At 46.4% G+C, this 72,089-nt stretch overlaps 1 long non-coding RNA gene across 1 annotated transcript; it reads right to left on the bottom strand.

Annotated features, from left to right (window-relative positions):
- Positions 1 to 40,059: 40,059 nt before the first annotated feature.
- On the bottom strand, positions 40,060 to 63,637 carry LOC121673985. Its single transcript, XR_006019383.1, has 3 exons — positions 63,527 to 63,637; positions 42,627 to 42,794; positions 40,060 to 40,433 (listed from the first exon to the last, which is right to left on the bottom strand). It is a non-coding gene; the product is annotated as an uncharacterized LOC121673985 (long non-coding RNA).
- Between the last annotated feature and the right edge of the window lie 8,452 nt (positions 63,638 to 72,089).

The following is a 72,089-nucleotide window of genomic DNA, read 5'->3' as shown; positions in this document are numbered from 1 at the left end:
CAGATGGTGATGAAAACATGTTGGCTGAAAGTTGCATCTGTGAGCACCCAAAAAAGGGTCTGGAAGCACGACTGCAACTTTCCTTACTATAAATATTAAGTAATCTAATTTTTTTGCTTTTATGAAGGGAATTCAAGCCATTCAGGGAAGAAATGTTAGGAACTCCCTCTTGACAAATGGGGTTTTCATCAGAATATGACAATTCCAAACTGAAGATCCTGGAGGGATGTACCCATCTCAAATCTTTATCTTGAGAAAAGTTGTTTGGGTCTAGCTCATTAGTCCTCATGAGTTAAAGGCTGTCCTGAAAAGCCCTTCAGAGGGACTCAAGGAAATGCTCTTTGCCTGGCATCTGCAGTCACATCCACTGTCCCCCTTGTCAAGGCTCAGCTGATGTGCAGCAGTTCTCAGCAATCTAAATGTTCATCTAAGCTCCTCCAAAAAACCCTTAAGTTCTCCTTGCAAGTCACACCTTAAGCCCCTCTTTTTAGGTATGCAATAATCAAGATGAGGAATATACAACCAGTACAGCAGAGTTGGGGAAAAAATAGGGAACTAAATTGCAATAAACTTGTTTTTTTTCTCTCTCTTTTTCTTTTCATTCAAAATGAATATTCTGTCAAAACTAAGTGTCACAAACATTTCAACACCACGGTAGCATCATCTGTCTGTTCCCAGCAGTGGCCATCTCTAACCATGCTGCAGCTGGACCAAAATATTTGATTTGAAGTGATGCAGGACCTACCACACAGAGCTCCTCACCCTTGAATGGTCATTCCAGTTTTAACACAAATAAGCAAACCTGAAACACTAATCCACCAGTTTTCCTCAGCGAGAGCTGTGCTTCCAGTTTGCTTAAGGAGATTTTCTTTTGAGAGACCTTTATCTTTCTATCTGAAAGCTTCCGTGTTTGCCGGGATGCTGGCACGACAGAGTGACTGCACTCGAGTTCCCCAAATAAAGTACTGACAAATTTATTGTCTGCAATAATATTTTCCTACCTCTGTGAGGTGGGTTGAACCTATTCCACTTTCCCCTTAGTAAAAAACAACACTGATGGCAGTAATTTATGTTTCAGTCAAGGCCAAGAGGACTAATTAGAGCATATTAAGCTGAACTGTGCAGGCGGCTCCTGCTCTTCTCCCGGGTACAGATCCCATATGCCACAGGCATCCTCCTATCCATGGCCATGAATGGCTGTTCACGGGCTGGAAAGAGCATTTTGCTAACAGCCATTTGTGCAGTTCCTTAGTAGGAACTTCCACAGTTTCCGGGATTCCTTAATCATTTCCCTAACAACCATGGATAACAAATGTGACCTTCCTGTGAAAAATGAGGCTAGGTCTATAAACATGTTATTAAGAATAAATGAAGCTTTTAGGAGAAGGGGTTAGTTGGGGGTCTTTGCTGGGCTGTTAGCCCCTGGAAACTTGAATGTAAATAGAAAACAATTAAAACCCCAGCCCCAAAGGATGCTGCGCTCAGCCAGGGAGGCTGTAATTAGTTTTCTGCTGCCGTTAATCGCTTCTAAAGTGAGTGATCATAAATTACAAATGTGTGCAAAATCCCCCCAGAGCATAGCCTGAAGAACTTCTCTGAGCTCGCTTGGGAAAGAAAGAGATAGAGAGATAAAGGAGAGGAGAGGAGAGGAGAGGAGAGGAGAGGAGAGGAGAGGAGAGGAGAGGAGGAGAGGAGAGGAGAGGAGAGGAGAGGAGAGGAGAGGAGAGGAGAGGAGAGGAGAGGAGAGGAGAGGAGAGGTTTTTCCTTCTTTCTCTTTCCTGCTCTTCCACGTGTATCAGTCAGGCTTCTAAATTAATGTTGGAATGGGAGGCTTAGGCTAAACCAAACCCCAGGATTGCTTCTTTTTCTTTAAATACACAGGCACACATGCACACATGCATGCATAGCTAGTTAAGTGAAGAAAATGTACCTCCAAACATCATATTTAATTTCGTTAGCTACTGTTGCTTTCTTGGAATCCGCTTATAGCACATGAAGATAAACATTCTCCGAATGATAAGGGTGTGTTTATAAACTTCGTTTGGGATGAAAGAAGCCCTAACTGGTGTGTTTTTATAATAGGGTTAATGGTGCTTTACTAATCCTTTGCCTGTGACTAAGAAGCACAGACATCTTGACTTTCCTGGGAGACGTGGATGCATTTTCCTTCTTCCTGGGCCCTCAGCGTGCAGCTGGAAGACAATGAACCACCCCCAGCTCCGCGAGAGTGAATTGTGAAGCAGAAGCATCACATTCCTGGGACTTCACCACCAGCCACTCAACGTTCCCAGAGTGCAGAATTAATTCAACACATTGTTATTTTACAGTTTGGCTTTGCTTTGGGGGGCCTTTTCTTTCTTTCTTTTTTTTTTTTTTGGAGAAAACCACTGCAGCAAATGCTCTGCAGCTTCCAAACTCTTGTGCAGGTACTGCCTAAGCACCCAGCGTGTCCATCTGGGACCCCCAGTCTGTTGGAAGATTTCAACCCAATGTCAGACACATTGGATAGGGAAGGCTCCACCCTTATTTATATTGAGTTGGCCACTTCACCAACACCCCTCTCACACAACTCATCACCCAGGGCCGTGCTGCCCTCAGCTTCCTCAGCCACATCCTTTTGGCTGCTCTGCTCCGGCTCCTCACTGCTCAACTGAATTGGAGGCTTCCTCCCCCTGCCAGCCCCTCCGCGTGGTGTAAAACCCAACCTTCCCAAAAGGTCAGGGCTCTCTGTTTACCCAACCTTCTGTTTCAAATTTGGGAGACAATGGCTCGTGGGGAGCCGAGCGGGGGTGATTTGCCGCAGTGCTGAGTCACGGGAGTCCAAGATGGATTTTCTGTTAACGCCGAGGCACAGCCCTGGTTATGGCAGTATTCGGAATTATCCTCGGACCAGGGAATGCTATGATGCTGAGAGAAATGGAGAGCTGGCGCCCTTGAACATCCACTGCATCACCTACATGCTGGAGGCTAGGGAAGACTCCAGAAGGGAATAGTGGTTATCACTATTGTCTGCTTCTCTCCTTGTCCCCTTGTCTCCTTCTACCAGCTTTCCAGGTGGATATAATCACAGAAACATAGAATCATAGATTCACAGACTGGTTTGGGTTAAAAAAGACCTGAAAGCTGATCTTGTTCCACCCCCTGCTATGGGCAGGGACACCTTCCACCATCCCAGGTTGCTCCAAGCTCTGTCCAACCTGGCCTTGGACACTTCCAGGGATGGGGCAGCCACAGCTTCTCTGGGCAACCTGTGCCAGGGCCTCACCACGCTGACAGGAAAGAATTTCTTCCTTTTATCTCATCTAACCCTGCCCTGTTTCAACTTAAAGCCATTCCCCCTTGTCCTGTCACTCCAGGCCCTTGTAATGCTTGAGTTCAGAAGTTGTCTTTCTGGAGAAAGCTCAGGAAGGAGCCAAGGATTTATGGAGAGGCTAGAAAGAAGAACAACAAAGATAAAAAGCAATCCAAAGGCATAACTTTGGGGCATTAATGTCCATTAGGAACTGGTGGTGATAGGAGGATATTTCTGTAGATTAGTCTGGTTTTGTTCCATGCAAGATGTTCTGCTTTCAAGCTGTTCTCAGAATCCAGATTCTGTGAAAACAAAGATCTGTTGTAGCCTGCAGTGCATTCTTGCCTCTCCTTGCTACAAAAAATAGTAGCCCAGATTTGCCCCCTTTTATAAAATAACACCCAGTTTAATTAAAAGTTGCAGTGAAGCAACCTCTACTCTCCACAGATGTCCTCCTTCAGTAGACTTGTCTCAGCACACAAATGTTTCTTGGATCAGCAGTTTCTTGGATGGATGGATGGATGGATAGATGGATCAGGAGGTGTGCTTCTCCCTCCATGATCTGTCAAAAGCTACTTCTGAAATATCTCTAATGGAGAACATTCAGGAAAAAAAGTCAAGTAAACATGAGGTGGAAGAAAAGGAAAAAAAACCCCTAGAATCATGGAATCATTGAGGTTGGAAAAGACCCTTAAGGTCATCAAATCCAACCATTCCCCCACCACTGCCATGGCCACCACTGACCCATGTCCCCAAGTGCCACATCCACATGGCTTTTAAATCTCTCCAGGGATGGGGACTCCACCACTGCCCTGGGCAGCTGTGCCAGGGCTGGACGACCCTTTGCATGAAGAAATTTTTCCCAATATCCAACCTAAACCTCCCCTGGTGCAACTTGAAGCCATTTCCTCTTGTCCTGTGACTTGGGAGAAGACACAACCTCACCTGGTTACAAACTCCTTTCATGTGTTTGTAGAAAGAGAGAATGTCTTTCCTCAGGCTCCTTTTCTCCAGGCTAAACTCCATAAATCCAAGGACTTTGTAGAAATGAGAAGATTTTCAGCCTCATTACTTTATTTTAATGACTTTCCTGAGAAAGGTTTGAAGCAAAGCATGGGATACTGCCCATGGCATCATTTCATAACGAATTTCAGCATGGAATTTTGAATGTGCCACTTGTTGCTGTGCAGTTGGAACCTCCTTCTCTCTGGAGGCCTTATCCTGCCTGTGAAACACAATAACCTTCCACTTTTCTCACCAGTTGGAGGCAATGCATGTTCATATTGCCATAGGCCCCAGAGCATCTAAACCTTTTGCTTTGGAGCAAAGTCCTGCAGGAACACGGCCAGCCCAGAGGAGACTGTGAGAAATTCTGTCCTCTGGAGAGTCCTGTTTATTTTAAGCAAAACAGCTAGTTTACATGTTGGCCTTTTAAGCAAAATACTCCGGTTCATTCTGCCTTGGATTTAGTTATGTAACCAAATCGCTATGTTTTTTAAATAATCTGAATGGAATTTGCAATGCCGCCTCCCAAGGGAAAGGGCCTGATTCTGATTTTCCAGCTGATTCCCTCACACAGGTGAGACTTCACCTTCAGGGCACTTCTGCTTGGGGACTGCATTGCTTATCTCTGCCTTGCACCCAGGACACCTGAGGCCTGGAGAAATGGAAGGGGATAGACCAAAGACAATGAGCAAAAAACATCAGAGCCAGGTCATGCTGCAACACCGCTGCGCCCTGGGCTGTCTGCTCGCTGGCATTGCCTCCTGCCATGACCCTGGGAATGATCCAGGGTGACTTGAATGCTGCCTGTCTCTGGCAGTGTGACGTTCCCAGGAGATGGTAGACTCAGCCTTTGAATGCCCCAAGGCCTGGCCCATGGCTTTCTGCCTTCCACACCAGCGCTAGGCCCTGTCCCTAGGCTGTGTCACGTGGCAGAAGGTGTCATGCGGTTTAAAAATGTGCCATGTCTGGTTTAAATCCCCAGTTATGGAAGGTCTGTTTTTGGGGCTGAGGCATTCTGGGGAGTAGGGGTTGGACACTGGTGTCAGGAGTCCTTGGCTACTGCTTTTGGGGCTGATTCACACTCTGGTTGTGAGTCCTCTTCATATACTATCTACTGAAGTCACTATTTTGATCAAAAGTCATTATTTTGGCTACTACAGGACACCAATATCATATTTGTCTGCCTCTGTACTTTTTGCCAGCCCATACCAAGGTCTGCTATCACAACTGCCGCTGTCTGGGTAAAACCAGAACACAGAATTTCTGAAAAACTTGGTTTTGTGAGATTTCCAACCCAAATTAATGAGTTGTGGAGAAGCACAGCCTTTGATGTATGTACAAACACCATCAAGCTCCCAGCCATCTTGAGCTCAAAGAACTCTTAATCCTCAATCCCTTCCCTGCAATTAGAGCAAGGACAGTTGGTGCTCTCCATGACCAATAATGCCGTGTTTTGGCTCGGAATTGCCCCTGCCAGCAAGGAGCTGCTGTGTAAGTTAGAAGTCCATGTGTGGTTAACTGCAGCTCTGGAATTTTGCAGTGTCTATTTATACAAATTGGATTGACTTTGAATTCTACAGCTCAATTTCTTTTCTGTCACAGTATCGTGTGAAGCAGCAAAGCCTCAATCTTTTAACTGATCCTTACACTGTCAGTGCAAGATCCAAGGCTAAATTTCCTATGGATATGTATGAATCCTGACATGGCAGATGGCTCTATCCTGTGTTGAATTATGGAGCTTATTGTAACATACATAGTTCCTTGATAGACCTTAATTATACCAGAGGAGGGAGCCTGTATGATTTAGGCTGAAAATATGCTCCAAACAAATTTCCAGGCTCCAAAAATTGTCAAACACCCATTAATGCCACCATAAAAGATGATCCACTTAGGTGATGTGCATAAAGAGGAAATAAATACAAAATGTTGGGGTGGAAAAAGATGAACGTGAATGTCATGGATCAGTTCCTCTTGGATGGCATGGAGGGCTTCTTCACCTCATGCCCTGGGAGCCACAATGAGTTGACTTCAGCAAGAGGAACACTGCTGCAAACCTTCCCTTCCTTCCATCTGCTCTGTTCCCTCCCACCCCTCTCTCGTCAACCTCCCTCTCACGCAGGGACAGAAGGTCCTTGGCAGGTAAAAGTGGGATGTCCTCTCCAGCCAACACCAGTGGTCACTTTGTTCTTCCTTTTTCCAGGCTGTGTCTGCAAGACTAGAGCATTCCCAGAGCAACTCAATCCATCTGTCCTTGCTCCCACATCCATCACTGTGGTCAAGGACTCAGGAAATGAAGGATTTGGGGTGACCGCTTCAGAGCCTGGCCCTGTGACAGACCTGGCATCTCCTGTCCTCCTCCTGGGTAAGCCCAGCACCCGGGCCCGTGCTTCCCTCGCCTTGCCTGGCTGTGTTCCTCCAGGCCAGTGTGCTTTGGCTGCTGCTCTCCGAGCTCTCGGGTTCTCAACCCGGAGTTATTTCAGGCAGCGCTGCTCGGTTTCTCTTCCAAGGGCTTATGAAACGCTCTTCTGGGACTCTTCACCTGACTCATTGTTTCCTCTGCCACCCCACGCTGGGAAGCACCGCCTTGCCGATGACTTCTTTGGGAAGCTCCTGAGGAGAAGAGAGCAAGAGGCGCCAGGCAGAATCTTTAACCCCCGGCTTTATCTCCATGGGCTCACAAAAGTGGGGATTTTTCTGCTTTTTCTTTTCTTCTCTGCAATTGCCCGGCTGTAGCTCCTTCTCTCTTGGAGGAGATTTGCTGTCACTGAGCTGACACCCGAACACACACTTTGGCCACCTCGCAGGCCAGACTGAAGCGCTACAATAGGGACCACTCCGTACTTAGCGGGACCCGCCAAAATTGCTAAATGCCGTCTAACCACACCCATCATCAAAGGCCCGAACGCTCCCATAGCATCCGCCCAATTACAAACCACAGAACGGCTTTGTTTCAGTCAATGGCAAACAGTCGGACATGGAAGCCACCCACCTTCAAAGCCCTTCTGTTTGTTTGTTTGCCATCGTACTCGGGCCGGCTTTTCCCGCCACCTTCGCACTCCGTGTGTGTCGGAGCAGCCCCTCATAAATATGAACACACTTCTCATTTTGCATCTTTTCCTTGCACTTTCTGCCTTTCAGCTGGAAGCAAGGAAATGGCTGCTTAGTGCAGACAGGATTAACCCTTTTTCTTCCTCACTAATGGTCTGAAGTTTTCCCCCTACCCACTATTTTTATTTTAAGAAGTTTTTTCCCCCCGAGACTCTCAAACTAATTATTTCTCCGTTTTGAGGCCAGTGATTTCAAAGTAAGGACACATAGGGTCCCAAGTCTACAAAGTCTTTCCTGTCTAACATATTCTTCCTTCTCAATTGCTCCTCTTCTTATAAATCACAACACCTCTGATAAAGAGAACAACAAATTCTTCTTCAGGGAGGCAGACAAGGACCCATCTATATATTAATAAGCACAGGCTTCACAAAGATGTCTTATGACCTGCATCTACGTGTTTTTAGCCCAGATTCTTGCAGGAACAAGGCCCTGTTTGATCAGATTACATGTCCATCTGCCCATCACTCTTCACCAATTACTGTGGAATTCCCTGCCATCTTCTGGTTGGTTTTGATGAGATCTTCAAGATGTTAAGTTCCTCCAAGGTCAGTGAAAAAATAAAAGGGTGGCCAGAGAGAAAAGTTGAAGCAGGAGATCAACTGTTATGAAACCTCATCAAATCCACATGGGCACTCACATTGAAATCAAAAAGCCATAGGAAACTGAGGTTTATTAATCCCATTGCTGATGGAACAGCTCAGATTTTCTTTCCGTTCCTGTTTTTGTTTGTCTGCTTGTTTGTACATTTGCTAGAACAAATAACTCACTCTTGTGGAGCACTACAAACTTCACAGATCCAACCCAAACACAGTTCTGGCTACAAACACTCAGGAATTTGGGAGTCTTCCATCCAGACCCACATCCAAACCATCCCAGCTGAGATGCATAAGAAGTAACACAGGCAAGGAAAAACTTGTCTGAGTCTGCTCTGGCTTCCGGTGTCATTCCTCTGTGGGGAACCTGGCTATATCCTGCTTTTCTGGTAGATCCCACAGGTCTGATAGCACAGCGCAGACAAATCCATACCTGGGATATCGAGTCCAGTTTGGGGCATTCCCTCAGGTCTTGAAGCTCAAGGTGTTCTGATTCAACATCAATAGAAAAGCTTTCATTTAAAGGTGGTGCAGCACTGGGCCAGGTCACTCAGTGACAATCTCCCTCCTTGGAGGTTTTAAAGGCTCAGCTAAAGCCATCACTGATCAGGTCCCATTCCAAGCAGGACTTACAGACCTTCAGAAAATCCTTCCCACCAATACTTCTGTGGTTCTGGGAAAACATCTGATTTATTTTCCTCTTTATCACACTAAGAGCTGAGTACATCACCCATGTTAGCTCTCAAAAATTATTATTTTGAGAGCAATGAGGCTTCTGCTACTTTCCTTGTCACAGGCTGGTCCTTAGCACTGAATTTAAAGTGGAGGGAAAGGGCCAGCATCAGCTGTCATTCTCTGAAAATGAGAAGCATTTTCAGCTCATTAATCTAACTTTTCACAGCCCAGCTCCTGTCCCTCTCAGAGGCATGAGACCATGTGTCACAGAAATCTTTATGCCTAATAGCAAGGAAACCTTGAAAAGTGAAAACAGTCATAGGCAAAATACCCAAAACTTCCTATGAAGATTGAATTTCTCTTTCTTTTTAGTATGACAACAGAACTACCTGGGAGTGTGGAAACTGAATATGCCACTGAGCACATTTATGTCCATCAGTGCCCACCCTTGGACAACCTATCCCTAACTACATTTGGGAAAAATCTTCCCATTTCAGCATGTCAAGGAAATAGTAAGGATGTTGCTGATTCAAGGAGTATCTTAGACAGAATGGAAATAGGTAACATAACCCCAAATCTCTGCTTGCTACGTGCATACTGAGGCCTTCAGTTCTGATGAATAATCTGTATTTTTCTCTTTTACCTACTAAAATAAGCAAATAGCCCCAGCGTCAGCTATGAGCATTTACTCTGCCCATAATCCTGATTCATGAGGCAGATAGGCAATGCATTTAAAATTAGAAAGGGCTAAATATTCTCAGATTCAGAATATAAATTTCATTTAAAGTCAGTTTGTGATTGCTAAAGACTCCGATTCATTAACTAGCTTGTCTGAATATTGTCATGAAAACCTAAGCTTTATTGAGTGCTAAAAGCCTTAAAAAAGATGGAAACATATGAAAATAAGAACATAAATTCCCTGCCACCACCACCACCACTCCAAGAGTAAGAGAGAACCAAACCATAACAATGGGCTCATTACAAATGCTCCATCATTTTGCAATAACCAAGCACTTAAAATGTTCTTGGTAGCTGCTCTGAGGATGACATTTTTTTCATTATGAGCCGTACTTAGTGCATAATTTATAGCTGGCAGGCCAGGGATAATCCTACAGTGTGAATGTGCTGCGAGACTGCTGTAATTACACCAGAGCTGTGGTTATGGGCCTTGTGGAACTGATACTTCTTTTTAATTGTGCCACTGATAAGATCAAATCCAACACCGTGTATCTCAGTGGAAGGTTTGTGGATGTAACTGTAGCTGCCAGCTGCCCTCCTGGGCATCTGCTCTCCCTCCAGGAGCCTGTGAATAAAGGGATGACTTTTCCCCCAGTCTTGCATCCCCCAAACCATCAACCAGTTAGAGCCTGGCCCCACTGGAAACAGCAGTACAGCACGAGAGATTTAAAGGAATGGGATCAAACCAAGGAAAACATCCAGATGTTTCTTTTCCGTCGCTTTTGGTCTGTGCTCCGTTTTCTCCAGTAAGTCACTAAAACACTTTGATGTGAGAATTCTATATTGGTGATGGTTTTGCAGCAGCCAAGCCACCAGACAATAATCCCTTGGTGTCGATGTTCATTGGCTTTGTCATCTTCTTAGGACAAAGGAAAAAAAGACCTAAAACTGTTCTCTACCAAAAATAACTTTAGAAAATAAATATTTTGGCCCCATCTTGCAAAAAGTCAGTGTGACATTTAGAGGGAGCTAAGAAAACGAGTCTTTCCTGCCTTAGGAAGAAACTTAGCTTAACTTGGGTCCTGTTAACTTCGTCATACTATTACTTGGGCGCTGTTTGGTATTAGTCACTAGCTGCTCCCTCTCAGCTTTATCCAATTTAATTTCAAATATAGTGCAAACAGATGCCTTTATGTTTCATTTTTAAATCATTTATTGTTCTACATGTAGCAAAGAAGCTTAAAAAAGAATGTGAAAGAATTGCCAGAAAGGTTTTTTGGTTTTTTTAAAAGATATATATATATAATTGCAGTTGTGGTTGCTGTGGTTTCTTTTGGGTGGATCAGAAAAAAATCAAGTCTTCCTTCCTCGGGGATATAAGGGGAAAAAAAAAAAGAAAGGATGGAGAGGAAAACTCATTCCCATGTCTAGTGCTTTTTATCAGTAATGGAATGAAGCAATCAGGTTTAAGGGCTTGTCTAGACGGAGGACTCTGGCACTGGTGTAACTCCCGTGGTGTAGTAAAGTCTGTGCAAGTCCCAAACGCTGCTCACAGCAGCAAAAGAAGCTGCAGGGATGCAAAGCCACCACGCAGAATGAGGCAGCTCCAGGTCCTGCCCAATCCCGGTTTAGGCAATGCGGATTGTTTGGACAGGGGACGGCCAAACAAAATTTGGTAAATCGTTTTTTTTTAATTTATCAAAGTGTCCCAAAGCAGCATTACCAACACAACAGAACTGTTGATCAATTAAAGTATTTTAATAATTTGCTTCTTCTGGAGGAGAGGGGGTTATAGATAAGAGAAACATGAAGAATTGCTGACCACAGTTCAATAAGCCCAGGTTTTAAAAGAGGCTTATTTTAATGGAAAACATAACATGGCTTTAAACTGACAGAGAATAGGTTTAGATTAGACATAAGAAAGAAATTCCTGGCTGGGAGAGTGGGCAGGCCCTGGCACAGGGTGCCCAGAGAAGCTGTGGCTGCCCCTGGATCCCTGGAAGTGTTCCAGGCCAGGTTGGATGGGGCTTGGAGCAGCCTGGGCTACTGGAAGGTGTCCCTGCCCATGGCAAGGGTCTTTAAGGTCTCTTCCGACACAGACTGTTCTGGGATTCTATGAACAACAGATGAGCAAAATATTCTTTGTGAAGTTTTCTAACTGAGATACATAATAATAGAGGGATACCTTGGTTTTACTCTGCTCTGTTTGTCAACAAAGCTTCAGCCATGTGGCAAAGCCACTCTGTGTCATTATCCCCATTTCACTGGCAGGGACACCCTGTGACTTCCCAAAGGCCTCGTGACAACTCATGGCAGCATCAGCAAGAACAAGAACATCTCTTGAGCTTCTTTCCACATCCACGCCCTTGGGCAGTGCATCCTGCACTTGGGAACATGGTTGAGTGGTGGCCTTGGCAGTGCTGGGGGGACTGTTGGACTCGATGAACTTTGAGGCCTTTTCCAGCCTTAGTGATTCCAAGATTCCATTATTTGCACATCCAGGAGAGGTTAAGCCTGGCTGGGTTAATTTTGCAGTCTGCTTTTGGCAGAAAAGGAGGGAAGCTTTTTTCATGTATCTCCAGTGTGATGTTCATTTTAGTGGCTGTGATGGGACACCTGGGGACACTGGCAAGTTCTGAAGAGCCCTAAATCCCGCCCCATAAATATGAATTATCGAGGAGATGGAAAGAGCCTGGTTTGTCCATAAACCTCATAAACCAGGGGTCAAATCCTGCTCTCAGCACAACATGACCTTCCCAAAGCCATTGTGGGGTATTAAATTAAAACAGGTAAAGTCCAGTAGCCCCAAAACACACTAAACCCCATCAAAGATTTCAGTGTTTATCAACCAGGACTGCTGAAAGTCAGGGGAGAAAACAAGTGCAGCTCAGATCTGCCCTATATTTCAACACCTTTAACAGGAAAAGGAAGGTTCCTCTTCAAAAGAACACCACAGAAACCCTGCATAGAGCCAGAGGGCACACATGCAGGCACAGATAGGGAAATATGGGAGCACAGGAAGCAGCCAGGCAGCCAACACTGTCCTGGAAAGGCTAATATTTGCGTAATACTGAAAAGCTTTTTGCCTTTCGGATCCTTCCATGAGAAAAGGCTAAAATATTTGGTGTACACATTTCTCAAAACGAGAGCATACCATACATAGTTAAAGTAATGACTAGTGCTCTTAATCCCAGACACAAACTTTTCACTGAAGCCTTTTTTGGGCTGGGTCATGTGATTTATTCGGTTTTCAGTATCTATATATAAAACTACTTTTTTTTTTTTCTTCCTGGTTCATCCTTCCCTGAGTTCTAAAACCTGCATGCTTCATAAGCTATTTTGGTTTACCACATGGCTTGGCACTTGGTATTTTTTCCTATGATGTGAAAACAAAATTTCAGCTTGGCTGTTGGCGGCCATGACCTGAGATGCAAATCTTCTCACTCAATTAGGGCTCTAGCAAGTGGCTAATTACCCTTTCTGGTGGCCAGGTGTCCCTATTACTCAGAGACCTTAAATAGGGGTATCCCAAACCCTCAAAGTGAGAGCTGTTGGTCCCTAGGAACCTCCACCTTCTGCATGGACCGTCCTTTGGCTTTTTGGTGCCAGAAACTTTGGTTTGGGGTAAAAAGCCTCTGTTTTGTGCAAAAAGCCTCAGGATTAGGCAGAGCAGAGCAGGCCTGAGACCTGTAGACCCTTGATCTGCTGTACAGAGCTGCCCATCTTCTGGCACCAAAGCTTTTATTTGCTGTGCATAAATTAATACTAAATACATCCTCAAGCCTTACTTGTCCACTCAGAAAACTGCTCTGCTCAGCCACACACATGACATCATCACCAAATTTAGTTGCAGGAAAATAAAACCAGGATTACCTGCATTTTTAGCACCAGGAGAGGGGAGGGGGAAAAAGGAATGGGCCTCCTTTGAGGCTTGGTTGTTGAGTTTGGCTCTTTTTTTTTTTTTTTTAATATAAATTCTGATCTCATTTCATTTTTGTTTACAATTAGAGACACTGAGGGGAGACTTTTAACGGAGAACAGAGAGACCTTTTGCATGGGAGCACATTAACTGGGGGCTGTGTTACTAACTCCAAGCTGTGTCTGAGAGATCACGTGTGGTTTTCTCCCATCACAGACATACATGGAGAACTTGGCAAAACCTTCCATGCTCCGAGCCCCAGGAGCTCTCTCTGTCCAGGATTGCTCTCCATGGGGCATTGCCTCCCTTTTCCCACCCACCAGCTCAAGGACCCCTCAGAAGCATCCTCAGGGTCCCCCAGCTCCCCATGGGGGGCTGAGGATGCATTTGCTGGGACATAATTTAATGCCCTTTAGTTGGTCAGAGAAAAATCACCCCAATATCTGCCTGACTTGGTTAAAGTGCAGTTTTTCCAGCTCTGGAGAGGCACATGCACCAAGCCACCATCTCCCAGAGCTCATGTGTACTTTCCTGAGCTCAGCCCCTGCTGCCAACCCCATTGTTCTGCCCCCCACCAAGTCCCTATTGTTTGTGTCCCTTGCTGGTGGCATCTGGCTCAGCCAAACTCCTCCTGAGCGGGGGCCCAGGCTGCGGGGTTTGCTCTGTTGTGCTGAGTTGGTTTTTTTTTTCCAGGAAAGATTCTGAATGATCATTTTTAGGGGGCCAGTTTTAGGCACTGCAGATGGAGTTGATTTGCAAAAAGAGGGTGTTGAGGTGGAGGGTCAGCAAACCAGGCATTTTGGTGGCAAGATGGAAGCCTGAAGACTGAGAATCCAAACTGATGCATTTACTCTGAAAACCTACAGACAACTCCCTTTTTTTTCCCTTTCCCATTCTCTAACAGGTGCTGCTCCACTGATTCCAAGGTGAGGAGTAGCAAAAATGAGAAAGAGGCACCTGGGATCCTGGGATAGACATGACACTACTCAGCAAAGCTCTGGCAAGGCCTAAACCCTCCTTATGTGCTGGGCTGTACTGGGGGCTCGTTTAGGGCGATGCCACTCCCAGAGCAGAGGGAAATGAGCTGTCTCTCAGGACTGTCATCCTGCTGACAGGCTCCACGGCGTGCGGTGCGTCGGAACAGCATGGGAGCACATTTTGTTTCCATCGGGAACTGTGCCGGATCAGCGCTCGGCATCCTGTTTATGTTAAAACATTGGCGTTCCATTTTTATAGGGAAGCTGGGAGAACGGTGCAGCTGGGGCTTCTACTGAAGTGTCACCAATTAAGTCACTTTTCAGCAGGATAATCAGTGCTCCAGAGGTTCCCAAGCGAAGTATCTCCAGTTTCCAAGCTGCTCTCCTGGCCAGCAGATGTTGGCCAAAGCAGATGTTGGCTGAGGCTCGGAACCCCTTCAGCCACCCTGGGCTACCTGCCTTCTGCTCCTATGCCTTTCCCATGTCCCCTGGCCAAGGTACAGCCTGCACTTTCCACCTCCCCAGCGTGGTTTAGGGAGCAAAGGATGAGGCGGGGCACAGCCTGTTGTGATTACAGCAGCACCACTTGGACCCCATGGTAACCCGACTGAAGGGCAGGATCCCAGCCCTGCAAAGCTCCTGGGGAGCTGTGTTGCTCGGGACATGGGATGGGAAAGGGTCATTTGGTGGGGCTTCGCTGTAGGTTCGGAGAGGAGATTTAGTAGCCCCTGCATGCAGGGTCAGATGCATGTCCTTGGCACAGCGAGCTCCTGGGATCATTCCAGCATGGACAGCCCAATCTGTGGGACAGATTCCCCTTGGAGAGGGGTTCCTGCAGCTGTGCAGAGCTGATGTGGTGATCCCCAGCCTTGGTCATGCAGGAGAAGCTCTCCAGGGCTGTGCCAGGAGCACTTTGCTCTCTCCAGGGCTGTGCCAGGAGCACTTTGCTCACTCCAGGCAGATGAAAGCAAAGCAATTTTTCTCCTACCCACCAGCATCAGCCCCAAGGGGGATTTATTGCTCTGGGACTCCCTCCTCACCTGAAAGCAGAGCACAAAGGAGTAGAGAGTGTCACTACACTCAACCCCTGAAATAAGGCTAAAAGAATCACTATGAGGCAATTCTAGCTGCAGTGACAGACTGAGATCACCCTCCACCCATGGGGGTTGATGGGGTCAGAATTGGTCCCTTAGATCTGCAACCAGCAGGGTGGAACCAGCAGGGTGTGGTTTTGTAAGACCACCTTTCATATTCTCCCATGGCTGGTGAAATCTCTCGTAAATAGCAGCCCTGCAGACCCATCCTAGCAGAGAAGTTTTACCTTTTTACTGATGTTTGCCTACAGCCACAGAGCTCCAAAACCCCAGCCAGCTCAGTAATACTGGCTTGGCTCCTTAATCGTACATAAACCATTTAAATACACAACAAATAAATAGACACGTTCTGTGTTTCTCCAGGAGGGCTTAGCACCTTTACAAAGGGATTTCTTTGATACTTAAGCAATAATAGATTGGCTTTCGTTTTGCTAAGACCTTCCTTATATCAACATATCTCTTCAAGTACTACACTTCCTTTTATGAAACGCTGGAATTCTTTCATGTTGAAAATGCTTTTACAGCCAAGTGCTCAGTTGTGCTGGCATTTCTTGTGTCTTGAACTCCAAACTGGCTAACCGCAGTCTCAGAATTCCCAAAGGAAATAATGAAAATTCCTAAAATCCTTGGCAAGGAAACAGTTGAAATTTTAAATTGAGTTAATCGTTTTAGCGAAAATGCTTGTAATAAAATAAATATGGGGAGCTGGGGTGAGGAGGGGGGAAAATCTGCTTCAGAAATGAGCATCATAGGGAAAAAAGAGAAAGGGAGAGAAGATCCTCAAAAGTGAAGCCTCCTCTGCTCCCTTACAGTATTTACTGTTAGGCATAGCTGCAAACTCCTGCTGAAAGCAAGGCTTTGATGGGTGTCCTGGTGCTGTGGTGAAAGTGAGGTCCTTGAGAGCCCACTTAATGCTCCAAGATAACCCTGGTCCTAAAGGTCTGGCTTTAGTGATGTCAGGTGTCTTCAGTGGCTGTGAAAAGATTTCTGAGGAGAGAAACTTGGTCTCTGGGATAGCACTTCTGTGACACCAGCATGATTAAATTAAACTTCAACTCAAGTAGGTAACATAGGCCTTTGACAGGCTTTCTTTTGCTTTTCTTTTCTTTTTTTTTTTTTCAATTAAATCTGAAAAACTCTAATTATAGTTGTTCAAATATGCAAGAGAACAAAACACATCGTGATTTTTGCTTCTTCCTTTCATTTTAGCTAATACAATAAATGGCTAGAAGAAGACTCAGTTATCAGATCTCAGCAAATAATTTCCAGATGACAGGTCGTTCGTGGAGATTCTTCACCATATTTTCTCTCCCTACCCTTTGTAGGTGATCCAGCCCAGTGACAATGTGAAAGGACAGCAGCAGCACCCAGGTGATGGATTGCCAAGAGGAGGATGTGGTGCCCAAGATCTGCTTCGTACCCTGAGCAGTCATTTCACAGCTTTCCCCAGGCATGAGCTGAAACCTTGGCAGGGCACTGCTTTATTATTTGGTCTTTCATAGACACCAGAAACTTAACATGATATGGCAACGGGCACTTGCAGTCCTGGGCTGATCCCCTAGTGTGGGCAGGAGGCAAGGGGAGGATTCTGACCCTCTGCCCCACTCTGTTGAGATTCCACCTGGAATTCTGTATCCAGCTCTGGGGCACCAACATAGGAAGGATGTGGAGCTGCTGGAGCAAGTCCAGAGAGGCCATGGAGCTGCTCTGAGGGCAGGAGCCCCTCTGCTCTGGAATCAGGCTGGGAGAGCTGGGGGTGTTTGCCTGGAGAACAGAAGGCTCCAAGAAGACCCCAGAGCCCCTTGCAGGGCCTAAAGGGGCTCCAAGAGAGCTGGAGAGGGACTTTGGAGAAGGGGTAGAGGGACAGGACAAGGGGAAATGGCTTCCCACTGCCAGAGGACAGGGTTAGATGGGATATTTGGAAGGAATTCTTCCCTGTGAGGGTGGGGAGGCCCTGGCACAGGGTGCCCAGAGAAGCTGTGCCTGCCCCTGGATCCCTGGAAGTGTCCAAGGCCAGGCTGGATGGGGTTTAGAGCAACCTGGGACAGTGGAAGGTGTCCCTGCCCACGGCAGGGGGTGGAACTGGATGGGCTCTTAGGTCCCTTCCAACCCAAACCCTTCTATGAAGGGTTCCCTTCCCACTCATGCAGCGCTGTCCTGTTCTGCAGGCGACAGTCCCAGGAATGCAACATTGACAGCACTGGATCAAACCAAGGGCTTGTCTGGACAGTGTCTGTCAGTGACCAGTCCTAGGGATGGGCTGTGGGAAAGAACTGCAATAATTACACATGGAATTAACAACAGAGCAAATATTCTGGAGCTCTGCTCTGCGATAGATCTCAAACAACCAGATTCCTTCCACAAAAGTGGGGTGCTTGGTCCAGGTGCTGCAGCAGCTGGACTTGCCTTCTCCTGTAAGGTCTGTCTTGTCTTCCCCCTCAGAGAGGGAATTCACCAGTTATCCATAGGAAAGACGTAATAGCTGGAGAAAGAGTGGGGATTTTCAAAACTAAACAGTGCCTTAAAAAGAAAAAGAAAAGAAAAAAAAGGAAAAGAGGAAAAGAAAATAAAAGAGAGAGAGAGAACAGGAAGAAATTGCTCTAAAGCATGTGATGCTAAGGGGAGGTCAGGAAAACAGAGCCAGCAGGGGTAACAAGTCAGATAAGATCATGCCATCAGTGAAAGCACTTGCAAAAGGAAATGGATAGTGTTCTAAACCTCAATTAATTTAATCTAGTGCTTCACTGAAAACAAATTATGATCACAGATAAAACAAAACTCTGGTGAAACAAAGAACAAAGCTATTGCAGCCATGATTTACAGTTCAAAGATACTGTTTGTTTCCTCTTCATCAGAGATCTTGGTTTCCCCTTGAGAGCATATGAATAATTAAAGGTGGTCTCTTACGATGTGTTTGCTGCTGCTCAGCGTTGCCAACCCAAGGGCTGATACAGGAACAATGGTGAGTTATGAGACCTGCTGGTTGCATTTGCCTTCTGTAAATAAACCACAAGGCTCGGTGGCTTCCCTGCAGTCACAGCAGTCACACTGCTTTGTTTAAGTCAGGAATCTGAATAACAGGCACATGAAGACTTGCGTGGTTTGTAAAATTGAGTTGAGTTGGAGGAGCAAGCAAGGAGGGCCAAGCAGCTTTTGGGTTCTGCAGAAACACCTGCAAGGTTGGAGGGGTGGAGATCCTCTCCCACCAGAGAGGTCCAGCCAAGCTCTGTGGGCAAAACTTGGACAAGGGCAATAAGGCAGAGCTGTTGTGCCCCGAAACAGAGTGTAACTCATCACTTACACATGAGACCAAACCTAAATGGAGCACAGAGACCGCACAAGCCCAGCTCCCTCCTCCACACCCCCCAGGCCTAAGTGTGGGCTTTGCAGCTGTGCTGGGATCTTGTGTGAGCAGTTGAGAGGGAGGGAGCAGGCCTGAGAACAACTCCTCAAGCATTCAGGATGGAATGGGTTGGATTTCTGAGGTGCCAATCTCTCTGTCTCTCAAAGATGAATCATTACCTTAGACTTCCTTCCTGCCTTGTGGCCTTCGGTGAAGGGAGATGAGTCTGGCTGAGATCAGGTAAACCTGGCACTGTGGGCAGAAGACACAGTCAAGCCATGTTTACAATTCTGAGATTCCTTTGCATACAAACTATAAAGCCAGGAGATTCTTGCTCAAAAAAACCCTTCCTGGAGATCACCTCCTCTGTGTGACCTGAGGAAGGAAAGCTGTGGACCAACATAAACTCCTTTTTTTGATATGCGGGGACAGAGGGAACAAGAGAAATCCCCAACTGTAAGTCATCCCCCTGCACAAATCAGTCTGTCCTTGTGAGCAGTTTAACCCTGAGAATGAAGGAAAGGGAGGGGAGTGCCTCTTTATCTGTGCATGGGGACAACATACAGTATCCAAGGAGGCAAACTGTGTTGCAGAGGAGCTCTGGCTGGTGCTGGAAGCTGGCAGGGACTCCCTGTCAGGCTGGCTGAACGCAGGGATTGCAGTGAGCTCACAGCAGAGATGATCCAGCAGCAGAATCCCCAGGGACCGGGGAAGGAAAGTGTCTTCATTGTACCATTCCTAAGACATGCTGGGCACCTCACAAAACATGTGGTCAACATCCTGGATGGAGCAGATCCCAGGCTCTGGTGGGGTCCAGCTGAGAAGCACGTGGACTGCTGCTGACGGGATAGGACAGCATTGCTGGAGGCCAGAGGAGGACAATGGCAGGACACTGAGCATCTCAGGGACTGCCAGCCCGCAGGGGGAGGCCCTGCCTTCAGGTTATTGCTTTGCAGTGTGCCTGCTGGAAGAGGGTTTGGGCCCTGCTCCTGGAATGGGGTCCCCAAGGAGCCACCACAATTGAAGGGAGAATAATGAAAGCTCTGCTCTTAATGCAAGTCACCCACTCTCCCAACGAGGCTCTGTTCCAGGACCTCTGGTTTAACCCAAATTGACACCAACTTGGCGAAAGCCCCCAGCTGCACATTCCTTCCATACAGCTTTACAAGCTGCAAATGTAAAACCACAAACCAAACTGGGAAGGAAAAAGAAAGGGAGCCTGAACCATGCAGGGTCCCCCTGTCTTCGCTCCTGCCCTGATCACCACACCCCTGTTGCCTACCCCTTTTCCTCAGTAGCTTCTTACCTTTTAAAAGGCCTCCCAGGAGCATCAGTTTAGTGCCTTGCTTAATGCCAGTATGTCCTGTCTCTGCACCAAGAGCAAAAATCAGCTTTCAAACTCCATTCCTTGTCAGGTTAGACCATCTTCCTAGGCACAGGCTCCTGGTGAGGAACTGGAATGCCTTTAGCCCCCTGGAAAGAGTCATAACTACATGAAAAAAAACCTAAGCTACTAATAAATCCCAGCAAAAAATGCCAAATACTTACTGGACAAGGGAAACACTTGCAGTTGGTCAGGGCTGCTGAAACTTCATCTGTGGAATTACGGGTTCATGGAAAACCTCCTCACTAAAGGCTCTGTCTGTCAGTGAACTGTCTCACCCCGTTTTTTGAGCAGAAAGAACAGGCATGAACTGTCTCCCCAGGTCAAGCCAACCTCTAAAGCACCATCCAGATGTTAAGCTGGTTGGTTCACACCCTGGAGGTTCCTAAACTGATGATGTGACAAAAAATCCCAGCTCCCTCACACCTGTGGGATGTGTGCCCACCTCTGCTCCCATCAACAAATCCTGTCACCAGCCTTTGCCAGTGGGAGCTAGATCAGTAGAGGTGGCACTTGGGGACATGGTTTAGTGGTGGACTTGGCAGTGTCAGGTTAATGGCTGGACTGGATGATTTTAAAGGTCATTTCCAACCTACTCTAGGGACACTTTCCAAGAGCAGTGCCATGTGTGCGTTTTTGCTCCAGGAGGCAGCTCTGGTGTCCCCTTACTGAACCACACATTGGAAATGGGATGCTGGATTGCACACAGTTCCCTCTGCATTGCCCTGAGGGAGCAACAAACTTGATCTATCCTCTTCTTTCTCACTTCCCTGCCCAGACCTGATCTCCATGGGAAGACCTCTGCTTCCAAAAGCTCTGCTCCTTGCTGGGAGCTGGCTGGAGAGCTGCCCGTGCTTACCGGTGTCTCTGAGGTCTGTGTCACACAACAGAAGTGTCACAATGAAGTGAGCCATGCAAAGGTGCACGTCTGTGGTTCCTGGGCAGATCTGAGTCACTCCATCACATTCCCACCTGGCATGTGCTGTGCTAACTCCAAATTTAGCCCTCAGGATGAAGGTGATTCCTCCTCTCCCTTTTTAGGTGAAATTCACAAGAGCAGCCAAGAAATCACAGGGAAGAGGGAGTCAGCACTCGTGTCAAGGACTGGGAGAAGGTTGTTTTGCTTAGCTTTTGTTTTCCTTCTTCTCATTCTGCTTCCCACGTGGTGCTTTTTAATTTTTTTTTTTTTCCGGTGTCGTCTTCTGCCAACTTTATTTGGATACTGCCCCATCATACACCAAACTCTGTAAGTATCTGAGGGTGCTCTGGTGTATTCAGCAGTAGCTAAAAGAGAGCAGAAAATCAATGCTGTGGGAGAACTGGGCTAACCCTTCCCCAGGAACGTGCTCTGGTTTATTAATACCAGGGAATTCACACGAAATGTGCAATGCACCTACTGGGTCTTCTCATGCTACTTTTGGAAGGATTAAAGTCCTAGGACAGCAGCTGCTCTCTGAGGATGTGTTTGCATGCCAGCACTGCTAATGCATAGAATAAACTGGATTTTTCCAATTGCTAATGATTTTAATCTTTTCCTTCTGTTTCTGAAGGGGCCGACACAAAACAGAGTTAGCTCATGGTGTTTCCTTCCCTTTTCCAGTGCACTTTATGTAATGTTGATCACACACACACACACACTTGGAATTCACCTTCTGCCTGAGGATGGCCACGGGGTTGCTGCACTTCCACGGATGTTCCTTTGCACAGCTGTGTCCCATTGCCCCGCTGAAGGAAAGATGTCCTGAGCACCTTGCTCTGCAGCTTTATTGCATGCATCACACCATCCCTTGGCATTTGGTTCCTTCATCAGCTTTAGCCTGGAAGCCATTCCTGTAATTTGTCAGCTGTAGCGTAGGACAGGCCTTGCTCTCCAAATCAGCTGCTCCACAAAGGTCGAGCCATGGATCTGCCTGTTCTTTGGTGGACCTGGACCTGAAAGCCACAGTGCAGCCATGCACTGGGGAGCCTCCCATGTATTTATCTCCTCTTTAAATTACCTCTTTTCAGCAGCTGGGGTTCATCTCCTCCTAAAGGCCAAACCTGAATATTTTGCAACTGAGTCAGAGCACTTCTATGATAGGAATTGCTTTCATCACAAGCACCTCCTGCCAGGCTGACTGGGTGTCTCTTACTGATCCGAACTGTCCTGGAGCAAGGACCTTTCTGCTTTCCAAGGGACGCTATTTCATCCTCATTTTTGCAGGTAGGATACAAGACTTTCTCTGTCTTCACTGCACAAGTGACAGACCTGGTCACCTTCACACCATGGCAGTGAAGGAGCAGAAGGCAGGAATCCTATACAGGATCCCTAAAGGATGGATCCAGCTCAATCAGTCCCTCAGGACACCAGCAATGAGGGCACAGGCAGATCCTTCTGAGTGAAGAGCACCACTTTCCCCATCTCAGCTCCTGAGTACACAGTTATAGAGCATGGTCCAGGATGGATTCATGGGAATAACAGAACTAAAGATGTGCTGGACCCTCCCTCTGTAAGCTTTGCTCTCTGCAGCAAGTAGACCCCCAATAGTTCTCCACATCTTTGATAAGACAAGGGGGAATGGCTTTGAACTGAAGGATTGGTTTAGGTTGGATATTTGGAAGGAATTCTTTCCTGTGAGGCTGGTGAGGCCTTGGCACAGGGTGCCCAGAGAAGCTGTGGCTGCCCCATGATCCCTGGAAGTGTCCAAAGCCAGGCTGAACAGGGCTTGGAGCAACCTGGGATGGTGGAAGGTGTCTCTGCAGAGATACCACAGCAGAGGGGCTGGAAATAGATGTTTTTTGAAGTCCAACCCAACCCACTTCATGATTCTATGATCCTGGACACATCTGGGCCTGGCTGGAGCCCCAGCAACACGTGTACACTGAGTTCACATGTGCTCAACAGCAGTGACTCAAATCAAAAGGCTACAGATCAACCCACCCTTTTTCCTCCTCTTTCCTGCTCCCACCCCCACCCCGGGTCAGTACGCAGAGCACAAATCTTCGTGGTTTTTTTTTTTTGCCCTTCGAAGTGAAACATTCTGTATCTTATTTATTTTGAAAACAATTTATAAGGGCAATAATAACATCCTTTGGCTCCTTGCCTCCATAGCCCCGGGCTCTATACATGCCTCATTACGGGAACAGCACACACCCTGCCATGCACAGGCAACTCACTGTACGCTCATTAAAATTCTGTAGGTATTGGCTGATATAAACAAAGAGGAAAGTGCACAGTACTAGAAAGCCGAGTGCAGAAAATGATTGCAGGATAGGTCGTGTGGTTCAGCGACACGGCTCGGAATCCTGGAAATCTGAACAACCTTTTGTGGTTCCCGCATCCCACGCAACCGCGCACCGTTCCTGGACGAGCGGCGTGGCTACGCCAGGAGGCAGTCGTTTGACACGGATCCATGCTAGGGCCGGTGCAAAACAAAACAAAGTTTGCCTTTTGTAGGAGGAGATAAATAACACAAAAATCAAAGTGGCTGTGACAGAAAACTTTGGAGAAAAATCTGAGCCTTGGAAAGTCCAGGCTCTTGTTGGAAGAGTAACGCGCCTCAAAATGGCGAAGAAGAGGAAGAAAAATGTGCAGAATGCATTGTGTAAAGAGTAATTGCACTGGAAAGGAATTATAAAGTAAGTAAACATGACTTCCAATTTGATCCATATTAAGATTTATTGACCCTGGAAGTCAATATTCTCTGCACCAGGGCCAAGGTTAACATTGAGTTTGAGGCCAATGGGAAAGTTGTAATGAAGTGCTGGTTAAGAGGCCCTTGCAGAACTATCTGGTTTTGCCGGAGGGTTGGAAGTCTTTCCATATGATCAGCCCCATCTTCCTCTACATTTCAAAGGCATCCAAGTCTGCCAGTTTTTCTGTGAAATCCCAGCCACATTAACAGGGTGCCAAACTGATAAACCCCTTGGATAGCTTTCCCAGCAGAAGTCTGAACCACCTCTATGCTACAATAGCTCTGAGGCTTTGATCGTGGTCAGGACCTGCTCGTGCCAATCCAGTGTAAACACAGAGGGAAGGAAAAGTTGACCTCAGCTGATGACAAGTTAAGAACATGTTTGATGATGCTGTAGGAAAAAGCAATATTAGTGAATTTCTGTCCTTTGACAATTCCTGCTTTAGGGAAGAGCAGGCATACACCATCACAGCAGAGATTTGCGAGGTTGTGCAAGTAAAAAGTATTTGTTTGGAGTCAATAAAGATGTGACAGCTCTTTTACAAGAAAAGAACTCATCCTTTGCTCTCACACCCTGGCCTTGCCATTGCAATTTTGCAATTTTCTTAGAAATTCACTGTGAGATGTTAGATGGACGGAGAGCAGACAATCTCAGTATATTAAAAATAAAGCTCTTGTCCAAAGTCTGCTCTGAGGCATAACTTTATACTTCCAGAATATCTGAGCCTGCAAAAACCTGGATTTCCAAGGTTGGTTTGGGCACTTGCCTAAAACCTTACTGCACCTGCAGAAAGATTTGTGTCCCAGACATGATCCGTTTTCTTGAGTTTTACCAATTAGGCCAATAAATGGCACCACTTCTCCCAGTGAACCTTTGCTTCCCTAAAACTGCTCTGCCAAATCTTCCTTAGCAAGAGGTGGGGGCTAGAGCTGGAGAGAAGACTGTGGTTGTTATGAACCTGGTGACAGCACAGTCCAGCAGAGCTCACCATGAATTGTATGAATATTTTTGGAGACTGTACAAGACCACAGCCCCGACAGGGAACATGGATTTCTTTGGAGCACAGAGGGAAAGCAGCACAGCACTTATTTCAGTCCTATTCCAGAGGAGCAACTTACTTTTGAAAGTACTCTAAATAAAGTTGCAATGATTTCCCCAGGACTTTGCTGGGTTTGTACATCTCAATGTCCTTCTCCAGCTGCTCGCTTTCTCCTTGTGTTCATTAAGACATTGGATTTTGTTACAAGGTCTGGGCAAAAGAAAAATAGCTGTGTGTGTATTTAAACAGACAATTAAACTAAAGAGCACCATGTACCGGCACAGAAGAATTCATGGTGTTATTCATATGTTTCTGAGCCCAGTGAGGCTGTTGTTGTGCACAGCAAACAGCACCTCACCAGTGTTCTCATCACAGCCTTTTTTGTCCGTGCTTCATTTTTCCTTCTCCAAAAAGCACCAGCTTTGGGTCAGAACCTGCAAAACACAACTGTCTTCTCTAGGAGGGAGGATCTTGAGGAAATCGATTCCTGGTAACTACTTTTGGCTCTCCATCCTCTTAGACATCTCCCGCTGACCCTCTACAGTTATGTCTTCCTCTGTGTCAGCATCTTCTTTAATGAGCTAAAATAGGAAGCACCTCAGTAGGCTCTAAGGGATGTACCCAGAATTCTTCATTATGTGGGAATTAAGCATAAAACTGGAGAGAAATATGGATGGATGGGAAGTATGTCATCAAATGGGAGCCTAACCCCTTACCAGTAACACAAGACTGCAAGCCGCACTGCCAGACCACTGGGTAAACCAGGTTTCAAGGAAAGGATACTTACTGGGAAAGGAGATTCAGTGCCTGCAATCCAGTGACAGCTGCAAACACATCCCCAAACCCACATTACAGCCCTTCCTCAAGACACAATCAGGGAGAAGCCAGCTCTCAACCTAAACCTTAATTTAGCTGAGTGCCACAATTGCTGCATAACTTGGCATGGTGGACATGGCCCTACATAGACTAGGAGAGTGCTCAGCAAACAGGGAGGAGAGCTGGGAATGCCATTTTCCCACACTTCCTTACAGAATCAATTTTCTTCTCCCAAACGACAAACAGAAGACAGAAGAAGAAGATGGATAGAGCTGTTGCCATTCACTGGATCCAGGAGTGTATTAAGGATGACATGGTCACAGCAACTTCAGCAGTACAAGATACAGCCTTTTGCATTTCTGCACAAAAAATGTATTTTGTCCCTGAAAGAGACCACTAATAAATTTGTGCAAAATATTAAAACGCAAATCCTTTCATCAGCACGTGGGTATTTGAGGCACTTCAACCTTGCAAAGAAAGTTTTGAGGTCCATGATCAGTGAGCATCACCCCCTGGGGAGCAGGGAAAGGCACAGGCAGCAGCTGCGAGGTTTTGAGATGAAGCTCCAGCTTTTGGTTTAGAGAGTTTATACCTTTAAGAGGCACAAAACAAAAAAGAAACCCAATCCTTGAGATGAGTCACTCCAAAGTGTGCCCGCTTTTCTCCTCGCAGGCCTGAGCAGCCTCACACAAAGCCCCGGGGCACAGGCTCCTCATTTGGCAGGGCTCAGCGCAGCAGCAGGGCCGGGGAATACCTTTACGCTGGAGAATTTGGCTTGTAACAAGGCTTTTCAGGAACATGGCAATTGCCCACGTGAACGCATGGCTTCCTGCATTAATATGCTAAAGAGACAAGACAAGCATCTTTAGCTACAGCTGAGGACTAATTAAGACTGCTCTTTTACAAATATTGCATGGTTCATTCCATTCTTCCCCGATTAAGAACAAAAGAAGTCATTTATTGTCATGAGTCACTTCAGATGCAATGGAAGGAATTCCAACAGATGACTGAGACAAAACAAAAGCTGACATTATGAAAGCCATGTCTAAACACTAATTTAAACTGTCAACTTGCTAGTGAGGAAGGTTCATGACAGAGGGAGGATTCAAACTTAAAAGAGCACATAAATCATTGAAGAGATTAGCAGCGTGTGATGGGGCCAAAGTAGCTGCGCTGGAAACTCGCTGACTGGTAGCGAGCTCCTCGTAATTTGGGGGTGAATGTCGTGTTTTGCCAACAGTCCTGGACTAAAATGAGTAGTTCGGGCCGCGTTCCCAGAACTGGGAGCTCTGTGTGAGTCAGTGGCATTACTCCCATTTCCAGCAGGTGAGGATCAGACCCTTTGTGTCCCACATTAGATAAAATCTGGCCTGAGCTTTCCTCCGGCTCATCAGAAGTGCTTAATTTCGGAAAGGAGCCAAAAAATGGCTTTGGGTCACATCCAGAGCTGCTGTAAATGATCGTGACCGACTTCCACAAGCTGGTTACACCACTCAAGCACCTTCCTTTCAATAGCACCTCGGTAACTCCTCTCTTTTGATTTACAGGGGACGTATCTTGAGGTAGTGCCTTGTAATTCTCTGCAGACCTGCTTTCCACCGGTAGGAAACTCACTCATCTCCACTTAAGAAACATGGCACATGAAAATGCACTGAATGCTGCGGGGTTTCACTTGTGGATCTTTTTCCTACACATTAGAACAATTTCTTACAAAAGAAGCAAATACGTGCTTTTCAGCCCGTTTGGTTTTTCAAACAGGTGCATGGCCTCCAGCTCTCACACATCAGCTCTGCTTAATTTGTATCGGTCTTGAACTGAGCCACAGTTCTGCAAAATGAAAGAATACTGTATTTAGATCATCTAAAACCTCTGTCTTTATGTGCTCACTCCCGTTTTTGCTAATACTCCCAAAACAGAGAAACCATTATGGATTACCAACGTAGAACCATTCATACTGATGGATTTAAGAAGATTTAGCATCTATCTCAACTATTTTAAAATCCAGTTCACCCTGAAATCCACACAAGCAAAAGCTCCATCTTTTCTTCAACTCAATATGCAGGCTCCTTCTCTGCTTCCCTCACAGACCAGAAAGCAACCAGTGACCCTGTTCCCCCAAAATTTATCTTAGTAAAAAGGAAGAGGCCAAGAAAGTGTTTGATAAGCTGATGAATAAGAAGAATTAAGAAAATGCAGTTATTTACCCATCTGAGGGCACTGCTGTGTGGACTGGTGGGCAATACTGTGTCTCCTGGACACCAGCAATGAAGAAGATCCACTTCCTCACTGTACTGCTCTCCCAAGGATGGGGATATTACTCTGGAGATGGCTCCCTTTAACTGTCTGAACATCACTCTAAAGTCAGTGGGGAAGGTCCAGGCCTTCGCATCCTGCTGGAATTAAATCACTCTCAGCTTTGGCTCCAATTCAGGCAGAAGTTCAAAAAGTCAATTATAAAATAAATAAAAAGAGGGAAAGTAAATGAGATGCAGAGCCCTTTAACTTAGAGGAATGAAATCACTGTGGAAGTTGGGGAGAGATTTGCTGGTAGTTAAGGCATAATCAGGATCCTTTCCAGCATCCTCGTGTTTTGCTGAGCTTGGTGCAGAGGAACGGAATTTTTTCTTCACATCTTTGCCATGGAAACGACTACAGATTTTCCTTTACTACCACTGGCTACTTGTGTTCTGATGGTCATTGGGCCTGTTGTGCTGGGCACTGCAGAAAGGCTGATCAAGAGGACTGGCAACAGATGATGACAGGTAAATAATGGGATGAAACTTGCCACATCCACAAAAGGAGAGGTTTAAAAAGAAGTAGACAGTAAATTTTTTAAGCTACTGAGAGCTTCTTACGGAGACCAGTTGAAAGGGTATTGCAGAAACTAGGACAAGAAATGAGATCCTGGATGAGAGCTTTAGCTGTGGGAATGGGGGAATCCCACTGTGTTAGGGATGTTCTGCAGAAAATCTACAAAAATTGACCATGGGTGAGAGGGCACTGAGATGACCAGGAGAAGATGAAGCACAGTATGGACAACAGTGGAGGCAGAGCTACATTACCCTTGGCATTCAACAGAGAAAAAGCAGAGAAATGTAGTGGAAACAAAAATGGATTTTGGTCAGTTGAGGAGTGAGCTTCCTCTCTGAGCCTTTTGTGGCTGGAAAGTCAGCAGCAGAGACAGCTGGATTTTTCTGGAGCAGTAGAACTGGAAAAGGAGTAGGTCCCATGTGAAAGTTAGAGTTGGACAAAGTGAAGGCAAGCTTGCAGGATTGAGAGAAGTGGTAGAAGCAGAGAGAAGCATGAAAGAGATTTCATGATGAAGAACATCAATTTCTCTCCAACAGGTGCCAGTCTGGTCAAGGTAGAGGAGAATGTGAGCATGGGGCTTGTTCCAAAAATGCCCCCCTCATTCAGACATGAGGGTCACCTGCAAGTTCACCAAATCCTGGTTTGGCTACTTTGAGGCAGTGAGCCTCAGACACAGGCAGGGCAAAATAAACCACCCAACAAGGGCTGTGCTTTGCACACTTTGGCTACCACTCCCCAGAGCCTTCAGTGGGGAAGAAGATGTGAGTCCATTGACACTGGTTCAGTCATCCACCAGGCTGTTATCTCATTCTGCTACATCACTTTAACACCACTGTATCTTTCCCAGAAGCCTCAGCTTAAAATTGCTGCAGTGCAGGGGTGAATCAGGCCTTTCGTTTCCAGGCTGACATCAATAAAGCTACACCCAGAGTAAAATTAGCCCCAGGACAGTTATTCTGACATTTTCACAACATAAACTTTTGGGGGTTTGGATTTGTTTTTCTTTTCTTCCTCCCCCTCTCCCCTCCCCCCTTATTTTAGTGGTTCTCCACTGAACCCACTTCCACAGCATGGAAAGGGAGGGAGATGTACCTGGGCTCTTTGTGCAAGAGGATCACGAGGCAAGAGTCAATGTAGCTGTGCTGACAAACAGATCAGGCTTTGGAGATCTGAGCCTGAACGTTACCTCATGTTTTAGCAGCTTCACTGGCTCCGATGCCTCAGATTGCCTGAATTTCCCACCAGCTCAGCGCAGTTCTTTTCCACATATTTTAGGTGTTGAATTAGTCTGGAGCTCAAAGGAGCAACATTTCCAGACTCTTGATGAAGAGCATGTCTATCAGTTGAGAACAAGAAGAGCTGCCAAGCTTTTCCAAGGTTGTTTGCCTGCATCTGAAGTGTGGATGAGCTGCTTGGCCCTGCGGGGTTATTTAAGGACCCTCTGGTATCTGCCGTGATACGAAGGCAACGTAAATATCCTTATGTGTGTGTGTGTTGATGGAATAGAGGTCCATAAATCCATGAGCAGTTGGCTGCATTTTTCGCTCAGCTCCCATCCATGTTTGTAAACACTGCAGAAAGAGCCCCAAATCTGTGTCCAACACGGAGCAGTTATGGAACATGCTGTAATCCTGTAATGCGAACCAGAGCGGGCCCGCTAACCGTGCAGCTCTGGAGAGAATTCCTGACATGATCCTTTTACGTATTTTATGTTAATCACTTCCATCTCAGGAACACACACAAACAATACCCCATTAGACGTTCCCTTTGGCACTCGGACAGCAGCACAAGCTGCCGTGTGTGCCAGAGCGGCGGCCGGAGCAGCCGCAGTAGGGATGGGAGGCCATCGCTGGATGCTGCTCATGGGAAGCAACTGAAGGACAACGTGCAAAGAGTACAGCTGAGACCAACTCCTCCTTTGGGTTTCTTCACTGGTTTTCCTGTGGGCTTTTCCAGGAGAAAGGTCTCCAGCTGCTTGCCTGAGAGGGCTCATGGATGTTGGAGCGTTGCCATGATGCCAAAGACCCTAAAGGCCTTCTTCATGGGAGATGGAAATTTGCTCAGCACAGATCTCCACATCACTGTGCCTTGAGCAGGTATAGCACAGAAAGGACAGAGCTTGGGATATATCAGTACCTGCCTGGTCAGGTTTCCCTGTCCTTTTTCCAGTACTAGGGACACACAGAGATTTAACTCTTTAAATAAGCCCTGGAACTACTTGGCAAGTATTTTCCTGGTGGAAAGAAAAGGGCTGGATCTCCAAGAGCAGGGAGTGTGCACAGAGGGTTTTGCTGCAGGCTGGGACACAAATACCACTTCCAGAGGGGAGGTGGGACAACTCTGAGAACTGAGGGTACAAATCCTGCTGTTGTGGGGAGCTCATGGGGACCTCAGCACTGGGAAGCAGGCAGAGGGAAAGGGAGGAGAGGAGGCCACATTTGCAGAAGCAACTGCTGGAAGAGAACGTGTAAAACAAGTCCTCTGCCATGGCAAGGGAGATTCCCCATATTTAATTGAATACCCACTGGGTGTGGGCAGACAGCTTTGTCAGCTCACCACAGCAGCTATTCCAGCAGGTGTTGTGCCCCACTGCCAGCAGGGTGGGATCCACAGGGACCCTCCATCCCCAGAGGTACCCAGCACACTCCAGCAGGTGGGAATCAGCCAGCACCATCCCACACCGGGTCAGTAGGCAATAACCAGGAAAAGCAGAAAGGAGAAGATAACTTCAAATACCCAGCAGTTTCACACAATTTTGAAATGCTCTAAGCCCTCAGATACTGTGTTTTCCTTCTCTGCCAGATTTTTTTTATTACTAAAATGAAGATTTCAAGAGCTCACACAACACAGGCCTTTGGTTGCAGCAAAGCAAGACGGACCGGCACTGGTGCCACTGAGAAGCAGTGCCTGGGCTGAGACATTTCTGCTCAGGATGTACTTTTAAAACAATTAAAAAGCAGCTCTGACTTTGAATAGTAACGCTGAAGCAGAATTCACTCCAACATTCACTAGCCCAAATGTCTTCGCTGAAATCATGCTGTTCCCCTATTGTTATTTAACAATAAATCCTGCCCCAGGGGAAATGTGTATAAATATGAATTTAAGAGTTCCCAGATACAAAGTATCTCCACTTTTTTTACCCTCCTGGGAGATAAATGGCTTAGAAATCTCCCTACAAAGATGTGCTTTTCTCGATGCTTTTCCCCTTAACGCTCTAAAATGATTCTGTATGAGGGGAGAGCACCCAGCCACTGCAGAAGGATGAAGAAAAGCATCTTAATAAGATAATGCCTTTATTTCAGTGCTGAGGCATTAAATACCATGGTGTGCATGCAGATGTGCTGCTCTGGAGCCCAGCTGGACTGTTCTGTGGGAAGGATAATGTGGATTGTTGATTGTTGTGTTCCCTGCTCCCTCTCCCAGTGCTCTGGAGTCCAAGAGGCAGTTCTGGAGCTGCCCAAGGGCTCCCACTGCCTCTCCATCTCAGGGATGTGCTATGCAGAGGTGCTTTTGTTGGAAGCTTCATTTTACAGCTGAGGGGAGGGGAATGCTGAACCTCCAAACCTGGATTCCTTGTCCTTTGTGGCCCCATGGGTGCCAAAGTGGTGGCAGTGTGTGGCCTGCAGGTCAGGGGGATCAATGGACCGGAACAGCGACTTTAAAAACAACTGTTTTCAATCTCAGCTCTGAATCCCAACCTGGCCACCACTGAGTGTAGAGGGATACATGGACAGCAGTGTTCTGTGGTCCAAAAAATGTTGGTGAATAGCTTCACAACCCTGCACTGAGTACATATCAGCCAGATTTTGCAATCTAGCCTATTTGTGTTTGTGATATGAGAGACTAGACTAGAAAGAGAAGAGGAGAAAAGAGGAAGAGAAGAGGAAGAGAAGAGAAGAGAAAAGAGAAGAAGCTGATCAGACATATGTGATATCCACAATCAGATATATCTCGAAATGCAGACAATGTTGTTAACTCTCCAAGTGTGGCAGAGTGCAGAATTTATCTCCTTGCTTTTTTTTTCTTTTTATAACATTTCACCCCTAATAATATTCTCCTCTAAAGGAAACCCTAAAGGTGATTCACCCAGAGTGGGGAAATGTGGGGTATGTCCAGCCCCTGCCCTGGAGGGATCTCTGCTGAGATAAGAGATTTCATAATCGCCCAGCAGGACTCCCTGGAAAGGCAACCACTTCTTTGGTCAGGGCAAGAAAAGACAGACCCACAATCCTTTAGAAGACCTTATGCAGATCCTTTGTAACCCATTGGTCTTCACCCATCCCCTGTATCCCTATAAAAGCAAGCCCTCTGCCCCTCTGGGGGTCAGAGAGGGTTCTTGTCCCTGGCTTTCCCCTTCGCCGGAGGGGACCAACAATAAAGCTCTCTTCGTGTGGAACCAGCCACACGAGCCTCTTGTCTCTCTCTCTGGTCTGGCCTGGAGGCTGCCCTGCAGAGCTGAGCTGGAATCACGAGCTGACAATCACTAAAGAGCTGACAGCCTCTGCAAGGGCTCCTCTGCCAGCAGCTGAGGGAAGACACCGGGCCTCGGGAAGGCGATTCCTTTTGGGACCATCTCCCCGGACCGGTCATCTCTTCCTGGGTCAGAGCTACTGACCCCATCACCAGCTGTAATAGGGAAAGGCACATGTGCACCTTGGCAAGGCACGAGGTGTGTGTGGTGCAATGGATGCTGAGCACAGGCAGAGCATCCGACCTCCCTGACTGCTGGTGGAGTGACACCACACATTTTCCATGAAGGCTGGGCAGAGTCCCTGGGAGTAACTTGGTAAAGCCCCAGGCACTCGGAGAAATGTTGAAAGTAATCCAGCTAAAGCTCCAGCTGGAAAGTGGTGGGTGGGAAAAAGAGCTCAGTGATTGGGATGCCAAAGAAGCAGAGGTGAGATAGCAGTGGGGAGGGATCCTCCACAAGCCAGTGCCGTGCTCAGCTGCTACAGAGGAAAACATTTGGGTTTCACCACCTCGTTTCTGTGTTTGTCCATCCCAAGTGTTAATCAATCCTCTGTGATAGCAACCTAACAAAGGGCTTCTACCCTGCACAACAGCCACAGTTACTAAACTGCTGCTGACTCCCTCTATCAACATTTCTTTCACTCTAGTTTTGCCCTGGGTTTTTCCATCAGTGCACTGAACTTTTGAGGGAGAAGAGCACAGCTTCTGTGTTCTTTTCCAAGGCACTGGAGGTACCGAGGGAGAATTAACCATCTTTATGATTTTTGCTGTGAAACATTCCCTCTGCTCCCCTCCCTTTCCCATAAAAAGCCAGAAATGCCACTTAAATCACTATTGTTCCCTATGATTTAATTTCATACCACTGCTCAGCAGCTATAGCTATTTACAGCAATCCCCAGTTAAGTGATCATGGATATTTAGGAATTTTAATGCAGCGAGCTCATCCCCAAATTCAGCATCTCTCCTGGCAGCTGGGGTGTAGATAGGACATGTTTACTTAATGTGCTGGAAGCCCAAATATTTAGTTTGTGGTTTCAGTGACTGAATAATCTGTGTTCGAGGGCTACGTGTGCAACTCAGAGACCATGGAGGGAGAACAGGTCTGGGACTGAAGGTGGAAATGTGTTTGTCAATACCCCAGAGCCCCCCACAGCCACATCTCACCTCCCCTACCACGAGGTTGGAGAGGGCATGGATTAATACAAACAGCCTGCTGATGTCCCTTTGACAGAAAATGTGGGAAATGGAGTTTAGCTTGGATTTATGAACTGGGAAGGCCGTTCCTCATCCTGATTAATGGCGAGTCACGGAGCAAAGCCGAGGCCGCTCGCGAGCCCGTGTGCTCCACGTCAGGTGTCGTGGGAGTGAGAACAGTGGGAGAGCACAGAAAGGTCTCATGACAGTCTGTTAACTAATTTTCATGTGCCAAGTGAAGACGTGTACCGGAATTTTGCAAAAACTATATTTAGCAGTGCCGAGCGTCTCTGAAGAGAGCTTTGTAAGATGCTGGAACAGGGAGAAAAAATACACACAGGTATAAAAAGCACTCCAAGAAAGCAATAACTTACACAACTTTAGAGGGATATCCGACAATACATTTACTGCCAGCTGGGGACTCAGATGAATATCCAGGAGGCTGATGAACAGCAGGCTGCCCAGCCCTGCACTTCTGCTGGAATACAAGTGCAAAACCAGCTCATGAATGGCCTTTTCCTCCATGGATTTCCAGGGTTTTTGCCCTGGGGAGCTGGCATTTCCTGGGAATCCACATGGCAGATCTCCTTCCATCACAGCCTCATCCTCCTGCTGAGAAACCTCAACAGAATCCCAGAGATAAGATTTTTTTACATTTCTCTGTATCTTTTTTGTCATGTTGTGGTGATGTAACATGGATGTGAGGAAGAAGGCAAATCCTCAAATCCTCAGCTGTGTGCAGAGGAGGGCAGGGAAAGGCACTAATGTGCTGCATGATGGGGCAGTGAGGTGACCCAAGACTTGATGGAGCTGGGGAAGAGGATGGAGAGTCGGTCCTATGAGGAGCAGCTGAGGGAGCTGGGGGGGCTTAGCCTGGAGAAAAGGAGGCTCAGGGGGTCTCCACAACTCCCTGATGGAGGGTGCAGCCAGGGGGGATCGGGGTCTGCTCCCAGGGAACAGGGACAGGATGAGAGGGAACGGCCTCAAGCTCTGCCATGGAAGATTCAGGTTGGGCATCAGGAGGAATTTCTTCCCTGAAAGGGTTGTCAGGCATTTGAAAGGGCTGCCCGGGGAAGAGGCGAACTCACCATCTCTGAAGGTGTTCAAGAAATGACTGGAGGTGGCACTCAGTGGTTTAGTTGATACGGTGGTGATCAGTTAAAGGTTGGACTTGGAGACCTTGGAGGTCTTTTTTGACCTAAATGATTCTGTGATTCTCTTTCACCCCATGGTCATTCATGGCTTGGTCCTACAGCTGAGGAGCACGGAGGAGGATCTCCTGCATCCTCATGTTGTGTTTCACTATGCCATGCTTGCTCATTTGGACACCAGAAAAGGAAGGGTGCTTTCATCCCAAACGACCCTTCAAAATACTCTGGTTGAACCCACCATCACCAGGCAGCGTTATTATCAAATATCTGCAGGAAAACAACCAGCAATTAACCTGCTGCAATACACACACGTTCCTTTCATAGAGGAGGAAAAAAAAAGGAGAAAGAGAGGAAAAGGGAAAATAAAGAATAATGCCACAGGATCTCCGCAGTAGCACAGAGGGCACAATCCAGTACTGTACAAGAGCCATGCAGCAGAGGCCCAGAGGACACACTGTCCCAGCACAAGGCCTGCCAGCATCCTGACAGAATTAGGAAGTCCTCTCTCACAGTTGCCCTGTAGACATGAAATTACACAAAGAAAGACTTCATTAGGATCCCGAACTAAATATAGTCAAGTGAGGAGAGTGGAACATTCAACTTTCGCTCTTGGCAAGCAGCACGGCTTTGCAACCTTTAGGATATTGTTTTAACTAAGCTGGAATTCTGCATGGCTGTGATTCTGACAGCTCAGCACCTACCAGGGGGAAAGAATTACAAAAATAAAACCTTTACCTGAGAAAACCCTGGAAAATGTATGTGCCCTCATGGCAGAGCTCCTGCCCAGACAAAACTGCTGCTGTCACTGGGAATGACAGGCTGGAAAATTATTGGCGTCAATGAGAGTTTTGTATGAGCTAAGATCATGGGGTCAGAGCCAAACTGTTTGCAGCTCCAAAAGTCTTAGAAAATTGTGGATAAAACAGAAAATAACCAATGCTGAGCCTGTGAGAAGCCTTTCTGAACAGTCCAGGTCCACCAGCATCTTCAGGGCTTCAGGTAGCTCTGTCCTACCTAACACACTGCTCCACATCCAGCAGTGCCTCGGCATCACTGCTCCATCTGCACCTCTGCTGGAGGAATGACCTCCCTGCTGAGGCCTCAAAATGCAATCCCACCAGCTTCAGGGGCAAAAACACAGGCATGTGAGGAACAGGATCACTTTTACCAAAGAGTGTGGGCATTCAAATGCTCCTGAGGGAGGTAGGACCACCAGTGTCCAAGCTGGCATCACTTGGGAGCCTGGGTCCTGCTTTGTCTTCATGGGAAAAGGTCCTGGCATCAGATGATGCAGTTTGATGAGGACACCTATTTGTGTTAGGCAATCCCAGACCCTTCCCCCTGCAGGAATTGGAGCACCAAGATCCCAGTTCTGCCATCCAGCCTTGAGTGTATTTTTGGGGTGTCAGAAACAGGAGCCAGATTCTGATCCTGGCTTCCTTCGTTGTTCAGGTGTTTTACTCTTGCACAAATCCAGAGCTCCCAGAGCCAGGGACATCTTTTTAGGGCTGTCACACTCTGTTTCTGCCTGCTCTGCACGGGGAACAAGCACAAACACCCAGGAGACAGCAGAGGATCAGCCTTCCCTACAGGAAAACCAAAGGTACAAGGGTGCTCACTTCAAGCACATAAATTCCCAACACCTCATCTGCTGTCAGGAGTCAGGCACATTGAGGCTTTTATTAATCTGGCCTTTGGAATCATCCTTTTGTTTGTTCTGAATCCCTAATAATATCACCAGTCCCTAATAAAGGTCAGAAATCCCACACTCATCTGTCATCCTAACAGCATCCATTAAAGAGAATAAAACACTCCTGAATCCAGCTCATGATGCTTTAAGAGGGGGCAGGAAACCCCCTGAACAAAAAGGACCCATTAAGAGGTGAAGTGGGACAGAAGAGGAAAAAAATTCCATCCTGAAAATGATCTCTGCTATTTCCCTACCGCTACGTCAGTGGGGTGAGGCCTTCGGTGGAAACGACTCCTCTGTGGGGACACTGTGAGATGCAAAACCTTCCCAGGGACATCCCTCCTCATGTGCTGTACATCTCTCCTGTCATGGAACAACCTGGAATAGCTTTTTGAAGACATCTCCCATTAAGTGAGCTGCCTCCAAGGGATGGGGAGAGTGACCAAGAACAGCTGGACCAGCGGAGTTTCCAACCCAGCAGGAATATCCACAGATAGGAGAGGAAAAGGTGGATGACCCTGCGAGAGTGTTTGCAGAGAGTCAGTTAAGTAAACCAGGTGGAATAAAATCAGTTTATTCTGATTAACTTTTAGCCTCAGACATGAATTTGCACTACCACAAACCTGCAGACTCCCCTGCCAAAACCTGCAGCTTGAGCATGGCACAGAGCCGCCCTCGCCCTCTCCCAGCTCAGGCTGTGCTGCTGGACCTCAGCTCCAGGGCTGGAGGCTCCCAGGACAGAGCAGCTGGCAGCCAAGACCAGCCAGGGCTGCAGCTTTCGAGACACGTTCCACAAACATCACTGTTTTAGGAAAAACATCAGCAAAGAGCGGTCACGTGTTTCACTCCAGGAGCTGAAGGCGTGAGAAGGGCTTTAAAAAAAAAAAAAAGGTCTATTCATTGAAGAAAAGCAATCCAGAAAAGAAACCAAAAAAGGAAGCAGGCCTGATGTAGACCCCCCCAGAGAGCTGTGGGGCATCCTGAACAGAAGAGTGGCTTTGGAGCACCACCCTAGCCCACACAGGCAGCAGTGCCCACCTCTGGGATGGGTGCAAGGGGCTGATGGGTCTCTTGAGACCAGGAATTCCCAGGATGGCTTTCCTGCACCCATTCCTAGCCCTTTGCTGGAGCTGTGCCCTCTGCAGCAGGCACAGGGAGCCCTGCTGAGGAACCCCTGCCTTTCACTGGTACCAGTGCAATTATTTCCTAAAATGCCCCAGGTTTTCCTTCTGCCAGAACGGAGCCTACCTGCAGCGCATCTGATCCCCTTCTGTAACTCTGCCTAAAGCAGTCCCTTCTCATCTCTAGACTTCTGCATTTTTAGTTTTCTGCATTAAAATGGACTCTCTGCAAAAGGCAGACTCCCCAGCATGGTGGCAGGTGTGATGGAAAAAGACATTTTACAGCATGGATTCATGGTCAGAACAAATCCAGGAACGTGGAAACACGGGTGTGTGGAAGCAGGGATGCCCAGCCCCAGAGTGGAGGCATCATTCCCCCACATCCCCAGCCAGCCCTGCTGTTTGGCCCAGGGTTGCACTGGCTGGGGAAGAGCAGGGAGCTCCCAGGCCTCCTCCATTCCCAACTTTTGCTACCCTGTGGCTCCTGGGTGGCAGCAGGATGTTCCAGTGACACTCGGCTGCAGACACAGCATCAGAAGGGACAAAGTGATACCTGGCTTCTGCATCTTCCATCTGTGCCAGCTCTCCAGCATTTATCACCCCCTTTAAAAGCACAGCTTTTCCCTCTGCCCCAGACCCTTCTTTTGAGCCCAGGCCGAGATCTTCACCAGGAAAGTCCTCTGGAATTGAGAAAAGAGGTAGAAGGGTCCAAAAGAAGCACCAGATGTACCAAGCAGTGAAAACGAGCCCTGCCACTGTGTAAGAAGGCACAGGCTTGTACAATATGATATATACTGTGCATACTGAGAGAAAGAATATACTTCTCACTGTAAAGTGTTTTACATGTTAACCATCAGGCATACACCAAGTCAATGGATGCTGGCACTTTACATAAATATATGATGATGCAGTGCTATATGTAATAAAAATCTGGAGCCCAAAATATGGAAGCAATTCAAGAAAACAGATCTCACATTTTTGCCTTTGTTACAGTTCAATTCTGACATGCTCAGATTAGAATTCAACATCTGCATGCATTTAAAATTAAAATATATAGGTATTCATGTTCTCCTCCTTCCACAATGTTTTACTGCTGCCTTTTTCTTCTTAAATATTAAAAACATTACATTATTTTATTTCAGATGTCTCAATATATTACGCATCACCCTTTCACCTCAGAGCTTTGGTTCAAATCCAGCTCTTCGCCGAGGAAATAGAAAACATCTGAAAATATTTAGTAGTCTCATCTCAGTGTCTAATCACCGTCTGCTCTGACATGACAAAACACAACAAACAAACTGGCTTGCCACAGATGAAAAATGTTTACACAAAAATACTCAGGAGTGTAAGAATGAATAAAGACATCTCTAACTGCATTAAAGCCCATGTTGTTAAGTAATAACAAGTAGTTTGCAGATAATCTGAGCTGCACCTGCCCCTCTGGAAAGAAAAAAACAAAAAGGCAGGTGATTTAAAGTCCTCGCAGCCTAACGGGTCCCAGCTGCATGTTTTTTTGTTATTCTAAAGCAGGAAGATGTGTCAGGCTACAGTGCAAATATTGTCCATGGGCATCACGGTCTGGAGAGCCTAAGCACCTCGTGATTTAGGAATCTCAGAAGAAAACTTTATTGCCGGCAAATCCTCCTGGACTAAAATATATGTACTTTAAGAGGAGCGAGCATAAATAAGTCTTTGTCTTTGCTGGGGAATTCAGCCATTTGGTGGGTGGTGGGGAGGGACAGCAGCTGTCCCAATAGGCTCCACGTTGGGCACTGCAATGGGGCACAGCACAGCTGCTCCACGGGGCAGGGATGGGTTTAACATGCAGGAGAAAGCACAGGAGGAAATTAGCCACTATTCCAAAGGCCAGGAAGGTACAGGATCATCCCCCTGCAGTCATCTCGAATCCTGGATTCAGTTTTGGGCCCCTCATGACAAGAAATTGAGTGATGGGAGTGTGTCCAGGGAAGGGCATGGAGCTGGGGAAGCGTCTGGAGCACCAGGAGTGGCTGAGGGAGCTGGGAAAGGGGCTCAGGCTGGAGCAAAGGAGGCTCAGGGGGGACCTTGTGGCTCTGCACAACTCCATGGGTACAGCCAGGGGGCATCAGGTTCTGCTGCCAGGGAACAGGGGACAGGATGAGAAGAAATGGCCTGAGCTTACTTTTACTATTAAGGGTTATCAGAACTCCACATAAGTAAAAGGAGTGATCATAAAGATGGAGCAGCTCTTCCTCTTCTACAGACAGCTCCCACCTACCCTGCCTGCAACATTGATCTCATCCCTAGACATGATCACACACTGGCTGTTGTCAGGTTTCACCCCACAGAGCTTTGGGGGAAGTGGTTCCATAACTATTTCCAAACCAAAATTTTTCAACTTGCAGGAGCTGACAGGAACCTATATGGGAAAAAAAAAAAAGGTTAAAATTCCTTGCCCTGTCCTTGAGTATCCTCAAATCAGTTGAGTATCAATCAAAATACATTATTTTTTTTCAGGAAGATATTGTAGTATTTCCTTCTGCAACAGCCAAATTAAATACGAATAAATTAACATGCTAAGGTTTCACCATATCCCCTTTGATGCAAAATAACATCTATCCCTTAATTCAATAAATTAGAAAGTATATTTTTTCAAGGGGAAGAAATACCAGTGTAGCTAAGTCTTTGCAGATCTTGGCATGTCTACAATACACAAAGGACAGGCCAAGGAGAGAGACCCATGGCCATGCTGCCTCCAGAAGTCAGGGCTCAGCTGAGGAACCTCTCTGGGAGGAAGATTTGCTCCTCTGGGCACAGTTGAGCCAGGGCAGGTTCTGAACAATCCCGAATCCAATCTAACCCCACTCCTGCTGCAGCACTGAGCTGCTTCCCTTTGCACACACCAGCACTGGGTTTCTCGCCTGGATGATAATTTCCTCTCCATGTGACTTAGACAATACCCAGAGCATTTTCCATTAAGGCTTTCTCCACAGCACCCCTTGGTCTGGGGTTACATTTTATTGTCTCTGCTTCATTTTCCTGCACTTTCCTTCTGCTGTTGTGTTTTCCTTTTGCCCCTTGATGAAATCTCTCTCTTTGCTCACCATATTTAAATTCAGCAATGACACACAAGCTTGTTCACACAACTTCACACCTCTCTGCCCCTGTTACAAACCCACTCTGAATTAATTCCCATTCCAAGATGTGAACACTGTTCCCATCAGCCATGTGTCCCTGCAAGGCAGTGTATTAGTAAATTATTTCTCCAGGCTCTTGATTGACATTGTTGAAAAGATACTTTTCATGCGTGTCAGTCTTTGTGGGGTGAAAATGCTTTTAACATGCTCCTAGGATTTACATGGGCTTCCCTGGGCTGCTGCTGCCAAGTTCAGATGCGGTTGGAACATGTGACATTCTTTGTCCTACTCTTATTACATTTTCCTTTTCATGCAGCCCTGCTACATATTTCATATTTTTCATATTTCTGCCCTGTGATGTAAAGAACAGCCATTTGCTTAATGTCCACTCCAGCATGAGCCTGTCAGATCCTGCTGCGACCGCTGGGCTTTCTTCTCCTTTTCTTTTTTTTTTTTAAATTTTGTTTTCTTTTCATTATTTACCTTCTCTTAATATTTTAGGACTCAGCCCTTCGAAGAGCTGAGCAGATGCCACGTGTCTGCTGAGCCAGGGTAGGAGACCACACGTGCAATCATGGAGAGGGACAAAACCCAAGCACCACATGTTTGCTTCTCTCCCAGCAAGCAGAGATCGGGTCTCATTTCTGGCTCTGCATGCAACAGTCCAGCCCCAGAGCCAGAGCTGGGATGTTTCCAGGATATTTTCCCTCCTTTGCAGACACAGCCCTTGCTGCTCAAGCTCTTCCAGAGCTCCACACCACCCAAGACATTACCATACCGGCGATGTCTCTGCAACCTCATTAAAGAAGCTGCAGCAGCATAATCAAGGACTGGAAGCCTCAGAGCCAGGCAAGGACAGGGGGAGCAGAGAAAGAAAACATCATTTTGCTTCTAGAAGACTGCATTTAGAGCAGAAAATACTGGGAAAAAATGTCATGTTTCTCAAAAAAGCTATTGCATGCCTAAATGTTGCTTTTATAAGCCCAAACTCTGTTTGAAAACAACAAACTCAGGACTGGTTTCCTAAGGTCATGCCCAGGAACGGAATTTTATGAATTAAATGTATCATCCAACATTTGCTAGCCAGTTGTCCACTTCGCTTAAGAAGCTACTTCCTAAATAAAATGTAATCTCTTCACTCTGGATGAGGATCTGTCTTCAAACCACACCACTTTTGCTCCATTCCTGAGAAAGTCTCAACATCCACGCTCAACATCTTCCCCAGTGACTGTTCTGCCATGCTCTCATCCCATTCCGTGGAGCACACCAGGAGACTGCAAATACTAGCGCAGACAGAGGTCATGGTTGAAGCCCCAGAACACTAATTACTAACACTGATTATTAAATATAATCAACAAATCATAGACCAGGAAGGAAAAATCATAATAACAGAAGTATTAAGACATACGCATTTGAATTGAAGTTGATCGTCATCATCACTTGCCAGTGTCCAAAAATAATAAATAAAAAATCACCTGTTTCCTTGGCAGGCAGCAAATGGAGAGCTTTCTTAAATTTGCAGCAGTAGAGTCCACACTCAAATTGTTCTGCTGATGGAAATCCAGCAAACTTCTCCGTCACTATTGCGGGTAGAGGACAGGCCACCGATGGGAATAGTTTCACAATTCTTTTATTGGAAGCATCTGTAGAAACCATAAAACAACAACTACAACAACAGCAACACAAAGCCATGTTTTCTCACTTCTTTCCGAGCAAGGAGGGTGCCAGAGCGATTCCCCACCCTACCCCCGCACTGCATGGTGGTTTCCTTTGTTCATATTTCACTGCCTGGATTCAGCAGCAAGATTTATGGGCTGGTGCTCAGCTCGGGATGTGCACAGGACTGGTCTCCGAGGACCCGGGCTTGGCCATGCAGAATGGGGGTGCAGAAAGGCTCCTGCAGCTCCAGGGAGGGAGAAATTGGAGGGAGGTTATTCTGGGCCAGATTCCAGTGCCTTCCACTGAGTAACAGCTCACCGAAAACCCAGCCCTGGTAGCTAATGAGACTCTTCATGGAGAAATGTTGTCACTCCGTGTCTGCGGGGTATCGCACCCAAGGACACAATGCCTGGATCCGGACCGATGTCCCCTGTGCTCCCTTCCGGTCTTGGTCACCATCCCAGCCCATTTATTCCAACGTCAGATGACTTCCCTGCAACGAAGTGTTCCAGGAGCACTTGCCAGCCTGGCCAAGAGCAGCATTTTAGCGCCTCAAGCTCTGCTGGGACCTGAAGTGGGACTGAGCTGAGTGAATCCCAATGGAGAAAGGGCTCAGAATGTTGGGAAGATGGTTGTGCAAGAGCAGGACACGAGATCCCAGGTGAACATCTTGGCTTAGACACCTTCCCAATGTGGTTTCTGGTAGGTTACAACATCAGTTCTGAGCCACCCTACCCCAGCAACAGGGGGATGTTGTATTTCCTGACTCTTCAGGCTCTTGTAAGGAAGAAAGTCTCCTATTTGAGAAGGGTGGGAGGAGGAGGCCAGGAAAACAAAGCACGGAACAAGACAACAAGCCAGCGGTAGAGCCACTTAGCGCAGCAAAAGCAGTGACCATGTGAACACACAGGGCTGAGGACAAAAATATCCAGGGTCTGTCCAAATCCTAAAGGAGCAGAGCTCCAACACCTCTGGGGAATGGCAAAACCGGGTCCTGTGCGTGCAAAACAGGAGATTCATTTTTGCAGTCTGCTGCGCATGTGTGTTTTTGTGGTGCGTGTGCTCGTGATAAGCCAATGAAAGAAACCCAAGTGAAATACAGACTGGGAAAAACGTAACCTATGAAAGCCACACAGAATCTCTCTCCCCCCCACCCCCGATCCTCGCTCCTTTTCAGTTTGTCTAAATATACCTCAGGGCTTTTTCTCTTGGTTTAAGTGTGCTCTTTCATGGATAGTTTTCAATGTATGTTAAAGTCGCTGGCTGCTGCCAGCTCAGATTTTTGCACTGTGCGTCTCGGCTTTCTCTTCCATTAAGACAAAGTGCTGGCACTGCTCTTTGACCAAGCACATTGTTCATGGTACTGAGCAGCAATTTTCCATCTCTGGCTGTCTTTGGGCTAACCCCAGGAGGAAGGGTGAGCCTGGCTTATTAAGTTCTTGTTTCTCAGAGAGCAGCAACATCTGGAGCGCGGGGTGGGCTGCTGGCACGCCTCAGCGGAAAGGAATTCGGCATGGGGTGAGGTCTGCCCAGCTCCAGAGGTGTCACTGCAGTCAGGTCTGGGGACAGAGAAATAATGAAGCCCCACATAAAGTAGCACATTTCAACCTGTGCTGGGCTGCTCTGAGATTTTGCTTCCTCTGACAGGGAGTCAGGAGGCCCAGGAACCATGTTGGTCTTGGGTTTTAGCATCCAAAGCTGCATTTTGCTCTTCTGCTACACAACATTTTGAAAGCTTGTGTTTCCTTTGATGTCTAACTCAATGCATTACCAAAAATCCAGGCAGATGTAGAGGATGAACACCACTACTTGATTTCAGTGTCACATTTGAAGTTCCCTCTGAGGCACTCCTGAAAACCCATCCCAAACAGAGCTGTCCCCTGCAAGTCACAGTACAGAAACCATCTTTGGCTGAAGACAGGTAGCATTTGCTGTGCCCACCAATGTGGGCATTCCCCCTGACTCTGTTGGGCGTCACTTTGGTCCAGGTGAGATGAGATGTCCTGGAACAAGAGGGTCTGTTGCTTTGGGACACAGGGCCCCAAGATCTACACACAAGACCTCCATATGTTGCTCTTCCACAGCTTCTCACTAATATCCTCCTTTTCCTTGTGCTCTTACACACCCCAGATCTCGACCTTTCCTCCAGCTGAAACCTTTTCCTCTCAGTAATACTGGGGAGTCACATGGAAAAGAAACCTTGCTGGATGGGGCTTTCCAATGCAGTGCTAAGGGACTTTAACTGAACTTCCCCCCAAAATGTTTATGCCTTTGGTCCCCACGTGTGTTTGCAATCCTACTTGCTGGAAAGAGACCACCACCACCGTGGAGATAAAAGCCATGCAGCATGCGACTCCTAGAAGTTTATTTTGGCTGCCAAGCCAAATGTGGAGATAGTCTCTAATTAGAAGTGTTGCCTCTGCAGCAGTGCAGAGCAATAACAACAGTGGAATTTGTCTGAAGCGTGCGCTCCCCTCGCATGGCTATGGTGAATTAAGCAAAAATGTCAAACTCAGTCTGCAAGCAGCAGACACATTGCATCACATTCCATGTTTACTCCACACGGCAGCCTGACTCCAGAGCATGCTTCTTGACGAGCCTTGATGATGTTCATGCTAATTTGGGTTTAAACCCAGAAGATCCTGGGATGTTCCCCTCTCCACCTTTTCAGACTACTGTGATGATGATTAAGAAAGGAGAGTTTCTAGTTAACGCCTGTCATCGCTTAGCTTTGGGAAGATGTGTAACACATTTCATCCAGTGAACCCCAACAGCTGGAGTACACCCACTCAGGGTATTCCTCGTTTGCTGCAACATTTATTTATTTAGAGCTGACTTCTCCAGAAATGTTTAACCTTGCAGAAATATTTGCAAACATCAGGAAGTCAATGTAAAAGCTTTCTGCCAAAATAATACCTCTGCCTGATTTTTTTTTAAAGGCTTTAGACCTTGCTGTAATGTACACAGAAATGGTACTTATCTACAGATGCCCAGGAGTTACAAAGACTACGGACTTGAATGCACAGTAGCATTTTATAGCATCACAAATATACTGCATTTCTCACAGGAAGAACAAAAGTTTAAGGGTTTATGATGTCCTTACTGGGCCTCTACTACACACGGACATAATGCTCACCTGAAAAGTCCTCTTTCCCACTTTTGGTTTTTTTCTGTAGCATTTTTCTCTAGCATACCCCAGCATCAAAAGAATAAAAATAGTTAAGCAGAACCTTCCAGGAATTCTTCAAAAACCAACCTTTTCCTATATGATGACAATGTCACTCTACGGTAAAATGTTCTCAAGACCTACAAAACTTAGAAATAGTTCCTCCATCAAATGCAGGTCTCTGCTTTGAAGCCTGGAGGACCAGACCTGCTCTCAAGAAGTGTGAAGCTATTGATTTCCTCCTCTCTGCCAAACACTGTCAGTACCCCCAGCCCCTTGCCAGAGCACATCGCTACACACCAAGCAGGAAAGAAAACCAGGAGTGAAAACAAATTTGTCAACCCCTCTGGGCCCTTGGCTGGAGCTTCACAGGGTCAACAGAGGCCAAGACACAACTGTAAGATTAATTTCTCCCCACCTGCAAGAATTAGTCTGCTTATTTAAATCAGGCCAAAGAAAAAAAACCCACAAAAAACCTCTCAATGGTCACATACTGCAACATACTCAAATTCTTTTACAAACTAGGGCAAGCCTGGTGCTCGCAGGTGGGCACATCCAGTTACAAACCCAGTTTATCTCAGCTTGGCAACACCTAAGGCAGTGTTGAAGCAGTGCCTTCTCCAGGAACTGCCCCCGTGGTGGTTTTCTCCCAGTTAACTCCAGTTAAAAGCTGTGCCTGAAGCACCTGACTGTGAACAATCATTCCCAGCGAAGTCTTGTGCAAGCAGAACAAACAATTTTCTTCCTAATAAAAGCAAGACCTTCAAGACTGACGGAGCCAACAAGTTAATCAAGTTTCCTACTAAACAGGAAGTTGTGGGACTGTGGCAGGAGGAGTAAATCTGTGTTTTGGCTGGAGAAAGAGTGGAGAGGAATAATACAAATTAACCACTGGGGTTTGTTGTTTATTTGACAGGAAAATACCCTTCAAATGTACCAGTTTGGACAATATCCAGTCTGATAAGACTGGCAATAAAATGAAAGCTGAGCTTCAGAAAAGGGAAGGGTGAAGCCACCAGAGGCATGAGGACCATTGTAATTAAACCAGTCCTGCTATTAATATTTTTTAGGACTTTTCCCACGATAGTTGTTATTACCACTAATTACAACTGCAGCAATACTTGCACTGCAGCAGCATTTGGCTTTTCTGCCCTGGAGCAGGATCTCAGCGTGATGCTCAAATGTGGAGCAAAGTTAATAGCCCCGAGCCCCAAAAGAAGGTTTCTAATATAGCACGTTCTTTTGCAGGAGCTTAAACAGGAGAATAAACTCGCTGCTGGTTCCATTCTTGTCCATATAAACCAGCTTCCACTTTCAAGGACTTGCACGTTTCCCTGTCATCTGATGGGCAATTAGTCCAGTGCATCTCACAATGGTGGCGACAGACCAAATCAAGAAGAGCAAAAAAGTACAGACAAAAATGCAATCATGCCATTACAGCAGAACATATGACCACATTTTGCTTCTAGCTACCAAGCAGTACTATGGGATGTGTGTATTCATGTGAAAATAAACCCAACCAGTCATTGAGATATATACAAAATGGATGATTCATGATAATTGTGACACTGGAATTGCTCGACAAAGAGAGGGAAGAAAGCTGTTGATTGCCAGGCACCTCAAGAAAGACCACAGATACAGATAAATTTAATGTTATAGACACTGTGGACGTGCAAATTTCTATCTGAAGACTAACAGACAGGCCTGTGAAAAGAAATGAAGAAAAACATGCTTGTTAGATTCAGAATAACTGGGGAAAGTTGCACATCCACCAATTCAAAAAGGGTGGGAGTCACCGAGTCGATAAGAAGCCCTCAGAGGTCCTAATGAGCAATACACCCTTTCTAGCCTTAATCCTTTGAAACAAAAAATGGCAGAGAAGACCACAAAGAAAACACATAGATCACAGCCTAATTATGGTCCTTCAGCTCTTTGGGATTTATCTTTCTCCAAATAAGCAGCATTATTGAACCCTCAGCACACTGGGTGACTTGAAAGTGTAAGTATTTGTTGGATCAAAGTACACATTACTTCAAAAGCATAAAATGCTTAGATATTGAAGGCAATAAATCTTCCTCTGTAAAATACATGCATATATAATTTATATGATAAGCTTAATACCGAGATTTTTAGCTTGGCTTCCAAAAGACATGAGATGCAGGCAATTATGTTCCCTTAAGAGCAAGTCCGTCTGTCCCCTCTCAGTCCCAAAGAAAATAACTTTGGAGCCCATTAGCCAATTTCAACCAGTTTTGGCAGAGGGATGGAGGTCTTGAGGGTGTTAAGTTCCCATATGCTTTGTGCTCATAGGTGGCCAGGTAGGAGTGGCAGACTCATTAGAAAGTGCCTTGAAGGAACAGCGTCAGTATGGACACGACCCTTTCTGAGACCTCAGAGCACCCAGAGAGACGTCATGAATCTTCAAATAGGGACGTGTGAAAAAATTCACATCTCTTTAGGCATCAGCAAGTCAGAGCACAAGACTTGAGGATCTCCTGCTGTTGAAACCACTTATTTCTCCTTCTCCTTTGGTCCCAGCAGCAGCTGTGGTGCCTTCAGAGCACCTTCACATCCCAATTCTCCACTCACTGCAGTTGTGTCTTTCCATTTAATGGGAACCCCGCTGCATTTTTATGTCTCAGCTCTCTGCTCATAACTGGGGCTATCTCCTAACATATGGAAACAATTCATTTTCTTTGTCATCGTTTGGATCTGAAACTTGGGTACTCTGAAATGTAACTATACATGAATTTCCCTGAACTAATTACATAATATTTATCCTATTTTCTTTAAAGTAATACTTGCTAGCTAAGAAATTAAGAACTGCATTGCTTATAATAAACTCTGCATGCTACATTGTAATCTAAACTGTACAGTTATATATGGTGAAGAACTAAAAGGTTTGAGTTATTCCCCTTGGCAAACATTTTTTTAAGGATTGCTTAAATAAGCAGTACAGAAACCAGATGTCATTTGGTAAGAGTATCTGAATGACCAAAAATTTGCTGTCTGGGTATTTTTTTTTAACTTTATAAAAACATGAGAAATTCTTTGGATTTATATCATATTTAGCAGCTGTGAAACAGTGCAAACATCTGTTTGTACCTATAGGGAGCTGACCTATGGGGTCCTCATCTCTTAATCACCAAGCAACAAGTCAGTCTCATATACATAGTTTATTGTTTTCTTTTTAGCTGCCTCCTGCACTTCAAAGTTTTTATACTCTCATGTTCCATTATCACAGTGAGAGGGACAGTCCATTCATTACAAGCCCAGATCTGTGCAATAACTGATCAAAAATGGCCATAAACCACCATGGACACAGAAGTGCCCTCAAACACAGCCATAAGCACCTCTAAATCTATCATAAAAATTGTTGCTTCCCTTTGTTCCCTGTATTATTCGTTGTTGGTCTGCTGCTGTGGGTTTTTTTAATGTAAAGGCTGAAAGAAAAGAAGATGAAATGCAACAGAAGTCTCTTTTTATAGCCAATCCTACTGTGGGAAGAGGGGTTGACAAGACAGCTCCATGAGGTCCCATCTACCCTCTTTTTCTAGGTTTCCACAATTGTCAGTTATTATAAGAAAAGACTGCTATCTTCTACAACTATGGAGCATCCCAATGAATCAAAAAGAAGGAAAATGAAGTAGCTTTAGTGGATATCCCCTTCCAAAGAGGTTCTAGTGCTGTGCCTATGCCCAGCACACAGCCTAAGGAAGATCCCATCCTCTGTCAGGAGTCCTAATATAATGCAGGGCATGGGGGGGAAAAGAAACTTATTTGAGAAGTTTTTTGCCCTGTTCATTACCACAACACACATTCACACCCCATCCTTTACTGATTTAGCCAGGAGCAAAATTTTTAAGCCACTGAGATAATCTCTCCACTTTTCCCCCCAATGTAATATTGACCCTGAGACCTCAATTTTTATGCAGTGAGGGAAAGGTACAAACAGCGTGGAAGAAAAGATTTGTGGGCTTTGGACATGGGAGTAGAATCAGCACTCCCAGATATACTAAGAGAGCTTAAGCTACACTCTGAACTAAGGCTGAAAACAAATGGGAAACACTGTATGATTCCATCCCATTACAGTACAAATAAATCATTTCTGGAAATCTAAAACAAATGGCCCAAGCTCAGCTTTATGGATGATCCAAATGCAAAAAAGCTGCTAATTCTAAAAGGCAAATGCAAGTAACCAATTAAGAATGCAGCAAAAAAAAAAAAAAAAAAAAGGAGTGTAACTTGTTTAGCAGGAAGATGTTAAGGCCACAAAAGTGGGTCTTCCAATCACCTTTTTTGGTATTCCTGAGCAAACATTCTTTTTTGCTTACGTTAATATGGAATGTATTATGACAACCTTCTTATGGATATCCATGCCTTTTGTCTATCAGTACTTGCAGATACATTCAAAACAGCTGCAAATATTTTTTAAATTATGTAAAAGTCCCAAACACTTTGAAAAGAATATTAATATCCCTTTAAAACAGCAGTGTATTATATTAAATTAAGGATAGGAATTTAGGGAACAACAAAAAAATGTTGTTAGCATTAACATTTTCACTGCTTTCAAATGCAGTTGCCTCAGATAAGGCTTAGAATTATTTTGGTAACATTTAGAAGCGTTATGGTGTTTGCATATTTAGATGACAAAGCACATAATCACACCTATAGGTTACAAGGAAGGTTTGTCTTCTCAAAGCACAGCTGGTTTTTTAACAGCTATTTGAAAAAATACAGAAATTTTTCTACATATCACCTCTCCCTAACTTTGCTTTGCTTCAATCTGGAGATCAACACAGCTGCAGTCCCATTCCCAGTGCCCACGGAGATGTTCTTTCTCTTAGTGCTGCTTCCTCAGTATTTATCTCTAAATAAAATAAAATAAAATAAAATAAAATAAAATAAAATAAAATACCTTGGAGGGGTTTTTAGGAGGAATCTGGCAAGAGGAGGTATCATTTCTTGCAATGAAACCCTCAACCATCTTCCTGGAATGGCCTTTCAACATCCATGACAAAGCTGACAGGAGGTAGGGGAGTTATGGGACATGAGCAGCTCTATCTGCCCCTTCTACCAAACTCCTGAGGAAGGAAAAACACTGATTAGTGCTTTTCCCTGGCCATGGGAGCAATGCCATGGCAACAGGGGCATTGACACCACTAGAAGATCACCATAGAAGGACAACAGAAAGTGCAGAAGATCAGTGAATGCCCAAGCCCAGGCACAGCCTCTTGCAGGTCCTGGCCAAGGGGCAGAATGGGAAAGTTCTGCAGTCATTACATGCTTCCACACAGCATTTTTGGGGAACATCTGCTCTGCAAAGGCAGGAGGATTTGTGTCTTGACTCAGAATTCAGCAGAAAAGAGAAGGGACAGTGCAAAAGCACCCAGGGGAGCTGAAACACCACGCTCTGAAATGGTTGCACCAAAGGATGCATATGCAGAAGTGACAGCAACTTGGAAATGCATTTCCTGGCTCTTGGGTCAACCACTACATTTAATTTTAATTTTAATTTTAATTTTAATTTTAATTTTAAGGGACACTCAATACATAACTTGGACACAGTACAGGCTGCTTGAGCAAGGGCTTTCCACCATCTTCTGGCTGATTCTTTTCTCATGGACTGCAGTGTCCTTTGATCAAGTGTGTGCAGCTCCACTTTCTCCCTCCCAGGACGGACTAATGATAGATCAAGTAACAGGGAGAGTGAGAAAAAGAGGGAAGGAAGAATAAACCTGATTCCATGTGCTAACTCCATTGCTGGGTACTTGTGGACTGATGTTACTTTCCTTTTTTTTTTTTTTTTGGTAGGATTAAACAGCTAATAAGTACAGATTTCATGTCCCATAAATAACATCGTGTTTGTCAGCTCACTCAAAGAATAATCGATAGTGCATGAGACTTTCCAGTACAACAAAATAAGCTCCTCATTTACTTTTCCCAGAGATACCTTGGAATCCTCCACCTGATTCTGTTCTTACCTAAAATATCAGTTATGTCTCCCAAAAACCAACCAGTGACTTGGTTACATGCAGATGGGCGCCTTCAAAACTTCTGGAAACAAGACCTAAATAACTCCTACATCTGTGGAGGCTCCCTTAAAATTTGGTCAATCAGGACACAAATTCTGGTCAGAAACAGCCTGCAGTTCTTGGCTGTCCCCAACTGCTAATTCCTTGCTCAGGCTTCATCTTGTTGGAGCAGGTTTTGGATACAACTGGCTCGGTGCTATTAGCCCTTCCCTCTTGTCAGTCCTCACTGAGTCAGCTCCTGTTATCCTTGCTAAAAACATGGGAGATTTCTGGTTTGCCCATGTTGAAATATCAGCCTCTGAAATTAATCTCTGATTAATCTGAGGTTTGAAAAATCACAGAATTGAATGGGGACTAGAGATCATCTTGTTCCAACTCCCCTGCTGTGGAGAGTTTCACTATCTCAGGTTGTTCCAAGCCTCATCCAGCCCAGCCTTGAACACTTCCAGGGATGGGGCACATCCACAACTTCTCCAGGAAACCTCTGCCAGTGCCTCAGCATTAAGCCAGACAAAATTAGCAACATCAAACTATCAGATGATTCTTTGCAGTGACCAAATATCAAATCAATATCAAAACTCAGTTTTTACCTGTAACTTTTTAGCTATTCAATAAAACTACTTTGCTCCTTCTGCTCTGCTTCTTTGGACAGAGACAAAGCAACATATTCAATGCAGTATTACTTTTGCTTTTCACCTTTACTTTCCACCTCATGGGCGGTGCTTATCAAATCTGCTTTTGCACCTGTACCTAATTTAAAGGTTATAGTTCATCCCTTAACCCTACTAACACCACCCAAGAGCCACAGCAGCAGTATTAACTTAGTGGTACCAGGAACTCTGCTCTAAAACCTCAATTAAAAAATTTAAAAAATATTTCTAAGTAATGTTCATATATATAATTATAGATATACAATTGTAGCTATAATATCTTATCTATTGCATGTCATATTTTATATATTATCTACTATACTTTTTATATTATAATATATTATCTATAATATAACAGATACATATCTCAGCATAGAGGCACCATTTTTGATACAACAGACTCCTGTCCTGGGTTTCCCCTGAGCCAACCTCCTTCATGTGTGTAAAAGCATCATTAGGATGCTTTTTGGGGGGCATCCTTGGAAGCCCCAGTGGTCACCACCCTCCCAGAAGGAGCTGAAATTTGCTGTGTCTGCATGTGGAAATAGCCCTGCTATCTGTGCCTGTGGTTACCTGGAAATTCCAACAGACAATTCCACTACCCGCTCAGCTACCAATTCTTGCAACCTGTCCCTGCCAAGAAAACTCCAGGAGAAATAAAATCCCCTGAAAACCTTGCTCACAATGCTCCAGCTCAGAGCTTGGCAGCTGCCTTCCAAAATTAAGTGATTAAAGTAGTGCTAATGAGACATTCATCCCCTGCACCTTTTTCTTTAAAATAAATCTGCAGGGCTCTGCATTACAGGTGCATGCAAAATTGCTTAAATAGACATCTTGGAAGCACAGGAAATAAAAACAAAGGACACTCTGGCAGAAAGTTCCCAAAATACTTGAAAATGTAACTGAAGAAATAACTCTTGTTTTTGGACTGAAATCTGCAGACCTTAGCAGATGTGTCCAAGCTAAACCAAATATCCAGAGAACTGGATCTCCTTTCTGATGAGACATAACGAAGAGCACTGCACTGGCAAGGAGACAGGCTGGAAGAACCCACTGGTCTTTTCCAGCTCTGACTTCCGTGATAGCTCGGAGTTATCCTTAGGCATTGGCTTGATCCATCAATGAAGTTACTTATTGCGAGCCCAGGCCCCAGGGCTGCCAAACCTACATCCATATTGAACTGGAAGCATTCAAGCATTCATGGAGTGAATAGGATTACAGGATACTCACAGACGAGCATGTGCCTCTGTCTTTGTGGGAGTGGAAGCACTGGAAAGATCGTGGAATAAAAGCGGGGTTAAAAATCCACTCAAGAAGAGGAAAACTACGGGGAACATTTTTTTAAATTTTTTTTTTTCTAATATTTTAGAAATGCCACCATGGAGGCGTCAGCTTAAATTATTAGGGAAAATACTAAGGCAAATAAAGAAATGGCATTCCACAGACCTGCATGGAGGTGTAAAGGGGATATTTTCAGTGGGGCTTTTTTTCAGGCCCTGCTCTAACAGTAGCTGCCATTGTATTTGCAGGGCAGGGTGTCAAATCTGCTTACAGGAATTTTAGCTGCTCTACTTTGCAATCCTTTCTGTTGCAGGGCCCTGCTCCTCCGAAGGTGAAGCCTACAGCAAAACCCTTTCCCCCAACAGCAATGGCAGCAGGAGCAGGCCCCAAGTTTGTAAATACTAACTTCTTTCGAATGTCAGATTATTTACTCTCTGCTCTTCGAATCACCCAGGCCAAATGGATGGGGGCCAAGTTTGTTAACAATAGCTCTTGGCTGGGACATGCTGTAGCAAAGGTTAAATCCTGTTTGCCTTATTCCAGTGTGGAGTCCCATCGACTCCACCACTGGCTTTGGGAGGGCAGTAGGCTTTGACACCAGGACCTGCCCCCAGTTTTGCAGGATGCAGAGTTCCCTGAGCGACCCATGGGCACCGTGCTGGAGCCTCCAAGCACAGCAGCAAGACCCACCACGATGAGGGGCTGAACCCCAGCCAGAGGGGGTTTGTAACCATCAGGCACAGCCGTTGCTGCCACACCACTCAGACACATCCATTCGAGCCTTCTCCATGGGGTTGCAGTAGCCATGGTGAGGATCCCAATGAGAAAGGAGATCACAAAATCCCAGAATGGTTTGGGTTGGAAGGGGCCTTAAAGACCAACTCATTCCAACCCTGCCATGGGCAGGGACACCTTCCCCGAGCCCAGGTTGCTCCAAGCCCCATCCAACCTGTCCTTGAACAGTTGCAGGGATGGGGCAGCCACAGCTTCTCTGGGCACCCTGTGCCAGGGCCTCCCCACCCTCACAGTCACCAAACCATTCCTGCTTGTCTTGCATGTCTTCATGAGACACCCCTCTTTGCAAGGTCAAGTCTTGCCTCTTCATTGATCAATCATGCACCATCAAGCAGAAGAGAGCAGCTGCCATTTCACCCCAAATCTCCAAAGCCACACCAAGAAACAAGCACTGTCTGGCATGATGGACACCCCGAAACACCCTCAGCATGGACAGAGGAGTTGCCTTTCCCAGAAGAATCCTATCTCCGTGCAGCAAGGTAGGAACAGCACCCTGCAGGCCTTCCTCAGTCTGTGTATCATCCTCCTCTTCCTCCCAGCCCTCTTCCTCCCCACTGGTGCCAGTGGTGCAAAACATGCTGATCCATGAGGGCACAGGGTGTGCTTTGCCCGGCGTGACCCGCACAGATGGCTTGCAAAGGAAGCACTCGCACAGCAGAGCCAAGTGGCCACAGGCTCATCCAGAGACATTCCTCTCCTGATTAGGAAGGTTGGGAGGGAGCCAGGGGTGGGTCAGCGATCTCCTTCCTGTGGCTGCAGCCATTCCTGCCATGACTTGGATCACACCTCTCGGAGACACTCTTGGGTCGGGCACGGGAAGTTCACGGCGGCAAACTCGCCGGCGGGGAAGGGGGAAGAGCACTGGGATGGAGGGGAAGTTCACTGGGGTTCAGCCAAAGCTGGGTCCGGAAGAACAGAGGTCTGATAAAAAGGAGAGAGGAATTGCAATGGACATGACCGCCAGGGACTCCTCATCCCTTCTCCAGTCAGCGCAAGGTGATGGACACATCGAGAATGAAGGGAGCAGCTCCGAGCAACCCACAGCTTAGAGAGCTTTGAAGAAATGAAGGTATAGACCTACCACCACACCTCACCTGGATGAAAATCAAAATCCCCAGGTCGGAGCACAATATTTCTCATCTCTTCTGGCATCCCCAAAGCAAACCGTCCTGCTGAACTTGGACAGGTTTGCTGTGCTGCACACACTGTGTGCTCCACAACACAGGAAAGACTAAACAAATCTCTCCAGGCAGCCAGGGTCAAGCCATACCATTTTTATCCCCGAAGCCAAGGAGGAGAAGATTGCACTTCCTAGCAGGGAAAATAACGACGCAGCAAAATGAAAAAACAAGGGAAGCATTACTCAAATTATCTCCACAGCGAGTGGAGGGATGGGAGTCCAGAGAACAAAGAGATCAGATGACCAGATGGGACAGATCAAGCTGACCGCAAAGCCTCTGTCCAACATTTTTTGACAACTGCTAGAGCCATATGTTCATGAGGATTGTGGAATAACTGGGAAGGGTGTGTGGACTCGGAGCGAGCCCGACCGCACTCAGAGCTGCGTGGCTGTAGGGTGTGAGCCAGGGAACCTTTGGGGTGTGACCCAGATCCCAGCCCTGCACCCTGTGAAGGGAAAGGGGCTGGTAGATCATTTAGCTCACCTCATGACCGGCTCTGGCCAGCCCTTCTCCTGTGTTTCCTGGTGTTTGGTCCACCTCTAATGAGCCATGCTCTGGGGGGAATTCTTAGGTCATTTATTTTGCATCATGTCTGCTAGGAGAGGTAGCAGGACTATGGCTAATTAGGAAAGCAGACAGATAACACTGAACAAAGCCAAGGACAGAGGGATCGTGTCTGGGCACACGAAGGCTGGGAGTGACCCTTTCTGCCAGCTGCCCCATGGACCTGAACACCAACACTCCTGAAGGGCAGAAGCTGTGCATCCCAAATGGCCCATCCTGCCCTTTGGGCGACGTCCCCATAAAAAACACACTTTCCTCATTTATTTTGTCAGCTGCTCCTTTTGATTACTTAGCACATTCCAAGGAGTGCAAGGAAATTCGATGGATGACGTCCTGCAAAGTAAAGGTGACAGTTTTCAGGAGTGAGAAGTAACGGCAGATACCTCTCCTAGGGATGTGCAGGGACATTCAGCACTGCCCTGAGGCAGTTTGTCACCCACTAATCAGTGGGTCTACTACACACAGCAGATTTAGGACACAGGACCAACCAGCCACCATGGCAGGCAATAGTTTTTCCCTCTAAAATTGAAGCGGAGAGAATTTAACCCCATAATATTACTTAATTTTCACCCTGAGATGAGTGATCAAGGGACTATTTCCCATTGCAAGTTTTCAAACTGCCCCTGGTCTTTGAAAGAGCCTTGGAGTCCTTCTACAACCAGAATAACACTAATAACTTCCAGCAAAAGAAGTAAAACAAGTGCCAAAAAGCCCCAAACATGGGCAGGGGTGTGCTCCTGCAAAGCATCTGCTGGGGACCCTCAAGATGCACCACAGCAGCCCCAAGACCCCTCTTGCACCCCTTTCCCCACCCCCCCAAAGCCCACATAATCCCACACCATTCACTAGATCCCCACATGATCCACAATTTTCTTTCACCTCCAAGAGACCAGACTGCCCCTCCATTGGCAGATCCAGCCTGTGCTCTGTGCTTTGTGCTTTGTTGTAACTCCCCAAAACTCCTGACCAGAGAGGAAAACACTGCAGCTTGTTTCTCCATCCTAAGGGCCTGCAGGTGTTTTGGGATAGTGCTGCTGGAATTTATATCCCACAGGCTGCTCTTAGGCAGTGGTGGCCAAAAGCTCAGCAAATGTCCATGGACTGAGGCCCTGGTGCTCAGCAGCCTCCCAGTGCCACAATCTCCCAACTCTCCTGCACACAGTGAAGAAGTGAAACCAGAGGAGGCCATGAAGATGATCAGAGGGATGGAACACCACTCCTGTAAGGAAAGGCTGAGGGAATTGAGATTGCTCAGCCTGGACAAAAGAAAGTTCCATGGTGAACTTTTTGTGGCCCCTCAGTACCTGAAGGGGCTACAGGAGACCTGGAGAGGGACTTTGGACCAGGGCCTGTAGTAACAGGACAAGGGGGAATGGCTTCCCACTGACAGGAGGGAGGGTTAGATGGGATATTGGGGAGAAATTCTTGGCTGTGAGAGGGATGAGGCCCTGGCACAGGTTGCCCAGAGAAGCTGTGGCTGCCCCATCCCTGGAAGTCTTCAGGGAGTGGTTGGACGGGGCTTGGAGCAATCTGGTCTATAGAAGGTGTCCCTGTCCATGGCAGGTGAGTGGAACAAGATGATCTTTAAGGTCCCTTGCCTTGACTATTTTAGGATTCTATGACTCTATGAAGAAGAAGAAGGGAGAAACCCTGTGAACAGAAGCATTCATATTGTGACTCCAACACTCTGGAGTCAGGGACAGCAGAACAGCCAAGAACTCCACAGGGAGGGAGTTTCCCATCACTGTGATGGGAGCGTTTCCCCTCGCCAGGACAGCACATCTGCTCCCCAGAGCGGCCACACTCCACGGGGGCTGCACCCACGTGAGGAGCCCATCCCTCCTCTCTGCCCAGCAGCACTGGGAAGGGGCTGGCTGCACTTCCCCATCCTCCTCCACTCCCAGAGGGCAGTGAGATTTCCCGGGAAGATGGGAGCAAGAACCAGGTTAGGAAACACCATGTGAGCCCGTTCCCTGCTGGATAACATAAACAGGGCTGTCGGACACAGAGAGTGCTGCCAGGCTTTGATCAGAGCCAGCTGCACAGCTGGACTCTCCCCACGACCATTGTCCTGCTCCCCTGCCCTGTCCCTGCGGGGGCCTCGTCCTTCTGCTGGGAGAGAAAAGAAGATCTCATGGCTTTGCATCTGACACTGGCAATTTTGGGATGTGGAAGAAATAATTCGGGTTATTCCCCAGCAGCAGCTGGGAGAAAATGACTCCCTGCTTTTGGAGCTGAGAGTTCCCAAGAGGAAAATGGTGCCTTGGGTTTAGGGAATTTTGTGGGCATTTGAGCTCAAATGTAGCTCATTTATGGCTTTTGTCCACCAGCAGAGCCAGGGAGCTGGGGTAGGATCTTCCCATTGGCTGAGCTGCTCGTGGCTGAGCCTTTTCCCCTTAGATCACTTCACCCAACCTGGTGAAATGATCCAGGTAAAAAAAAATAGGAATTTGGGGAGTGTAACACTTTTTACAGGTCTGGATCACCCCAGAGATGTGGTTCATGGCCCAGCCTGCAGGTGGTTTCTCATCCAGCAAGGGTCAGTGGGGACATCACATCTCACCTCGCATCCCACCCAGCTGCTTCTCATCCTGTCAGGAATGGTGCTGCTCCATTGTCCCCTGGGATCTGCAGGGGTTGGGCTGATCCTGGCAAACACCCAGCTCCTGGGATCTGAGCACTGAGGGAGGCCAGGGGATGTAGTTACAGCTGCAGGGACATCCCCTGCCTATGTGCCAACAAGAAGCCTTACAACAAGTAGTCATTTTTCACATCAAGTTTTCCAGAATTCTCATATTTTCCTCCCTGCTACCTTAAGCTCATTTTGACCTCACTATTTTTTCTGGTTTTTACTAAAAGCTTAAGTCTTTCACCTGTTATAAGGCAACCACAGCCTTATGAGAGACAGAGTGAATAAATTGGCTTTTTTTGGTACAGGATTTGTCCACAACTCTGCAATCCCTATGTTATGGTTGAGAGAAAAGTTGAGGCTGGAAAACACCAGCATTTACTGCAGCAGTCTTTTTCAAAGTAGTAACAGCTCAGTGAAGTGGTTAAGAGTTTACAAGGGTTTGGAAAAAATTACCTCCTTTTAGTAAGTGTTAATTATATGACTAATTAAACAGAGAGGAGGTTGAAACACTCTCCTAGTCATAACCTGTGTGCTCCCTGCCCGCTCCTTGCGTGACAGAGAAAACAGGGAATGAATCCTGTTTGGCCTTCATGGCAGGAAGTGGCTACTAAACCAGCTCCAACTTCTAATTTATTTACCTGGGAAGCTGTAGGGAACTGTTTTAAAATTGACCAGTGTTCTGCTACTTAAAAAAAAAACCCCAAACCCACCAGCCATTCAGTAAAAACACATTTGGAACAGCCCAAGTTTTAAGTAAGAGATATAAAAGGCCACTTTGTTTATGTTTTTCAGCAATGGTATGTTGGCTTCTTTTTTTCCTAAATGACGGCGAAGAAAAAAAACATTATGTTAAATCTCTTATCTCCACACAAAGTGGTTGCAGCTATCATAAAACACACACATTGTGTCATTTCAAAACACAAATGGGCTCACGGTCAAACATTCTTCAGATTACCTCCTCTTTTCTTTTTCCTTTATAATTTTGTGGGCATTAATACGTTTCAGCATATTCAACCGAGGTGCTTTGTTCCTCCAGTGAGGAATTAATCACATCCTTCTGGAGAAGCACAAAGAAACCACAGGGTCAGAACTGAGCTGCAATTGCTGCAAAGGCCCCCATGATGCCCAGTGCTGTGGCACCAACCTGTACCTGATCCCATGGACTTTTATAGTGCCCAAAAGTGATGGGAATGGGGCTGTGATACAGAAATCTGGGGCCAGCAACAAGATCCAGAGCTGGTCCAGAGCTCTGTTTGACTGCAGGCAGCTCATTTAACCTCCCTGTGCCCAGCAGAATAAGTTAAAAAGCCTCCTTCCACAGGGGATTTCATTTCTGTCCAGTGGGACTATATCTCAAACCCTTCAGACCTGGAACCTGAGGACAAAACTGCTCTTTTTGATGATTCCAGGATGATCTGAGCTCACCAGGCTGCCACAGGCGAGCTGGCAGGGAGGACAGGCACTTCTATCCACCGCCTTCTCCCTCCCCACTGCCAAAATCCAGGCTCACACATCTGGCCAGCTCCCACCCACCTGGACAGGTCCTGCTGTTTGAGGGCAGGGCGTAAAACCCTGGGCCAACTCCAAGGAGAGAGTATCAGCCAGCCCCAACACGGGGGCAGCTCAGCCAAAAATTAGGCTCTAAATATAACAAAAACATGGGAGGTGGAAAGCAAACAGTGCCTGTTAAGGTGTGCTGTGCCTCAGAAGGGTACGTGGGAGAGGTGACAGCACAGCTGCAGGCTGCCCTGACTCACTGAATGTCCTGCAAGTCAAGAAGAAAATTCTGCCAGCACAGCCAAAAGGATATTTTTGGCACACAAAAGGATGCTTCGGCAAAGCTCAGCACTCCTGATGCTGCTGGGGCTGTTGGGTACCTGCTGGCCACCTGAGCAAAGGGAGGGGTGCCCCATTTTCCTGGAGCCTCCACAGCTCCTCCAGCACGTTTCCCTTGGAGAGGTTATGCACCCCAGAGTCCTCCTCCATCTCAAACTCCCTCCCAGTGCTGTTGGAGACCAGTTTGACTCAGAGATTTCCGTGATGCCTGCTGGTTTTACTTCCCACATCCTGCCCCATTTCAAGGTGACTCAGACAGTGATGTTTGAGTCATGTTTGAAGATGTTGAACCCAAGGGATGACGCTGAGATGGCCCAAAATTACAGGTGGATTTTCCAGCCCTCACTCATGAGTGTTTCCACCTCCTCCCCTTTCTCTCTCCTTTTTGTTGCTTTTAAAGGCTTGTGGCTGCAGACAACTGAGAAGAGGATGTCGTGCAGGGACATGACAGTGGGTGTTCCTGGGAGAAGTGGCGGGGGGGAAGTGGCAGTGCCAGCAGACTGGAACTCCTCCCTGGGCAGGTGCAGGTCATTGATATTTGGCTGGGTGAAGCAGCCATGAGGTGTTCCAGCCTGTGAGGAGGCAAGGGAGAGCCTTCCCCTCCCATACACCTGCAGCTTTTTTACTCCACAGTGATTCTTCAGCCTCCATTCACTTCCAAACAATGTCATTAAAGAGCTTCCAAATAAGCATCTAATAAAGGAACAAGCAGGAAGAGTGACGAAAACTTGGACGTGAAAGAGGTACTTAGATTTTTGAAAATGAGGAATCAGAGGAACAGAAATAGTCAGAGTTTCTGACCAGTGGCACCTGGCCAGCACACATGACCAGCCACCACCAGCGTGGCCAGTCAGCTGGTACCACTAAAGTTTGTGCTATCACAACACCCCAGTCTCACCACAGCAGAAGCAGCCTGAGGCTGTGGAGATCTTGAGCATTGAGGACCCAAATCCACCAGAAACCAAGATCTGTAGGCGGTTTGAACCCCAGAATTGATCTGCATCCTCAGGGTTGTGCTCTGCTTTGATAGTTTGGTGAGCTTGAAGGCCTGGTACCACCACAGGGACACCTGAGGGTCAAACAGAGACAACCAAACCACACTTGGCTTGGGGAAAGGTTTCCTCCTCCTGCAGCAGTGGGAACTTAGAGGAATCACAGAATCATGGAATAAGCTGAGCTGGAAGGGACCCACAAGGATCATCAAGTCCAAGTCCTGGCCCTGCACAGCACCATCCCCAAGAGCCACACCCTGCTCCTGAGAGCATTGTTCAAATGCTCCTGGAGCTCTGGCAGGCTGGTGCTGTGACCACTTCTCTGGGGAGCCTGTTCAGTGCCTGACCACCCTCTGGGGGAAGAACCTGTCCCAAATATCCAGCCTAGACCTCCCCTGACGCTACTCCAGGCCACTCCCTGGGTCCTATAACAGGTCACCAGAGAGAAGGGATCAGTGTCTGCTCCTCCTCTTCCTCCCATGAGGAAGCTGTAGGCTGCAATGAGTTCTCCCCTCAGTTTCTCTTCTCAAGGCTGGACACACCAAGTGCCCTCAGCCGAACTGAACCCCACAGGTCTCTGCCCACCAGCAGCCAGTTGGATGCTGCCAGACCCCATCAGCAGGAACCAGGACCAAAGGCTGGAGAGAGAGTGTCCTCTCCAGGTGACTCACACACACCTGCCCTAAATCCATGTTGGTGGGAATGCAGGACATGACACACACTGAAACCACTGTCACTTTGCAAATCCATCCTTCCCTCCACCCTGCCAAACCCAAACTCTGAGCTGATCCCCCAGAGCCAACTACCCCAGAGAGAGTCAAGAGCGAAGAGAGTAAATGAACAGCAGGTACCCAAATATTCGAAATGTAAAAGGTTAAAAGCAACACAGACTGTGAAAACAAAGGCTTGGACTTCAAAACAACCTGAAAGCACCATTTCAGGGAAATTTCTGAAAGTGTTTGTTACCGCTAGTGCCACGAAAGCGATGGATTTAAGGAACTTGGACGTGCTGCAAACAGGCTCTGTTTGCTGGCCGTGAGTCACCCGCTCCGAGCGGGCATGGCCAGCAAACAAACCCCCGGAGCACCACACAAACACTGATAACACTTGCACCAGGCAACAGCCACAGGACCTTTCAGCAGCTGAACTAATCTATTCCCACTGCTACGCTGCGTTACTTCAGACACAAAGTGGGGAATTATTTTTTTTTCTTTCCCTGCTAATTAACATTTGTTCGCGCACAAAATGCAGAGGCCGGTGCCAAGCGGACATACCTAGATAGAGCCTAATATTAGATTTCACAAAAGCATTCATCCTGTCTAAACAAACATCCTCCATAGAGTGTTAACCTCAAAATCTTTGCCCAAACAGATGTTCCCACCGCGGGCATGGCTCGGCATCGTTTCCTGGGATGAAGCGAAGCCTCTACATCCATGACCATCCCCAATTAACCCAGGCATCGACAGGAAAACACACTGTTATTTTAGGAAGCTTTGCAGAAAGCTTCCTTTCGAATTTAAAACCGGATCAGTCATTATTTGTCTCTAGCAGAGGCTTCGTTTAAGGTCTGTTCGAGTTACTCACTTTTTGTTACAGCCACAGACAACGTCCTGCTTTTAACAGTGGAGAAAATTCGCTGGCAAATGATACAGGGTATTGATTAACCAATATGTGGTTCAGGTCTGGTCTAACAGGCAGGAGGCTGAAATGGGAAAGCAAGTTTTTTAACAATTTGTTATACACGGTAGCAAGAAAAACAGGAAGTAGGTGTTTATTAGCAGTTTCCAAATATACCAGCCAAAATAAAACTCCCCGTGCAGTCTGAGGTATTCAAAATACAGCGACGACCAGAATTCCTCAGATTATAAGAGGGTAATTAATCACAAACAGTGTTCACAGACCAGTGATTTGGAAACTTCCTTTTTATTGAAGATCTGGATCAAGAGCAAACTTCAAAGCAAAACTAATTGATCTGAGATTCATTGCGTCTGGGCGATAAAGCAAAAAAATAAAATATCATTCTGACACAGCCAGGTCCGTGGTTTACATTCATCCTGCCCTGACAGCCTGTAAAGCACATTAAAAAGCCGTTTTTCACTGAATGCTATAGCTCTGACCTATTGCAACATAAAAGCTATTCATACACGGGAGACTGTTGCTTCCTCACAATCAGTGTATTGCACCCAAAGCCAACCGTGTTATTCCAGGCTTGTTCCTCAGGAATGTGAGCATATCTTGGAGACTGATTCATAAAAGGAAGAGAGCAGCCCACTTCTGGGCCAGGCTCACATGCTTTATTCAGAAGTGAAATTTTCTGAATTTTGTTTGGCTCCAGCAACTCTTAACTCTGCTGGAGCCAGGAGAGCAACTTGAAATGAACAGCTCTGTCCTCCTTTTTCTAAAATTTGCCAGAAAATAATGGGGTTCACCAATTTTTCTCCATCAAGGTTGTATGCACATCCCAGCCAGGACACTGCCATTCACCAGCAGCCAGAATTCATTGAAATATTTGTGATTTAAGCTGTATAATTTGTCACCTAAATCATCTGGTTTTTTTAACCTTGTCCTCCACTAGAGGATTCAAAAGGCCCCAGTGATATCTCCATGAACACACAGCCCCACTCTAAATCCATATGCCATAAGACAAAAAAAAAAAAAAATCAGTAAGCTTTCAAAGGTATTTTCTCCACATCTGCTCTCCTGGAATGTGCCATAGATACTCCCAGTCCCACATGGGATATCGTCATCTGACTTCACAGGTGGCTGAGGCAGAGCCATGGGGCAGCTGGATTTTTACAGGGTTAATTTTCATGTCAGACTGGAATAGCATGGATGGATACAGAGTTTAGAAGAAGAGGAGAGTTGGTTTCTTCTTTGACTGTAATAGATTCCCAGGCTGAAAGCACTCACACCAAGAGGACCTTCTCAGTCGGAGAATGGTTTGGATTGGAAGGAATCTTAGGGGGTTCCACCCCCTGCCATGGGCAGGAACACCTTCCACTAGCCCAGGCTGCTCCAAGCCCCGTCCAACCTGGCCTTGGACACTTCCAGGGATGGAAGCTTCCAGCCTCAGCTTCTCTGGGAAAACCTGTGCCAGGGCCTCACTACCCTCCCAGCCAGGAATTCCTTCCCAATCTCCCATCCATCCCTGCCCTCTGGCAGTGGGAAGCCATTCCCTGTGTCCTGTCCCTCCATGCCTTGTCCCCAGTCCCTCTCCAGCTCTCCTGGAGCCCCTTCAGGCCCTGCAAGGGGCTCTGAAATCTCCCTGGAGCCTTCTCTTCTCCAGGTGAGCACTCCCAGCTCTCCCAGCCTGGCTCCAGAGCAGAGGGGCTCCAGCCATTGGAGCATCTTCATGGCCTCCTCTGGACTCGCTCCAGCAGCTCCACGTCCTTCTGGATGTTGGGAGCCCCAAAGCTGGACACAGAACTCCAGATACTTCCATCTATTCTCCTCCTTTGTTTTTCTGGATAGTCTGAGGAGTCACTGGCAAATAAATACTGAGGTGGTTCCCCCTTCAGCCCCAGACCCCGCCAGGGAGTTCTGCATCCCAAGGTGTGTAAATGACCAATTGCTTGGAGAAGAAACTCTCCTTTCAGGTGCCCCTGGGCAGGAGATGAGCCCTGGTTCTTCTCTCCCAGAGGAGTTCTCTGGGGGTGAAATCTGGGGAAAGGTCTTGATCCTGCTAGGAAGACAGAAGTCCCAGTCAGACCGTGGGATGGGGTGTGCTTGGATCACACATTAAACCCTTCCAAAGCCAAGACTTCCCACTTCAAACTCTGTCAAAACACAGACGATGCGGATATATCCAATTTATTCTCAATAGGTTTTGCAGACTTTCGCTTTGCTGGGCTGCTTTCCTGGAATCAAAGGCAGAAATCTCTAAGCTGCCAGATCGCCAAAACCTCTGATAAAGATTTAATCCTAAATGCAGGCTGTGATTATTTGACTTTTATTCTTTTTTTTTGTCTATTGTTTGCTGCTATCTTCACCTGTGTCATCTGCTCTCAGCCAGGCAGCCCAGTGCTGTGAACAGGAAAGATCACCACGAACAAAACCTTTTACAAGGGATTAAATTTCATCTAAAAGCATGTAATTCTCCATAGCCAGGAGCAGTTTCTAATCTTCATATATAGGAACTTACAAGGCAAGGAATTCAAAGCCACCGGATTAAATGAAAAATGTGAATGAAAAGCTACATGCTGATACTCAGCTGACCTAGGCAAGTTACTGTACATTTTTCAAAGTTTTAAATTACCACTAATGGAAAACGTGGGGAGTAAGGCTGAAGTGTCTCTCTACATCATTCCTTAAAAAAAAAAAGAAGTCCAAAACAATGAATGAATATTTTCAGCTTAGCCCCTGATGCTTTCCAACACAGTTGGCCTCACTTTGCTCTCACTGTATAGATCAGCAGGTATCATCGGATTAGATTAAGACCAGCTGTTAGTTTCTAGTAAAGGAATTTCCCAAAAAGGTAAAATATAATTCAAGCTTAGCAGCCTAGATACTTTGGAAGAATAAAAACCTCCGCTCGTGACTGTAAAAAGCAGAGAAAAAGACATTATAAAGCATTTAAGAGCTTTGGTTCCAATTATTTTATATTAAAGGATAGGTAAGCTTAAATTGCTCAGACTCTTTATAAAAATAAAAGGGATTGTAAATAAAATTGGAAACAGATATACAACAACCGAGTTCCCACAGGTGCATTTTCTTTACTGGGGAAATACCCGTGTGAATTTCCAGTTTCCCATCATGTAAGGGGAGACAATGAATTCTGAAGTTACCCCGTTTGCCTTCAGACTTTGCCACAGAAGAAGAAACCTCTTGTCTCTTTAGACCCCAATGTCCCTCTGTGTGTCTCACACCAAAGCAAAGGTTTGTGCTGCCCGCCGGGGCTCAGTGCGAGATCAAAGCTCTGGGCCACTCACAACAAAACAAGAGGGTAAAGCCCAAAGAATCAAAGAGACAAAGGAAAGGTTTAAGAGATAAGGATCAGCCCCAGATATGATATTTCATCCAGATCAGATCCGGTGCAGAAGTTCAATTCAAAGTTCATAAGACAAAAATACAAAAGAGATCAGCTCCGAGGTTTTGTTGTTCTCTATCTCTCCAGGTTCACAGCGACATTACCATCTTCCAGGCAACAAAGGTTTCACCTGTATTATGCAAAACCATGGAGCTTATCTCATCTCCTGCTCCTGGCTATGCATCTGCTCAAATATGAATTTCAGGCATTTATAATATCCTTACCCAGCCCTACACCAAATGCCTCCAGCTGCATCTCACAAACAAGATGTGACGTCCTGGGGTAACCAGCCAAACCAGAAACTCCTTTCCTCTGAGAAAGGCATCTCTCCACTCACTGAAGCTCCACCAAGTTGAAACATCTGGAGGGTTTTTTTAAAGACCAAGAGAGAAAAAAAGTGCACCTCTGGATTTGTCAGAAGTGCCAAACCTGGTGCATATTATATTTACAGCCATAACAGTCTTGGCTTGCAGGGGAGTGCTTGGGAATTACTTGGTTGAAAGAGTCCATTTATCAAGAGTTTAGGAATGAGAAGATGATGGCTGTGGAGGTCTGTACGTGTTTGGAGGTAGGGAAGGCAACTGGGAACTGAGATGTCATCGCCCTCGGGCGAGGTGCACACTTGGCGGTGCTTCCCCTAGGAACAGCTCTTCTGAATGAAGTGAAAAGAGCATCACTGACTCTCAGTTGCTGCAGGCAGGACTAAAGGGACGGCAGGATGCTGTGCTCCGCAAAATCCTACAGCTCTTTCAAGCTTTTATAAAAATACAACCAACATCTCCCTCTCAGTGTTACAGACCCTCAGCTTTTTTCATAGAATATCCTGAGCTGGAAGAGACCCACCAGGATCATCCAGTCCAGCTCCTGGCCCTGCGCAGACACCCCAACAACCCCACCCTGGGCATCCCTGGCAGCGCTGTCCAAGCACTCCCGGAGCTCTGGCAGCCTCGGGGCCGTGCCCATTCCCTGGGGAGCCTGGGCAGTGCCCAGCACCCTCTGGGGGAAGAACCTGTTCCTGATATCCAACCTAAACCTTCCCTGGCACAGCTCCAGCCGTTCCCTCGGGCCCTGTCACTGTCACAGTGGATGGATTCATGGATGTAGCTCCTACCAGCCAGTTCCCAGGGCAGCCCCAGCTGCTCCAGATCAACACAAACCTGTGCAGCCCTTTGGGGTGAGCAGGTCACAACACACCTGGCACGGGCTGGGCACTGCCCATCCACAACTTCCATGCAGGAGAAGAGCCCTGAGCATGGCAGGGATGCTTTGCACCAGCACACAGAGAGCCCCTAGGGATGCAGAGCCTTGGGAAACAGTTCAGCAGGACTATTTACCATGGGGTTTTGAAACAGCTGTTGCCTAAACACAAATGTGATTTTATCACTTGTCAGTCTCAGTGGTCTGCAGACACACAGGTTATTTCAGGCAGGGCTGAGCAGAGCACTGAGTTCCCTTACAGCAAGTGAGGTTTCTGCCTGAACCCACATCTAGCAGAGCCTGCTCTGGCATCTTCACACCCTTCTGCTGGCTTTCCTCACCCCACTGCTCAAACAGAGTCACTGTGTTTCACAAATATTTACTAGAATACCTATTTCACCATGTTGCAAAAGAGGACTCTCTACCTTGTGAAGCACCAAATCAGAGGCAGCAGCTGGATGCAGTAGAAGACACAGGAAAATCAAGGAAAGGTTTGGCAGGAATGATGAGCACCTTTCTGAGCACTGTGTGAGGCAGCTGTCACTGCCTCCCTCTTAGGCAGAGCTGCACAAAACTGTGTGGAAAAAAAAGCAAAGAAAAAGGGATTTAGGAAAGCGCAAAAGAAAAAAATAACTAGAAGACACAGTTCTTAAATTTTGTGAGTGCTGCAGGCTTGCGGTTGGGTTAGGGCAGTTAAATATGTGCTGTAAATATACAGCAAATGGGTCAGGGCTCCATACAGCATCCATTCTCTTACAGGGATGCTTTTGGCATTAAAATATTGAAGGACATCACCAGGCCTTGGGGGGGGCAAATGCCCCCAGTGACAATGGGGTTGCACCTGAGCCATGGGATCTGTGCACAGCCTTGCAGTGAGGTCACCCTGATGGCACAAGGGCAAAGATGCATTTTCTGAACCAGTTGGAAGCCATGGTGCTTTCCCAGGCACCAGTGCAGCCCTGGATTATCCCACTTCCCAACATGAAGGAATCTGGACCCCAAGCGCCAGCGCCTCCTGAAGGGGCTGGGTTGTGCTTGTGGGGAGAACTTGTGGAATGGAGGAAGCCACGTGTCTGTTCCAATACTTTCTGCTCCAAAGGAGGTTTGTGAATGACTCACTCACAATCCTCAGACATGTGAAGACCCTGGAGAATCAGAGGCAGCCTGGAACATGAATATTGTCCCCACCACTGTTTATCTGATGCAGCACAAGAGCGTCACTCCAGGGGTTTTGTTTTGGCTGGGGGGGATAATTGGCTCCCTGTCAACACCACAGACAAACCCACCTCCTGGGGGATGTGGGGTTTTTCATTTTGCCCCCAGAGATCACACACACCTCCTGAAGTTCCCTCACATGTGGTCTCCCAAGGTGCTTTCACAACCTCCACACCACGGGTACATCAGCCAAGCAGAATTCCAGACTCATAAATCTCCCAGCAATTACGAGACCTCATTCAACCTCCCCGTGAGATAAAACAACCTCTGCACCGTGGTGTCATGATGGGATTTTTTGTTTTCCTTTTCTTTTTTCCTCTCTTTCTAACACATTGAGATGGTGAAATGACAAGATGGAAAGAGGAGGGATTGTCCAGGATGATCCTTCGGCAGAGCCTGACTACACTGCAGTGATTGGGAAACCTGCACCACTGCTGGGACCCATGGTTGGGTGGTAGGTAAAAAAACTAGGTGAAAAAAGTCACAATAGAAAAATAAATACATAATGTGAATAAACATATATACATATAATGCGTTTATATAAATAATTATAAATAAATAAAAATATAAATAAATATATAAAGATAATAAATATAAATATATGTTCACAGAACAATATAGTTTAGACAAGACTATGCCAGAAGTAAAAATAACAGGTTCTTTAGTGCTGCAGTTGTGGGGTTACTATTATTATTATTATTATTATTATTATTATTATTTCCTGTCATAGTTGTTGATATTGTCGTTATTATTATTTTTTGCTGTATGTAATTACTTCAGCTCTTAAAAAGGAGAACCTATGGCAAGACAAAGAAAAATTTTAAAAGAAGATAAAAAAACCCCATGTTTAAATTTGCTTTTGTATTAAGCAGTCTTGAAGCTTTGATCTGAAGAAAATGCCAAAAAGAGCAACCAAAGTGTCTGTTCTTACCTGGAGTCTTGTCACAGCACTTTCACACCTGCTGAGTTCTTAAGAAGGCTCAAACAATCAGGTGGAGTTGAATAAAATTCAGAATTTCAGTCCCTTGGACATCTCTAATATCCTGTCACCTGTTTAGATATTTGGTTAGAATTAAAAAAAAAAACAAATTAAAATATCACAAAGAATGTAAAATGAAAAGGTTGGGGAAATTTCTGTGTCAGAATCAACACTTAAATGAAACTAAAATGAAACTAAATTAATAACATTAAATGAAAAATAATAAAATTAAGTTAAAATAAAGTTCAGAAGGTTTAGTTCAGAAAATGCAATTTTTAAATTTTTCACTGAAACAAATCAGGCTTCCTGGAATTTCAGGAGACAAAGAAATGGGGATTTTACCCTTTTTCTTTGACCAAATCCCATCTTTTAGTGGAAAAAAAATACAGTTATGAAAACTGTAAGTGAATCTGTTAAACCATGATTTGTGGGCCCCACATGAGCAAAGGTGAAACAATATCCTTGTCCACAATCCCATGGAGCTCACAGCAATTACATGAAGCTGGAACAGCATTTGTAGTTACATATTTTTAGATCCTAAAGGATTTCATCCTTTCCAGTCCCAGGACACTGAACCAGCCCATCTTTTCCTTATTTCCTCAGACAAACAGTAGAGTCACAGAATGGTTTGGGTTGGAAGGGACCTTTAAAGGCCACTTTTTTCCACCCCTGCCATGGGCAGGGGCACCTCCCACTATCCCAGGCTGCTCCAAGCCCCATCCAGCCTGGCCTTGGACACTTCCAGGGATCCAGGGGCAGCCACAGCTTCTCTGGGCCATCTGTGCCAGGGCCTCACTGCCCTCATCATAAATAATTTCTTCCTTTATCTAGTCTGTCTATTTTTAGTTTAAACCCATTATGCCTTGTCCAAGCATCACCAGTTGCAATCCACCAGGGAGTGACAGAGGAGCCCAGTTACTGCTGAGAAAGGGAAGAATTCCCAGCCCTGTTGGCATCACTGGGTGACAGCCGAGCATGAGCAGCCCCTCCAGGCTCTTCAAAGACTTCCTGCAAGTCCTTCTTGACTTGCCACAGATTCCCACTGCTGGTTGTCCAATATCTGGAAAACGTGGCAAAGAGCTGATTCACTGGATTTTGCTTCCCTTGCCAAGCTCTTTAGGAACAAAGTCATGGGTACCCTGCACAGGGCACTCAGACTTTCCTGTGCCCCCATCAGCAATGGAAAGTTGTTTGAGTTCAATGGGCAAACAGCTTCCTCTGGAAAGCTCTTCCCTCTCCAAACACGTGACTGCGCTGCTGGACACCGTTCAATTCAGCAAAGTCATCAAGTTAAGTCATCTGAGCACATTTTTGCAGCGAGAGGAGGCTGTGTGGTGGGCTGCTTTGGGAGAACAGTCGGATGCAAACCTCCCTGGGGGGAACAGATGTGGATGACATGCTGGAGTCCGGCTGGTTTTCATACAGCACCGTCCACTCCAGCTCCCCAGCTTTACTCCAGCCATTCCACACTGGCCAAACACAGACCAGGGGTGGTACAAAGCCATTTCTACACCTGCCTTATGCCACAGCTCAGCCCAGAGCCCACTGGAGGGGCCTCTCTGCTACCTGGCCCAGAGCAGAGCAGCTTTGGGGCTGCTCTGTGTTGTTACTGTTGTTGGTCCTGCTCAGCACAGCTGAGGCATCTTCCTTCCAGATGTTTGCAGGGTGTGTTTGTGCTCACTTCGCTGATGCATGAGAACAGTCACAAGACAAGATGCTCAGCACCAGCC

This window comes from Corvus kubaryi, unplaced genomic scaffold (assembly GCF_017639235.1).
Source record: "Corvus kubaryi isolate FWS band 111438036 unplaced genomic scaffold, C.kubaryi_AGA036_p1.0 66, whole genome shotgun sequence".
NCBI lineage: Eukaryota > Metazoa > Chordata > Aves > Passeriformes > Corvidae > Corvus > Corvus kubaryi.
This window is presented reverse-complemented; position numbering and strand designations above follow the sequence as displayed.